At 34.9% G+C, this 71,758-nt stretch overlaps 1 protein-coding gene across 1 annotated transcript; it reads left to right on the plus strand.

Annotated features, from left to right (window-relative positions):
• Positions 1 to 22,971: 22,971 nt before the first annotated feature.
• COL3A1 (collagen type III alpha 1 chain) lies at positions 22,972 to 60,016 on the plus strand. Its single transcript, XM_003801030.3, has 51 exons — positions 22,972 to 23,222; positions 31,655 to 31,851; positions 32,109 to 32,159; positions 32,605 to 32,718; positions 33,973 to 34,047; positions 35,858 to 35,911; positions 36,288 to 36,341; positions 37,117 to 37,170; positions 37,811 to 37,864; positions 38,024 to 38,077; positions 38,719 to 38,772; positions 39,172 to 39,216; positions 39,368 to 39,421; positions 39,824 to 39,868; positions 40,502 to 40,555; positions 40,952 to 41,050; positions 41,635 to 41,679; positions 41,833 to 41,931; positions 42,158 to 42,211; positions 42,333 to 42,440; positions 42,656 to 42,709; positions 43,284 to 43,382; positions 43,714 to 43,767; positions 43,910 to 44,008; positions 44,283 to 44,336; positions 44,449 to 44,502; positions 44,820 to 44,873; positions 45,366 to 45,419; positions 45,745 to 45,789; positions 46,344 to 46,442; positions 46,530 to 46,637; positions 46,895 to 46,948; positions 48,594 to 48,647; positions 48,738 to 48,791; positions 49,437 to 49,490; positions 50,093 to 50,200; positions 50,438 to 50,491; positions 50,758 to 50,811; positions 51,005 to 51,166; positions 51,286 to 51,393; positions 52,406 to 52,513; positions 53,300 to 53,353; positions 53,442 to 53,549; positions 54,021 to 54,074; positions 54,474 to 54,581; positions 54,878 to 54,931; positions 55,017 to 55,124; positions 55,976 to 56,270; positions 57,388 to 57,575; positions 57,895 to 58,137; positions 58,901 to 60,016. Exons 1-51 carry the CDS (start codon positions 23,135 to 23,137, stop codon positions 59,045 to 59,047), a joined length of 4,395 nt encoding a protein of 1,464 aa, XP_003801078.1. The 5' UTR covers positions 22,972 to 23,134; the 3' UTR covers positions 59,048 to 60,016.
• Positions 60,017 to 71,758: the final 11,742 nt, after the last annotated feature.

Genomic DNA, 71,758 nt, shown 5'->3' on the forward strand with positions numbered 1-71,758 from the left:
AATGTAGAATTATATGCTTTCAGATGTCATAATTATGCAAAGGAGCATATCATAAAATCATACAGAAAGAGAGAGAGAGAATATGAGAGAGCTACCACCTTTATTTTTTGAGTATAAACCATTGTTTTCTGCTTTGCAACAGTATATATTGTTACTGGGGTACATAAATAAAAAGTTATATTTTGAAAAATATATACTTAGTGTATTTAGGTTACATTAAATGCAAAGTATGCATATTATTTCTAATTTTTTTTGTTTTTTTAAGACAGAGTCTCACTATGTCACCCTTGGTAGAGTGCTATGGCATCATAGCTCACAGCAACCTCAAACTCTTGGACTCAAGATATTTTCTTGCCTTAGCCTCCCAACTAGCTGGAAGTACCAGAGTCCACCACAATGCCCCACTATTTTTTTTCAGAGGCAGGGTCTCACTGTGACTCAGGCTGGTCTTGAACCTGTGAGCTCAAACAATACACTGCCTTGGCCACTGCTAAGATCACAGGCATGAGCCACCACACCTAGCCTAATGATATGATTGTAACTAAATTTGAGGAAACACCTGAACTTTACTGATAATTTTTTTTTTCACATTACTCACTTCAGTTTTTCTGGAACATGTACTGATTATACAAGATTATTTATTAACTGATGAATAAGAAAACCAATGATAATATTAGATTATAAATATGTAATGGAATCAGAGTCACTCAATACCTATTTCTCATACATACATCTCTTCCTCCTTTTCCACCATTCCACTTCTAACCCAACCAGCACTCTGCTCCAATGCTACAAACTTGCTCATCAGTATTTTTTTAATCAAAAAATATTTGCTGACCCCAATTCTTCATCTAAGTACATCACATATTAATTACATATCATATCCTCCTAATTTTTATATCTCACTTTTATATATCAAGGTTTATCAGTCACTTAATAATTCTATAATCACATTCCAAAAAATTGCAATTTAGGGGTGAATTATATCTAAAATATTTTCAAATCATTTTTAGTAAATGCAGAAAAAGCAGAAAACCAGTAAGTAATCTATATCAGATATTTGGCTTTAAAAAAATAAAATCTGACTAAATCTTATTTTCTTATGTTATTATTTCATAATTTAATTCTTCCATTCTACATTTACTCCTTCATTTGGTTAACAAATTGTTGTCGCAGCCACAGATATCTTATATAAGCAGAACTAGGAGAAAAACATTACACTAAGATGTGATTGGGGATATTTTGACTATGGCTAAAAAAAAAATTCAAGGTATAGTGACACAATTAAGAAATAAAATATTACTATGTAAATTTGTCCTGTATTTTTTAAACAGTTTTTGTTGTTTTGCTTTGTTTCTTTAAGTAAGTATATAATTTTGCTAAATTGGTATGAAAGAGAAAGTTCTACCTACTTGCTAACATGTGAAATGTTCTCATCAACATATTTGTCTCAAGTATGAAGATCAAGTTTAGTTCCCTAATAATACCAGATGGTTACATTAGCTCATGGACTAAGGAGAATTCTAACACGTGGCAGACTCAGCAAAGAGAACTATTCCAAATCCTTAGCAGAGTTCTGAAAGATGGTAATAATGTTTTGACAAGGATAAATGATATACATGTTCTTGGCACCAGTTTCTAAAGTTCAAATTGGTTCCCTCTCCCCCCTTTTTCTTCACCTACATTTCCAACTCTCTTCAAAATGATTCTTCAGTTTTTAAAAGCAGATAACAAGAAGCCCCTTATCAGTATATAAATCTTTTAGGGTCCACCCTGCCTTATCTTTAAAACCACTTCCAAGTACAAGAAGATTATAGACTGATATTAAAAGTGGAAATGTTTGCCTTCATATTCTTGAAAAACAAAGTCAGATAAGAAATCTGATTAAAGTGAGAGAAAATAAGAAGGCAGTATACAGATTTGTGGTTTGGAGTTGTTTGAGAGTCTGCAAATATTTGCAATACTGAGCATCCTAGACAGCTCTGAATAGGTAGTTCTAGATCAATTGGGAACATTTATTAAACACAGTGACTAATAACTTATGGAACTTAATTGCCCAAAGGCTGATGCTGTCTGGGGATATAAGCAATATTACAGTGATTTTGATAACAAGATAAGGAAGATAAAAATGTAGTTATAAAATAGTTTATAATTATTTGATTCTAATCAAATTATCAAATTACAATCAAACTTCACCTTACTGAGACAAATTTTGAGTGTTCTCACATTGATATCTACGCATGGCATCATTCTCAGTCTCTTGGTGAATACAAAGTTGAATGACATGTGTTCTGGCCTGGAAAGCATTTTGTATGCTTTCCCTGTTATACTGTAAATTTACTGAACGATCTATGTATATTGACAAAGATTACCTCTTATCTGACTTCAAAAAGAAACAGTCCTGTGTTATATACCAAATATTTATTAAATACCTGCTATAGGATAAGGAGTATACTGGGTTTTTCAAACAAGAGATAACTATAGAAATATTTTCTGCTAGATTTTGGGTAGTTTTTATTATCCAATTAAAACATGTTAAGATGAAAAAGTTATCTCCATGGGTAATCTAAACTTGTCTTAAGACAGAAAAAAGTCTAACACCACACACCCCCCTACATTCATTCCTTTTTTTTTTTTTTTTCAATAGATTGAGGGGCTACAAGTGGTTTTTTGATACATGGATGAATTATATAGAGGTGAAGTCAGGGTTTCAGTGTACCCATCACCCAAATGGGGTACTCTGTACATAACAGGTAAATGTTTATCCCTCATGTCTCTCTCGCTCTGCCCTATTCTGAGTCTCTGAGTTTCCACTTATAAGTGAAAACATGTAGTATTTTTTCTTCTTTTACTAATTCACCTAGAATCTATGGCTTCCAATTCTACATAAATTGGGTGCAAAGGACATTATTTCATTCTTTTTTGTGGCTTAGTATTCCATAGTATACCTCTACCACATTTTCTTTATCTACTTGTCAGTTGATTCCATGTCTTTGCAATTGTGAATTGTGCTGTGATAAACATATGCGGGCAGGTGTCTTTTTTCCCCCCTTTGGATAAATCCTTAGTAGTGGGCCTGCTGGATCAAATGGTAGGTTCACTTTTAGTTCTTTGAGAAATGTCTACACTGTTTTCCATAACAGTTGTCCTAATTTATATTCCCACCAATAGTATATAAGCATTTTCTCTTTATCACCTCCATGCCAACATCTACTATTTTATGACTTTTCAATAATGGCCATTCTGTCAGGTCAAGGTGGTATCTCATTGTGGTTTTAATTTGCATTTCCTTGATGACTAGTGATGTTGGGAATTTTTTTCATGTGTTTTCTGGCCATTTTTTATCTTCCTTAGAAAAATGTCTGTTTATGTCTTTTGTCCACTCTTAAATGGACATTTTTTCTCTTCTTGTAATTTGTTTGAATTCTTTGTATTTTATGGTTATCAGTCTTTTGTTGGATGAATAGTTTGCAAATATTTTCTCACATTCTGTAGGCCATTTATTTACTCTGTTGATTATTTCTTTTTATTCACAGAAACCTTTCCATTTAATTAAATCCAATCTATTTATTTTTGTTTTTGTTATATTTGCTTTTGGACTCTTAGTCGTAAATTCTTCACCTAGGCCAATGTCCAGAAGTTTTTCCTAGGTTTTCTTGTAGGACTTGTATGATATTTAGGTCATACAGTTAAGTCCTTAATCCATCTTCATTTAATTTTTGTATGTAATGAGAGATAGGGATTCAGTTCTATTTTTCTGCTTGTGGCTCTCCAACTTTTTCAACCCCTTTTATTGAGTAAGGAGCCTTCCCCAGTATATGTGTTTGTATAAGATCACTGTGTTGTTCTGAGTTTTTTTATTCTGTTCTATTGATCTATGTGTTTACTTTTATAACAGTACCATACTGTTTTGGTTACTATGATCTTACAGCATAATTGGTTCCTACTTTTTCTCTTTTTTACTTCCAAAAAATATCAAGTGAATAACTTAAACTAGGGGCTGTGCTAAACTTTCAGGTTCTAGCTGTAAGAAAAAAAAAGTTTGACTATCTACATGACTCTAGATTCCATTAGAATACACAGAGAAGTGATCAATTTAAATAACATCTAACACTGCTTTGAGAAAGTGCATGTATTGAGTAGGTACTTATTAGGAACAACTGATCCTTCTATGATTCAGGGGAAACTCAGGGAATGGCCATCTGACAATGAAGGATAGACAAGAGTTAGTCTCATAAAGTGTGCTGTGAGAAGAATGTATCAAGCAGAATTTAAGGACCAATCTTGAAAGAGAGGCACCTTGACTAGCAGAAATCTCACAGGCCACTGAGGCTTGTACAAAGGGTCTTTATTGGGGGGGGAGGCTGCAGAGCAGCACCAAGGAGGAGAGAAAAGAGAAGAGAAAAGAGGGGAGAGAGATAAGGAAAAAGAGGAGAAAAGAAGAGAAGAGAGAGAGAGAAGAGAATAGCAAGGGAGAAGAGGAGGGAAAAGAGAGAGCAGAGAAGAAAGGCAGAGAGAGGCCAGAGAGAGAGAGAAGATGGGGGGAACATATTCTTACATAGGGAAGTTTCAGAATGGTGACTGGCTGGTGGGATAACCAATAAGGAGTCATTTCTTTGGTTGAAAGAGGCATTAGGGGCAGGCAGTGGGAAATTGGAACAGGGTGATGAGGTAAGCAGGCCACTAGAGGAGATGTAACTTTAAGGGCAGGAAGGGGCTTTTAGGGGGGCAGGGTCTTTCTGAGGCAATTATCTAACAAATCTAGAGGTAAGAAAGAAGGTCAGTTTGAGGAATTTAAAGCAGTTCAGGATAGTCATAGTGAAGACTGGAGAGCTGAGAGCTGAGACAGGAAAGTGAGATGAGGGAAAATAAGATAATCTTTCTTAAGGTATAGGTTTTTATCCTAAGAGTGGTAAAATGTCATTGACAATTCATAACATGGTAAGTTGCAGGATCAGATTTCAATTTTAGAACAATTTCTCAGGAAAGGATACAGAGAATATATGGAAAAAATGAGTACTGAAAACAGGAATAGAAAGTAGAGAATGTTACACAAATCTAGGCAAAGATGGATTATAGTGAATGGTTTTGGGGTAAAGACATGTACGGATTTATTGACAGAATTTCTTTCTAAAGTAGGTCTTTGGTCTCTGAGATTCAAAGAATAAACCCAGGGACCACAAAGATCAGTGATAAGATAGGATTTATTTCATAGAAAGGAATAGAAGGAAGGAAAGGCACCAGAGTCTCTGGTGGGGGATAGGGGAAGACCCAAGTGAGAAATCCCCACTCAGGATTCTTTTTATCTAGGGGTTTTATACTAGTTTGTAAATAGGGAGATCTTAGAATTGTATTTGGCTTGAACTTGGCAAACTTCAGAGTTAATTAGTGAATGAATGAGTGTATTAATAAATGAATGTAGTCCAGCTCCAGGCAAAAACAGCAGGAGGTCAACTCCAGAAGAGGTCTAGCTTACTTGAAATATCGTAAAAACTACTTTTCTCCTGTCTTGCTTGAATTTAGATGTTATGCTCAGGAGCTCCCCCCAAAGACCACACCATCTGACAAGTTGATGTAAAGAGGAGTCCTTTTATTGAGGACCTGGTTGGCAACTGCCCAAGTGTCCCAACATGGGACAAATTTCCTTTAATAAGTCTCATTTAACCTGCATAGACAATCTACAAAAATTCTAAAGCTCCTTCACTTCTGCCCTGCCTTTTATTCTCTTAAATAACTATTTTGTTTCAGGGCAAAATTTACCACACAAGATTCTTTCTTACACAATGCCATTTTCCTTTCTGTCTAATTTTTCTTACTCTTAGAAAACCACTTTTCACAAACCAGGATCACAGTTTACTATGAAGTTAATTATTCACTTGGCTAAACTAGTAATTAGAAGGTTTAAAAGGTGAGCATCTTATTTTTTTGACAAAGATTCAGTTTCTCAAACAATCTAAACAACCAAATTATTACATTTTACAAATGTGAGGCATTTTATGGAATATATCATTGATATAGGGTTTTTTTTCCACTCAGGCCTGGACAGGAACCCCAACCCCCCCACCCTCTTTTTAATAGATTAATACACACAGTCTGGCCTCTTCAGGCCACAACCCAGGACTCTGGTAAGTTTACAAACAAAGCAGCCTGAAACATCCCTGGGAAGTTCTACCTTAAGTAAGGAGCACATGTCCCAGGAGAGGGACAGCATTTATTTATTTGCTAATATAAGCATTAAGTTTGTAAAAGTGCTTTTCTTCTATCATGATTTGGCTAAAATTTCCCTTAGGGCCAATATTTACCCCTAAACAAAGGACCCACATAGGAGACCTCTGATTTGGGTCTCCTCTTCCCTGCTAGAAGCTCTGGTGCTCTGCATTCTCTCTGCATGCCTCTCTGTTTAATAAAATTTCATTTTATCACTGATCTGTGGCCCATTGGCTCACTTCTCAAATCTCAGAGACCAAGGACCTACCAAAGAAGAAATTCCAGTAACAACATGACTTTAGGGTTTTAAGTTACCAAAATGTTCTGAAACCACAACAAAGACATTATTCTTTTTGATGTCTTTCATTGTTCCACTAAGTGTCACATGGCTATGTGGCATCAAAGATTGCTGCAAAGGACAGGACATGTGTTTTTAATTTATTTATCAGGCACAGAGCTTAAGGTAGAAAGGAGAAATCTGCAACATCCCATTTCTCTTAGACTAGCCAGGGGGCAAAGTTGGAGCAGGGAAGATGTGACCATGTGGGCTAAACTGTGCCCTGTAGCTGCTGGCCTAAGTATGGGGAACATGCCCCTAGGCCTCACAGAATTCAAAGGCTTAAAATCAAGAACATAAGCTTATAGTAGAATCTAGCAAGCTTAGAAATATTATGGAGGTGGAAGTTTTATTATCTTCGAACATTTGAACTTTAATAATAGGTTTAAAACTAACTTTACCTCAAGGGATACCATAATCACCTGAACAATAAGGCATTTGAGTTATGCTTATTCACACAAAGTTCTCAGTCTTCTCAGAGACATAGTTAGCACATAGTCTCCTGTAAACCCTTTCTTTAGCATAGTTCCCAATGGGGTGGGTTTCCCATGTCTTTCTTATTTTCCTCAAACAAACCATAAACATGTCACAGATAGGGTAAATAGGGCCACAGGATAAAAATAGGGATATAGACAGGGTCCATTCACACAGCTTTCTGTTCAAAGATTGCATTTTAATTTAAAGCATTCTATATACCAAGGAATCATATTTTGGGGTAAAATTTCCTTAGCTCCTTCACCAGTAATCTTGGCACTCTGGGAGGCAGAGGCTGAGTGGATTACCTGAGCTCAGGAGTTTGAGACCAGTCTGAGTAAGAGCAAGATCTGCTCTCAAAATAAATAAATTAATTAATTTAATTAATTAAAGCAGCCAAGCTTGGTGGTGTGTAGTCCTAGCTATTTGGGAGGTTGAGGCAAGAGAATTAATTGCTTGAGCCCAAGAGTTTGAGGTTGCTGTGAGCTATGATGACATAGAACTCAATACCAGGGCAACTGAAACTCTGTCTCCAAAAATAAAGAAGGATGAGGATAAGGAGGAGGAGGAGGAGAAGGAGAAGAAGAAGAAGAGGAGGAGGAGGAGGAAGAGGAGGAGAAGAAATAAAAGAGGCAAAGGGAGAGAAGGAAGGAAAAAAAGGAGGGAGGAGGGGGTAGAACAGAAAAAAGGGGAGGGAAGAGGTTGAGGAAAGAAAGAAAGGGGAAGGGAGGAGGGGAAGGGAGGAAGGGAAGTAGAGAGAAGAGAGGGAAGGGGAAGCGAGGGAAAAGAAGTAGTACCCTTTAGACTAAAATAAAGGATATCCTGTGAAAATAGCCATTTAGATAAAACTCTTTCTCAAATTCATTACTAAATTACCTGTCTCCCTTTTACCTTATACAGCATAACACCTGACTTTTCCTGGGAAATATTATTTACTAGAACTATGGTATATGGAAAATCTATGGGCAGTGGCCTTTATAGATATACTTGCTTCAACCCTGAATGTTTTAAGAATACTTGGATTATGGTCTGGAAATAAGAACAAAAAACCTTAAACTTCCTTTTAGAGTGATTTTATCTGTCTTGTTTCCTACTTTATCTCACAGGAAAACTGTTTGTTGGGTGCCCAACCTGGATATGATTCTGTGTTTCTAATTAAGGAAAAGAAGTGGTATCATGAAACCTCTTTGGTTCTCAGATCATATGATTGCCCAATTTCACATTCATAAAATTATTATGGATGATGGAGAAAGCTAGAGTATAAAGGACAGAGAAAGACAGTAAGCTTGGTATAGAGCAGGACAAGGTGAGGGCTAAGTGTAACTGGATGTAGCTGTTTATGTAGGCTGGAATAAAACACAACGTACCATCTTAGACATCACTTCCCCTAGAAAACTCATTGTGACTTCTATTGACTGAATCATGTGCCCTTTACATGTTTCCATACCACCTTTAGCACTTTAATCACCCTGAGTTGAAATTATTTCTTTACTTGTCAGCTTTCCTTATCATACTACAGATTTATTAAGATAAGGACATGAATCATGTCTTTCATCACTAAACCCTGTTCTTGTTAAGCATGATGCTTAACATGTAAGGGGCACTGAGTAAATATATGATTCATATTATTCATATGTATATAGTGAAGGCATAAGGCAGATCAACAGCTATATTTTTCTGCTAAAACAGCCAAAACCTATCTACTTTTTTCTATCAACTTTTACTGTGCAGCCTTTTTTACCCTCACCTTATTCTTGTGCAATCAATTTTTTACAAACTCTTTTACATTTTTCTCTTATAAAAAATTATTATGTTGATATTGGCCCACAATCACAATAGACTAAGATTTTTCTTTGAATTTTAATCCTATCATGCTGCATGTAGTTTTGTTTACCTGCAAACTTGATAAGAATTGCTGCTATGTCTATTAATCATTATTCTATAGGAATATTAGTAAAAATAATTTCACACCTCCTGCTTTAATATCATGCCACAAAGAGGTCTTCATTTATCTGGCAAAGGATAATTATGAAAGATTTTGCTGAAATTCACAAACATAAACCCTGCAGAATCAGGAAGTAAGCTCTACTTACCCTCAAACATGTAGAATTGTCCAACTGCAAAGTAGTAATTTTGCAATTTATGCCCTATTATTTTTAAATGTAAAACAAAGAAGAGTTACATTATTGTCAGCACTTTTCTGAGCCAGAGTGAAGCACTTGATCAGAAACACCAGAGCAAAACCTTGAGCTTTCCTTGGGACTACGTAAATGAGATTCAAATGTTATGTCTGGAAAATAAAACGGTGCAACAGCCAGATGAAGGAAAGGCCTACCATAACTCAACAAAGCAATCTGGAATAAACTACTCAACCCACCTCAAGTTTATGGACATTTATAATTGCAATATTTATTAAGTAGTAAATGCAATTTTTTAAAAACCCTACATCTTTTGATATGAATTTCTTTGATCTCTTGTTCTAAGAAATATTGTTATTGGAATGAGAAGGCAGGCTTCTTATTTCTTTTTTTCTAAGTTTACTTCCCTAAGACATCCCAAATGTACCATTAGCAAAGGTCTATGCTTAGTGTGTTGTTTCAAAACATCCCATTCAAAATTAAAGCCTAGCCATTAATTGGGCTATTCCAACAGGAAACAAAAAATGTACTTCAGCATAATGAAATAAATAACAAAAATCAAGATATAAACCATATATAATACTCTATTTTTTTATTGTAGTCAAAAAAGAACCCTTTCTTTTTATAAATACATGAGATCCACCCTCTTAACACAATTCCAGGTGTATAGGACTTAACACACTGCCAAGTGTATTGTTAACTTCAGGTATAGGAATCATGTTGTAAAGCAGGTCTTCAGAATTTTTTTTCACTTTCTACTTTCAAAGTAAAAGAAAAAAAATCAATAAGTTGCACAAGGTGGCACCTGTAATTACAGCTAATTGAGAAATTGAAGTAAGAAGATAGCTTGAAGCCAGGAGTTCATGACAAGCCTGGGCAATGTAGTGAGAACCCATTTCTAAAAAAGAAAAATTCCTGTATGACCTTTCAGTGAAAAACATCCATATATTAGCCCCAGAGAGAAAAAGAAAGTGGGCCAGTGGCGCAGCAGATCAGTCACTTTCTCACTTGAATAGCTTTTTAACATCTGAGAAAATACTTTATGTGCAATTGGAAAGAAAAAAAGCCATATTTGATTCTCTCCACCTCTATTTTACAATAATATGCTCTAGGAAAAAGGATGATATTATATTTTAAATCCAAAGAACAGATATATCTATTTCTATGGGTATTCTCTGAAAAGCAGAAATTTGTCTATAGACATAAAATGTAAAAACAGCACCCTGTACCCAATGATAGTATTAATGTACACAGCTATGATTTAATAAAGAAAAGATATATATACATATATACACACATATATATATATTACATGAGGGAGAAACAAATTTGAGTAACAGACACTTCATTTCAATTGGAAAAAAAAAAACTCAACAAATGACTTCTTAGAAATTAATTAAATTGCCTGAACTGGAATAAGTCGTAATCAATTATGTTTATCACTGCGCAAGTGAATTTATGCCAAGAGTGGGCAATTATTCAATATATTCAATATTAAGTAGATTATAATCTCTTTAAAGCCAGAGGTTGTGTATTACTTTTCTTTTTTTAACCTAACAAACTCAGGGTGGTGCCTTGAACACCATATGTATTTGAATAGCATAATTAACTAATTCACTAGAAACTGTTTGAGCCATAAATTAGATACTATTATACTAATTACCTACCTCAAGGCACTTAAGTGAATAGTTGAAAAGTAATTTGGATGCAATATATAGAAAGTGACTAATGGCCATCTTCAACCAAAATCTATAAAGTGAAAGCAAATAGCATATCTATCAAATGATTAATGCAATACAAATTAAATTCACTAAAAATTGAAATTTGTTTAGCTGCCTTTATTTATTTAACTATTAATAATCCACGATGTCCCTTAGTTTTACTGCCTTTCATGTTCTTCAATGGCTTTTTGACACTGCATAAATATCAAAATGAAAATGTCATTTGAAGTAGAAATTTCTCTCTGAAGAAACTGGAAATTAATCAATCTTGAAAATGTGATAAAGAGAGAAAGTGATAAAGAGAAATCCAAGTGGAGAAATTCCGGAGAGTCCAGGGAATAGTGTTATAAAGAAAAGCCCATGTTCCTTCTGGAAATATTTGCCTAAGTATGTCATTTCGGGACAGCTCCCTGCCACATATGTAAGTTTTGTTGGAAACTGTTCATTTCTGCACTGTCCGGATGGGATCATTTTGTACAGTTTGCAACGTGGACAGGCCCTGAGGGAAGGGAAAGCCTAATTTTTCACTTTCTGGCTTTACTTGGATAATCTAAGCTTAATACTGACGACAATAAAACTTGGATTGTCCTTACAGATTTTGAGAAAAACAAATATAGGATTAAAAACTACAGTTTAGAGGGAGAATATGGTTCTATTCATGCAGATCCCTGCATTCCAATGTACAATTCACACTAGCTCAAGACAGTAGAATTAAAAAAACTCTTCCATGGACTTCTAAATTCCAAAAAGTACTGACTTTTTCTTTTCTATTATTTACTTTTATTTTTACAAACACAGCAGAAAAGGTACATCTATGACTGGATCATCACATTACATTTTTCAAAATACTTTTGGAACTATCCTTTGGAGCTGCCTTTAAAATCCACTATAGGAGACATGCATGAAAATAGTAAACATTAATTTATATTCACATCTTTCTTTTGGATGCAAAGTCACACAACACAACTTGTTTAATACCACTATTCACCACAAATTGCAACAAATTGGTTTGGGCATTTGACAATGTTTACTCCTACAATCAATGGCTCCACTCATAGGAACATTCAAAATAAACATGTTTTGAACAGATACATAATTAAGAAAAATAGAATTAAATATAGTTACCCAATATTATTTCATTGAAGAGGAAGAAACTCATTTAAATATATAGTTTCTGATCTGATTAAAAGCATAGGGATACTAAATTCAACATAATATATGAAGATTAAAAAAATGGATTCCAAACCAAACTTCCTAGGTTTACATATGTTAGGTTCTATCATTTATTAATTATGTGATTTTAGACAAGTCAGTCTACTCATTCATAAGACAAGTATAAAAGTAGTATACATAGGATTATAGTAAAGATTAAATGAAATATATACATTAGTTCTTACTATGTGTGTGTATATATAAACTATATATGTACATACTTACTATGTGTTAGCCCTATGCTAAGTTTATACATTATATATAATTATTATTCAGAAAGGCTTTATTGTTTTGGTTATAAACAATGATCTACAATTATTTTTCCATGATAATAGTCTTTCTCATACTAAATAATAAGTATGATACTTTGTAAGTATGATGTTTTAAGAAGTATGATATTTTTCCATGATAATAGTCTTTCTCATACTAAATAATAATAAGAAAAAATGCAACCCATTCCATAGTTCTTTCATTAAACAGGCAGAACTGAACACCCTACATGCCAGGAATTCCATCAGGAACTGGATAGTTAATATTTTTCAAATTTTGTTTTGAGATGATTGAAGTTTCTCTGCATAACACTTTTTTAGGGCTACTTAACTTGCACAGTCAAAAATAATTTGGGGGTACATTTTAATTGTAGGAGACTGTCTTCTTCTTCCTCACTTAATCCCGTTCCTTGCCTTTATCTATGCAAACTAATATTTAAGAGCCAAGCTTTTTCTTACAAGCTTTTGAAAAAAAATTATCTCTTGGATAGTGATTCAAAATAAACAGTTCAAATAAGATATGCTTTGGGAAAATGTTAATAAACTTGCCTCTGGCAAATTATTTGATTTTCCTTGTATTTCTTTCACTTGGCAGGGATTTTACTTGGGGATTTAAAAAAAAAAGGAGTAAAGGAAAATGTCATAAGGCTTTACAAATGGATACTTTTCTCACTATAAAGTGATTATTTTCTTATAAAACCATTATTCAAGGTTGGAAGTCAGGAGGCCTTTGCTTTAAATTTAAGTTACATAAATTAGACTAGAAAATAATGAAATTGCCCGAAAATGATGAATCATCCCTATTCAAAGAGAATCTCAGCCTCTCATCAGTCAACAGGTCCCTATCAATTTCCTGCTCTTTTAGACCACCTGCTAGAGAAATAGGAGCCACCCAAACAGACACAACACTTTCCCCATGGAGCTTACCAGTCTTGCAGGAACTATAAAGTAATAATTATGAGTAGTCAAGTAAATTATCATAAGAAATAACTTACTGAAAATAAATGAAGCATTTTTAGATTGTGGCCATCTAATGTGGTCCACTCTTCAATATTTTAAACTTCTGTCTTAAGCTTCCTCTACCCTAAACTTTTGGTGCCTATTTTCCCTAACTTCTAAGCTGTTGAAAAGATGAAATAAAAAGTGTTACCTTTTTGTTTTTTAGCCCAGGAGAAGAACATTTAAGTACACCAGTGGTAGGAATAATCATGAAGAAAGCTAACACGATGGGTTACACATAGAGGCACTGGCAGTGTTGACTGGCTATCATCACTGCTGTTATTTCCTCTAGTTTCCTTGTCACCTTTCTTCTTAATAACAGCTAAGGAAGATTTAGCTAACTAGTGAGGCTGCAATCATTAAAAATTTGGTGAAATTCCAAAATCCACAACCCCTAGGAATTTTCCTGGATCCCCTACTTGGAGAAAAATTGTAAGCAACTTACAGCACACTAAATCACAAAGATTGGCCTGGAAAACCATTTATGTAATTTCTCTGCTTTTGTTTGGGGAATCTTCCAAAAGAAGTGTCTAGAGAATTAGATATAATTTGAACAGGGTATGCTAACGTGGCTTCAACAATGATTTTACTTTTCTTGTAATTTTGTACTTGACAATCATTTTTTCCAGCGATGTGTCATGCTGTCCCAGTTGACTGTCTGGCCATATTTTGCCCTGCTGTTTGCTATAGCAAAAAGTCCAAATATAAAATTACCTTCTTCAGCCCAATGTTAATTTCAGTGAAATCTCCCAAGATGAACCCCCTCCCTGTCCTTTATCCCTCTATAACTATATGTAATTTCAAAGGATCCATCAGTTTTTGATAATATTTTGAAAGAGAAATAGCAACCCTTTGGTGTTTTAAGATACTTCAAGAACCTTATTTCAGCTACTAATTTATTCCTAGTTAGTCATCATAACCAATAACTGGCAAACATATTTCTTTTTTTTCTTTCCTCCCCCACCATAAAAGCATACTGCTTGCACCACTACAAGTTGGGAAATGAGAAGGGTCAGGGAATTCTCACACAGTCCTATCCCTTTTGATCACACACTACCTCCAACTGCTAACCTTCAGCTGTTGACCTTCCACTGTTGGCCACACCCTAACTGAAATCGTAAGAATGACCCTTTTAGCTGGACGCAGCAGGCAATAATTGAGGGTTACAAAGCTCTGAGGCTGAATCTAGGTCGATGTGACAGCCCACTCTGAAACTAACACTTTCCCCCCCAACAACCAAAGAATGGATTCCAATCCCTACACATGGGAGACATCTCCAGATACTATTACCTGACTTGGACGTATGTTAGGGTGAGCAGACATCCCGCTTTTTAACAATTTGTCCCATGGCCCATGGCGTTTTAAAAAAGTCCCGATTTTTGGAAAGAATGCACGAATGGGCGGGAGAACAGGAAGAGAATATATGGTTTTTGGCAGCGATATGGCTATTTCATCAGAATATGAGTTTTATATTATTTTTGTTAATTTTATAATGTTAAACTGTAATAATAACAAATAACTGTTGAGAACTGATTATCAAGAACTGCTTATCAAAGTTTGCATTGTTGTCAGGCCCTGCCCTGCCCCTTCCCTTGCCCAGCCCCCCCCCATGTTGTCCCACTTTACAAATGTTAAAATCTGGTCACCCTAACGTATGTATCCTTGACACACTCAACTAAACAGACTGACATTCCTGTAGTTCTCCAGGGAAATAAACTAATAATTCAAAGACACAAAACAAAACTTTAAATATTTGCCTTACATTATATATGAAGTATCTGTTATTTGTGAAGGAGTAAGGAAATTTCAGTATTTTGATTTGATATTTTGCATTTTTATTTTTTGAAATATTAATGGCAGGGAAATTGAGTCAAGAGAAGTGAAAAGAATTTTAACAAAAAGTATTGCTATATCTCTTTGAAGAATTTTATTCTTTCTTTCTTTTTTTTTTCTTTTTTTCTTTTTTTTTTGAGGCAGAGTCTCCGTGTGTCACCCTGGATAGAGTGTCGTGGAGTTACAGCTCACAGTAACCCCAAACTCTTGGACGAAAGCAATTCTCTTGCCTCAGCCTCCCAAATAGCTGGGACTACAGGTGCCCACCGTAACTCCCGGCTACTTTTTTGCAGTTGTCATTGTTGTTGAGCAGGCCAGGGCCATGTTTGAACCAGCCAACCTCAGTGTATGTGGCTGGCACAGTAACCACTGTGCTATGGGCATCGAGCCAAGAATTTTATTCTTATACTTGTTTACTTGAGATTTTTTTAGTTTTACTCCCCAAATAAAACATATTAAAATTATAATGTATTTCTAGTTATATTAATTCATCTTAAAATTATCATTTGACTTTTCTCTCATTCTCTTTTATCATCTTTGGTAAATTACCTGTGTTCCTTTCCATTTTATAAACTGTATCTTTTTTAGTGGTCTTTCACTTGGGATTCTTGTGGTGAACAGAGTGTAACTGCTTTCAATTTGTTTGTGAACCAGTTCTATTGTTTATTTTTTTTTTATTTTAGAAATAAATTCATAACATCTGGAAGTTTTTACAATCCATTATAAATCCAAAGACTTCCTATGCTGGAAAGAATGACCTTTCTTCTTGAGAGTGATAAAAATACTGAGACTAATAAGCTTATTGAAATTATGAGTTCTAAAGGATACGAAGGAAATAGATTACTTTGGATGAGTTTTGCCAGATTAAGTGTTTCATATTTTAAATCATATGGCATTTGATATTTATTAATTGCCTATGATATGCAAGGCCATGTGGTATCTACTAAGGGGTATAAAATGAAGAATAAACCCCAATCTTACCTTGGAGTAGCTTTTAGCTGAGTAAGAGAGATGAAAAACTATAAATTGAAAGAAACTAAGAGGAATGGGAAAGGTAAAGAGGATTACAAACGGAGGAGAATTATTTTAACTGGGAAAATCACAGAGATCTTGTAGATTCAGTAATCTCCGGGCTGAATTTGAAAATAGAGTAGGATTTTAGCATATGGATATGAGTAAAGATTATTTCAGAGAGAAAGACAGCATAAGCAAAGGTACAGAAAGAAATAATTTACATGACAGATTAGGTGTTGAAAAAAGAGGGCCATTTGATCTGCTAAGAAGATAGTGCCTGAATCAGGATGAACTGCATATCAGGCATTGTCTGAAAGAGTACTTTGCCTTTGTTGGTGTGGGAGTGGGTAATGGAGAGGGTGGCAGAACATGCAAAAATAAAAATAAAGTAATATTTATCTCTTCAGTATTATTATCCAAAGATCAACACTTTGAATAATCAAGATGGCGTAATTTTTATATAGAGACTTTCTACTTGGAGTGGTTTATTTTCATTAATCACAGGCTTTAACTTAATCACTAAAGGAAATATACCTAATATCTGTAAAATGAAAATGTGAAAGGCAGAGACTGATTCATGGTCTGTGTCCTATAAATCATTAAAAAATGCTAATAATGAAACCCCTAATAATTTAAATACTATCCGTATTCCAGTCCAGTCATTCTCTTTTACATTTATTGACCCCTACTATGTACAAGTGACTATGCTTACTGATTTTAAAATGTGATTGGCATAGGAAATAAAAAATGTTATAAAAGGGAATAAATTAAATGCATAAATAAATATAGAGCTAGTAAAATGGGCATTGCCACATAAAATCCAAGACTCCAGACAGCAACACTTAGATTCCTGGGAAGAAAAGGAGACCACTGTCATAGCCTCCTTCCTCCAAGAATCTAATGTTGGTATTATTCTATACACCAAGAATGTATCTAAATAGAAAGCTTCTTTAAAATGATTTAGCATATAGAGAAACAGTGAAGTCTTTGGACAAGTACAATGATTTTAACATGGCAATAATGTTGACCTGAGGATGGATTAATTGTGTGAAGTAATAGTCACGATAAGTCAAATACACTGACTTATCACAAGGCCACATTTACTTCCATTTATTTTGGGAGAAGAAAGATGAGGAGGCTGTCAATTTCTGGGTCCTTAAGAAACACTATTTGGATTAAAATGCCTTAATCTGGGGCTCCATCGAGTGTCAAAATATAAAGGATATTGATAGGAATTAAAATCAGTCTCCATTTGAAGCATGAAAATTCTGTGAGTCTGGCTTTGGCCTATCTCATGCTTCTATCAGAAGATTATGATTTGAGCTTTCTTTTTATCTTTAAACAGCATTGGCTAAGTTTGAAGAGCTGTTGCAGCTGTGCTGGATACTGCTGAAAATTCCTAAGTGTGACTCAGATGACAAATTATATTTGATAGAGAGTCTAGTGGGATTTGCAGAGTGGAGCTTCAATCCTGAAGATGAGTAAGTTAACTGAAGTTTCACAGAGAACTCCTGAACTCCTACAAAATGTTGTCTTCCAGTCTCTGTGTCACCCTGATAGCAAAATTTATAAAGTAATCACACTGTTCAGGGATGAGTCATTGCATTAGGTAATGAGCTGAGTTTTAATTTTCTATACATTTTCAAATATAATTACAGTAATGATGATGACAAATAAAATCATCACTGAAACATAGGTGTGTAAAGTCTTCATTTAAGAGAAGATGCTTACAAAACTTCAGGAAGTTTCACAATTCAAACACACGCTGGCCAGTAGTTTCCCTATCAATGAGTAGTAGTCTCTTAAATAAGATTTCAAGTGACATTCTTATATCCTCAGAGAAGGAAGCTCAAAGTTATTATTATTATTTTCTTTTAGAGACAGAATCTCACTTTGTCACCCTCGGTGGAGTGCTGTGGCATCTCAGCTCACAGCAACCTCCAGCTCTTGGGCTTAGGTGATTCTCTTGCCTCAGCCTCCTGAGTTGCTGGGACTACAGGCACCCACCACAACACCTGTCTATTTTTTTGTTGCAGTTTGGCCAGAGCCGGGTTTGAACCTGCCACCCTCGGTATATGGGGCTGGTGCCCTACTCACTGAGCCACAGGTGCTGCCCCTCAAAGATATTAATCCACTTACAAGTAAAGAAAAAATGGTAGAACAAATACAAACTCCCCTACATATATGTTAAAGCAATTTCCAGGAAATTTCACTTGCTCAAATTTTTGTCAGCCTTCATAAGTACATACAAATTTTAATCATAGCATGTTGGGAGGCTGAGGCAGAAGGACCACTTTAGACCAGGCTGGGCAATGTAGCAAGACTTTGTCACTACAAAATATTTAAAAATTAGCCAGTTGTGGTGGTATGTACTTGCAGTTCCAGTTACCTGGGAGGCTGAGGCAGGTAGGTGGCTTGAGCCCCAGGAGTTTGTGGCTGTAGTAAAGTACGATGATGACATTTTACTCTAGCCTGGGTAACAGAAAGAAACCCTGTTTCTACTTTAAACAAAAACAAAAATCTGTGCACACATGCATTTAGTTATATTTGTATGTAAACACGCAAAAACTAATGTGGATTATTTTGCATGTCCTAAGCTTTCACTTCATCATTATGGATCAATTGCTGAATTTCGTTTACATTTATTTAAAACTTACTTAAATACAATACTAAATATTACTCAAAGATTAAAAGAAAAAATTATAAGAACACCAATTTTTAAAAATTGGCTATTAACTCAACAACTTTCATTTCTCTTTCTCCTCTCACAGTGCCCCACTGGAAAAAATACAAAATTAAGTGCCAAGATTGTGTTCACCAAATTCCTAAATTGTATAAAAGCATCTTCACCATAATCAGTGACTGGTGGAAAACATGGTAAAAAAAATATTTGGAAAGTGTGCTCTTTGATTCCAATTCCAGTGAGTAATTTTGAGAGTCACGTAACCTCTTTGAAATTTCTGCTCAATCTTGGGGTAGTTGTCAGCAGCAAAACTTCATGTTTAACTGAAAGTAATATTAAAAGAATAGACAGGAATATTGATACTTAGTGTTTTCCAAACTGATTACATGGAAGCATGCTATTTAATAGATGTCAAAGAAATATGAGTCTCATACAAAAGTAAAATTTCTAAGCTGAAAAGAAGCAGTTATCAATATATTAACAATTCTATAGGAACAAATACAAGGCAACAGTGAAGTCTGACTAGAATCCTAAGAGGAAATTAAAAAGAACAAGGTCTTGAAGAATTGGTCACTCAAATACTTGACTGCCATGTCCCACTGTCAATGTCACTGCCTCAGTCTTGGAAATACCTATGGTAAGGTATGCTAAAGTCTCTCAACTATAACATGACTTTTCAGTACTATCTCTAGCTTTACTATGCACATACTGGTATTTGCCCAAATTCTTTTGGTGAGAACACACCTCTTCAAATGTAGTTTTACCCATTTAGCTGAGTCACTTGAGGTCTACTTCTGTATGAAAAATAGAGAAGACCTGCATTGCCTTTTATAATTGCACTGGTAGTTATCCTACTTTAGGCTGCAATTCTGCTAATCCTAAATATATTTCATAATAATTTTTAAGTAAATAGTATCATGGGTACATTTCCCAAGGCCTTACAGTGGTCTGAAATGTTTTTTAAATGTCCATAAAAATAAAGCATCTCCTTGGCTTAAAAATGAAATCACACATAAAAGTACAACAAGGGGAGGGCAGAAAGAAAGAGGAAGAGAGAGGGGGGGAAAGAGAGAGCATGAAAGAGGGATAAAGAGAGAGAAAGAAAGAGAGAAAGGGAGAGAGAGCAAGCAGAGAGAGAGAGAAAGGAAGAGAGACAGAGACCGAAACACATCTGTTCCATGTGTTTTTATGGTGGAGACAACTGATTTTCTTCCTGCCCTTCTAGAAAGCACTGCTGGCATTCACTGGCCTGCTGAGCTCATCACAGCTGTGCTTGTGCATCTCTCCTAAGCTCCACTTTCCAGTAAATTGAAAAAGATTTTAATTTTTGGTTGATAATCTAACACACCCTTGCTTTGCCTCATCTTTCCAGCCGTTCTCTTTGTTAAAGGAGAGCCAGATTAAGCAGGGCTTAGTTGGTGCAGGTATTTAGATTTGTGTTAAAACTCCAACTGCAATCCAAAAAATAAAATTAAGTGTGTATGTGTCCTGGTTAATATCAGTGAAGTCAGGGAGGTATGGAAAGAACTGTATGTCTAGATTACTGGAAGGAGATGAGCTCCTGGCCCCCATGGTAAGATTCCCCAGTGTTTCACCCACTTGTGACATCAGCTAAAATCCACACCCATCTAGACACCATGTAAGGACATACTTTGACGTGAGGAAGAGAAATAAGGTCTGGCACACAGAATACAAAAAAAATTCTAGTACAAAACCTCAGAATATGTTTGAGATAGTGAAGAAAATCTGGAGAATGAGTCATCTGAGTTTCTCTTGAAGACCTTAAAATATAACAGTATTTCCATATGCAAAATATAAGCTAAGTTTTTTTTCTTTTTTAGAGACAGAGTCTCACTTGGTCACCTTTGGTAGAGTGCCATGGCATCACAGCTCACAGCAACCTTCAGCTGTTGGGCTTAGGCAATTCTCTTGCCTCAGTCTCCCAAGTAGCTGGGACTATAGGCACCCACCACAACACCAGGCTTTTTTGTTGTTGTTGCTGCTTGTCCGGGGCCAGGTTCAAACCTACCACCCTTGGTATATGGGGCTGGTGCCCTACTCACTGAGCTATAGGCACCACCCTATAAACGAACTTTTTTAAGTGAGAACACCAATTATGAATTTTTCTCATGACTATAAGACATTTTTTATTTAAACGGCTAAACAAATTAAAGAGTAAAGTAGTAATTTTAAATGTAATGCCTGAAATAAAGCACAAAAAGTATGAAAGAATTTTAAAAATAAGTTTTTTACAGTGTAATTTTTCACAGTGTAAAATAATTCTAATTAAGAAATTCAACAAATCTCAACCTTCAAAGACCCTCTAAAACAATAAGATAAAGCTCTGGATGTGCTATTTTTCTTTCTATTTAATATAATAAATGAATATTTTACATAGGTGCCAAAGACACCATGAAAAAAAAATCATGACTCTGAACTGGTTTGAACACAGAGCATTTTTGAAGTACAATTTGAGTTGAGTGGAAGACAAATGACTGTTTATAACAGTCTTTCCCCCAAATCTCTGCTGTGACCCAGGAGAAAAGCTGATATTAATGACCATTCTCAAAATTATTTTTTTCCCCTCAAGAAGTGACTCTCCAATCTAAAACCAAAAGGTGCAAAAGAGATTAGTCTTGTTCTAGTTCTCTTTTCTTGCCATCAGATGATGTCATCTACATTGGAACATCTTGGCTTGTGCTCCTTGAGCCCGGGGATGTAAGGAGACAAATGTGCAGTGTCCATGCTTAGAAGAATTCATGTTTACCTGGGAAGATGCATATAACATGCACTGAGTAAAAATTGAGAAATATGAATTAGAAGAAATAGAAAGATGAAAACTAGTTTAAAGAATATGATTTTTAAGGAGTAAAGTATTGAGGTGGGGTATAAAGAAATGACTTCCATGAATCAGGGGAGAAACTTATGTATATGCACATGCATAGAGATGGGCGTGGTTAAGTTACCATGGACAAAAATAGATGCCATGTAACCTTGAGTAGAACTGAAATGCCCAGTGTAGATTAGACTGACGAATGAAGAAATTATAGACTGATGATTAAGGTGTAAAGAAATAGCTTAATTGTTAAAAATATCTTGATATTATGGACAAGTATATCTTTCCTGTAGAGATTTCTCAAAAATGCAAAAATGGAATTTTCCCCTCTTTCACATTGGACACAGAAATTACTCCTTAATAGATCTTTTCAATTTAGAAGTACATTGAAAAGTTATATTGATGAGGACCTGGAAAGGATATAAGTGAAAGTCTAAATTTAGAAATATTTATACTAATCTTTATAGCAATCCAGATAAAATTAGAATTTTTCCTGGTACCCTTCTGCTATTCCATGTGCTCGAACTCTCTTCTAATTTCCTATGCAGATAAGACACAAAAAGCCTGAATTTTTCTCTGGAAAAATCTCTTCTGGCTTTCCTAAGCAGCATGAAAAACTGGAAAATCTCAAGAGAGAGCACTCTAAAGCAATTTGTAAGAAATGGAAACAACTGTAGATAAGTATTTAACTTTTAGGATGCCGTTGAAACATAGCTCAAATACTTGATTTTTGACGTTTGCCTGAGATTTAACTTGCAGGGGCTAGGCTGGATATATGAGTAAAAGAGACAGACAGAGGCTTTTCTTTCAGCTAATCTCTCCCAGTTCCCTATTTAAATTGAGTTAGGGTGGATTCTGGCAAAGTCCCAATTTAAAAATATTCCAACAAGAAGAGGTTTGCAAATTAGCCATGCTCAAGAGATGGGCATTAAGAAATGTTTTTCAAAACTAGGTGTTAACTTTTTAAAGGGACATAAAAATACATATACATGTAATTTCTGCACATTAAAAGGCAAGGCAGAGCATTTCTGTGTATGTTCCTAAGGTGTACAAACATATATTCAAGACTAAAATATGTAACAAACTTATAACCTAAGCAGATGCACACAAGCTCCAGATGTGCTATTTTTCTTTCTTTGTGGGTTGTGTCTTCTATAAGGGAAAAAGAAATATTAATCATTTCTTTTACTGCCCTGCCAAGGGGATGGGTGCTGCTCTCATATTTCAGAAAGGGGCTGGAAAGTGAGGGAAGCCAAACTTTTTCCTATTTAAGGCCAAAGCAAAGGAATCTCAGTGGCTGAGTTTTATGACGGGCCCGGTGCTGAAGGGCAGGGAACAACTGATGGTGCTACTTTGAACTGCTTTTTTCTTCTCCTTTTTGCACAAAGAGTCTCATGTCTGATATTTAGACATGATGAGCTTTGTGCAAAAGGGGACCTGGTTACTTCTTGCTCTGCTTCATTCCACTGTTATTTTGGCACAACAACTACCCCAGGAAGGTGAGTGGTACTGATTTCAAGAAACTTTATGGGTTTTCTTTCTTTCTTTTTGTCTTTTCTTCTCCTCACAACGATGTAGAAAGGGGGAAATCAGCTGCCTAAAATACAATTTCCTCTGTCAGCTCTCAATTCTAAAAGGTTAAACGGGCCAGGAGTGTGCTTGGTACATTTGTTGAGAAAGAATGGTGTCATAAATGTATTTAAAAGTTCTCTGGTTCCTTAAGTGAAAGATGTTCTTCTAACTTGTTTCCATGTTAAAGGCACTGGAAACTTAAATATGACTTTGAAAAGGTTCCCTCCTGACTTGTTAACATCTTGGAATGCTTCCCCAGCCAGTCTGGAAGTTATTGGTCTCTTGTAATAATTTCATGTTCTTCTTTGTCTGCTGGATTCTTTGTAAGGATGCAATATCGGACATTGTTTTCCCAATAAAATAATGCATTTTAAATAGCGTGTATTGAGAATAGACTAAAGAAAGATACTATGCATTATTAGAATCACTGAATATATTTCTGTAAACTGGCAAAAAGTATCTTCTAACAATCTTTAAATTATTCAAACTACAAGAAATATTTCATCATTCTTGTTTTCATGTCTTTTGAAGCACTTACCTAGTTGCTTAATGCTATAGTTATTGTTAAGGGTATAGTATTTTGGGGTGTTCTACATTTTAACTGCCCTTACATTGATGAAGAAAATATTTTTTAGTGTTTTCAACCATAATGTTTTGACTTTTCTATTAAAAAAAAAAAAGAGGTAAAGATACTGGTACTGATTGACTTCTAAAAGTTGATTTGCTGTATTTTCTAATAGGAGACTATCAAGGTTTTAATTTCCCCCAAAGCACAATTATCTCATTATTTATGCAAAAATGTTTCCTTTAATCCACATGTTCCTCAGAGTCAGGAAAATACCAGACAAACTGAAGCATAAACTTTCATAGAAATATTTAAATGCTAAAGGTAAAGATAACTAGATGAAATTATTAGATAACTATATGAAATTTCTACTTGCACATTATTAAACATGATTACATTGAAGCCTATAGTTTTTGCAAACATGTTATGTATGCATTCATTTTTTTTCTTGCAATATCAAATATCTTGGTGTCCTCACAGGTAATACTTGTGAGTGTGTACATGTGTGTGGACGGGATACACAAATCACAGTTTCTCAGTTACAGTCAGCCCATGGCCGCAAAAGAAAAGAACCACCCATAGCCCTTGTTCTTCTCCTTTCTTCTCCCTTACTCCTCCTCTCCCTCCTTCTCCTCCCTTCTGCTGTCTCCACCCTTTTGGGCTCCTTTAGACTGCCTCCCCCAATTCCTTCCTTCACTCATCACCCCACCCCCTTCTCAAGCAAGCCCCTCTCTCCTCCACCCTCATCCCTTCCTCTGTCACTTCCTCTCTACTCCCCATGCGTTTTCCTTACGTCTCCACCTCTTTTTTCAGTTCTCTCTGTCCACTTGCCTCCTCGCCCTTTTTTTCCATTAAACTCTCAACCTTGCTCCCTTTTATTCCTCTCTCTTGTCCTTCCCTCTCAGTCTGTCACAGAAGATGTTCCAACTCCAGCTCCTTCCTTAGGATACCAAATGACTGCTAACCACCCATCTATTGAAAAGACTATACACTTTTTGTTCAAAAGACTGATAAAAAACATTTGTAGTAGCCTAGTGGTTACTACCTTTTATGAGCACCTTTTTTTTTTTTCTCAATCTAACTTTAGAGGAAAAAAGGGTTTTGATTTCTACTTCATCTTAGCATCACATAAGTTCTGTGATTATCTGCTTTCTACTCAGTTACCAAAAAAATCAACATTTATGAAATTCTGCTGGTAATGTTTTTGTGCACTTACACTCAAGAGTTGAAAGAGAATTTGTTTATCATATGGTTTTTGTTTGTCATGTAAAAAAAAAACGTTTACATAATTTGAGACAGTGCATCTTACGTTCCCTGTGAGTTTGACAAGAAAATTCCACTGATGGATAAGCTTTGGAAAAGTTACAGGAGGTAGCTGAATACATAGCACACTGATAACAGTCATAAAGTTCTGGTGGGGGTTTCTTATGTAAGCCCTAATCACTATAGAGACAGCCCAACTCTAATGAACAGTAACTTCTAGTCTACTCCTAGGAATTTTCTAGAGCAAAAACATATGCTCACAAAAAATTTTGGTCTTTTTACAAATGGTGAAAGTTTTATTTAATTTGTGTGTTTTATTCTACCAATGGAGAAACGTGGTATGTTTTATGTTTCCTGTAGTTTATAAACATGTCAAATTTTAAGTGCAAAGATGCGTCACCTAGTGGCTGAGAGGCCAAGTTACCATTTACATAATCAATGCCAACATGGATGTTACATACTTGAATTTAGTGTTTTATAAAAAAACTTCAAAAATATTATACAACTGAATTTTAAATGTTAAACATTACTTTCTTAAGGAAATTGGTATATTACTGATAAAGTTTTGCTAAAAACACATACTTATACTCACTGTCATTAAAACACTCAGACTCTGAAAAATTAGTTAAAGGCTATACCCCTTTTCAACATTGCACATAAGATCTACTTTTAAAAAATATTTTTTACATCTCTGATGTTGTCTTTATTTGACATCAGCATTTTACTCACCATTTATTAGATAGCTATACAGATAGCTATTACTAAGTGATTTTGATTGCTTCATTAGAGCAGGGACAGAAACTTTATTTAATTAAATAAAGTTGTAATGTTTACCTTCTATATTTTGTGACACTGATTGGTCCACTAAAATGAACCCAAGAATTTCAAAACTGGAAATAGTTTCAGAGAATCTGTTCCTCATTGCCTGTATTAGAGTCTAGTTTTCATTATGCTTTAAGAGAGAATTTGTTACTCATTAGGGAACATTCAAGTTTTCTGGTTTGTGCCACCCCCATTATAAATATACCGAACAGACCTGAAAAAAAAGTAGCACAAAATCACCAGAAACAATTGTATTTTTAAGAGGAGAGAAGATACAATTGCTCATATATCTCTGTCAGCCATGTAACATGCTTGGAGATTACAAAACTAAGAAGTGAAGGAATTAAGACTAGAACCAAAATTCTGTTAAATCTTAGGTAATTAGAAAACACAAAACATACACTAAAATCAGAGTACTGAGTTGTCTTGGTTTTGTAACTATTTGTCATTGAAAGGAGGTACTGACAAATTATATTTGTCCTAGAAAATGTAGGAGCCATGCATTTCTAAAGCTGGAAAAGGGTAGGTATTTGTCCATGTGATAGTTAACTTTAAACTGGTAAATCTATTTTTTAAAAGAAGAAGCTAAGAAGCTCATGATTCAAAAATTGTCATCAGTTCTGTGACAATATAAATTGTAAGTTAATAAAATACTATGATACAACATTCTGTGTTTCCCATTCATTATGCCTTGTTTATTAGTATACCTTCATTATTTCCTTGCTACCTCCAGAGCATTCAATATCAGATAATCTAAAAGCCTGTAAGCAAAGAGATATCTGATTAAGTTCTGAAATTAAACAGCTCACCATATAAGAAGATAGTAAAGCCACTAGACCAATTCTGGAAAAGAAGGAAAAACTGGGATCAAAGGTCCTTTACCTAATTCACATTTCTAGGTTGATGTCTTATATTCAGGCTTATTTTTAAAACATCAAGAGCCATTGGCTGTCGGTTTACAAGGATTGTGGTTGAGACTATAAACTCCTCAGGAAAATCCCTGTTCCACACTCAGATTTCCATGTTGGACCTTGCGTTGTCACTCAGAGAAGAGTGCCATCTACCGAAACTCCATGGTTTCTGATGTGAATTACTTCTTTGGAGCAGAGTTCCAAAGATTATGCAGCACAGTTCTTTGTTTTATAACATCAAGCGATATCCCTGACTTGAAGTGATTAAAGTGGATTGCTTAAGAGTTAAACATTCAAGATGAAAGATGTTATTGCTTTTGCTGGACAAGAGGAACATTTGTAAAGTTTCCAGGTCTACAATAGCTTTCTGGAATCATCTCAGAGAAATGTTTCTTGTAAAACATATTTCCCTAGGGGGGAAAAAAAAGCTCAGTCTCATTGTTTTCCACACTCAAAAAAGAAAAAAGTGGGGAAGGGGCCATATAGTGTAAAAAATTCCATAGTTTCCAAAGGAGAAACTTTGCCTGTTTCATGTCAAGATGACAATGGAAAAAATGAGATAGCTATTCTTACATGAATCATTTGTAAACTGCAGTTTGAGGAGTTACATGAACCACTAGAATTTGTCTGTGCCTAATGAAAACACAGCCGAAGTGGATTCCTTTCTGATTAACTAATAAACCCTTGTTTTTCCACGACTGAGGTCAAACACTGCCATTTAGAATGTAATCTTAGGAACAAAATTAAAAATTCACAGACAGCAAAAGTCTAAATGCCCAAATGATGTAAAAATAAAAGACAAAAGGTCTGAAAATTACTAAAACTTACATTTGCCTTGAACAATAGCTTATATTTTCTGTGAAGTAGCATATATTTTTCTAAGATTTTTTTCTGTAGTATTTAGTGCAGAAAGTGATGAACACAGTCTACACGTATCAAGTTAATTAAAGTGATAGGAATATTTTTTCAAGTTGCAAAACATGTTCATAACGTCAAGTTTTATTCAAGGAAAACTTCTAATGAAGTTAGAAGTTCATTAATGCAAATCATTTAGTAACTACATTTTCTAAAAACTAATGTGTTAGTAAGACGTCCTAAATGTGTTTTTTGCATTGGATACAGAAGGCTTATATGTTTGTTATTGTTGTTGCTGTTAAAAATCCTTCACCTTTGGGTAGGGGGAAACGTATGCTGGGTGTCTGATCACACATTTATCCTGTTGGTGGTCTGGATGTCATCAGGGTGGCCTTGGAGATACCACTCTTTTTCATAAGGTCAAGAGAAAATAAACAATAGAATTCAACTCCAGATGGTACCTGTCTGTTTTCAGACCAGACTGGAGATATTTAGCAGAGAACTGTTTCTGGAAAATTTACCTTCTTAGATTAAACCATATGAGACAGAGTTTTGAAGTTGGTTTCTTCAATCTCACTCAGTTTTTAAAAGAGCAGTAAAGGAGTAGAATGCAGTAGTTAAAAGTATCAAATTTAGAGATATGTTCACATTGTAGTTTTAACCTAATCATGTAACCTTCAAAAAATTATTTGAAGTTTCTGTATCTCAGATTTTGATTATGATAATCAGCTCTTGGGCCTTTGAGAGCATTTAGCAAAGGAAACATACAAACCACTCAGAACAGTACCTGAACATAGGAGGTACTATACAAGTTCTGCTTGGTACTAGTTTTACTAACAATGGTACATCAGATTACTCTCAGGAAGAAATTACTTAGTGAATTAGTGATAAGGAAGGTAAGATGTAAAGTCTTGGCTATCAGAGCATAAAATTTAAAGATGTAAACCAACTGTAATAGAGCAAGTAGAATATATTTTCTGCTGGGTTCTTATAATTTGACACTAACCAGATTATATTATCCATTGCAATTGGTGATTAGATAGATGAACTTTTAATTTTTCAGTTACTAATCATTTTATTCTTGTTAGAATAAAATATTAATCAACTTAATGTTTCTAATTGGAACTAGGAAAAATTATGTATTGGTAAAAAATAAAACAAGGAAACAACTAGAAATGATGATTCATAAAGTTTTTTTTTTTTTTTGTCTGATGGGAGCAATAATAAATAGAATCTCCCATGTCCATGCAAAATAGTATTTTTAAATTGAAATTATCTTTCTATAATCTCTACAGATACTTCATGTAACATATTTTAAAATACTCTTATAAATATGTACACAGAAACATTTTTCATAAAATTATGTGTTTACCAAAGAGTATCCCTTAAAAGCCAAACCAAACATATTTCAGTCAGAAATAACATAAACTCTAAATACTCACACTTACAAAATACTCAACTTTCTAAAATAATTTAAAAATATAATTTACATACCAAATTTGTGGTTTTTATATTTTCAGATGAAAGAACACCTATTTCCCAGATAAGAATTCAGTAAGAAAAGAAAAAAAATATATTCACTTGTCATTCAGCTAAGTTAACAATTTAATTAGATTCTTTGGGGAATGCTATTTTAACTCCAAATATGGTGTGAAGGCAAGTATAATTTGCATTTTTTTTTAGTCATAGCAATAAGATTCTTTCAAGTCAGCATGATTTAACATTAGGAGAATAGAAACAAAAATAACAGAAAAGCAAGATTCAAGCATATCTAAAAATATAAAATTATGTTACTGGTTTTTACCTTTCTCTAAAGTTCCAAGATAGAAAGCTAGGGAAAAAGAAGCTGAGTGTGCATTATGTCACGTGCTGGATTTATTACGTCTTATAGTTTAGATTCCAGCAAGGAGATTATTCTAATGTGTTCCTTTTGTGATCACATGTAAATTCATTTCAGAGCTGAACTTTGTAGTAAGGAATAGAAATACCAAATGGCCTAGAGGTACAATTTAAAATTAATGAAAATGGGCACAGGGAGACTTAAATGACAACAATAAAGGACATAATTGGAAGATACATTACTTTTTCCTGTAGTACAATTGAGATTATTTACATTTTATTTAATATTTTGCAAAAACATTTGACTGTCTTTTTTTCAAAGCTACTATGAAAACAGATATCTAAGAGAAGAAAGGAACAGTAGGAGATGACTTAGTTCTGAATCTCATCTTCTTTTCTGTTTCTCAATCTTGCACATGGCTGCCTAGAGCATTTTATTCCTCTTGAAAGCAAATATTCTTTTCCTTAGTTTGTCATGATTCTCCAAAATTTAACCAGATACTTAAACTAAGGACCATGAGACTTCTGTGTAAGAGCTCAGCTGCCAGGGCAACATACTGTTAACTGTATTTTCTCTTGCACAGAATAATAACTTAAAGGAAACTAATTGTGAAATTGTAGCACATTGTAAGAGTAGATTTTTAAACTTCTTGAATCAATCAAATGTGTTTGATTACAAGATCATTACTATGTATCTGGACACAGAAATGAAAATGGGAAATGGGAACAATTTCAGGATTCTGTAGAGTCTTTAGGTTTTAAAATTCTCCTTTTTGATGAACTTTTACTAAATAAACCTTTCAACTCAAAGTATTTAACTATGTATCTAAATTATTATTACTCTAGATGGGCAAAGGATATAGGAACAAGAACTTTAAAAAGGTGGTATTCATGACTGTATATACTGTCCAGAAGGAAAAAAATCTCACTAGCACTGAAGGGCCTCTTGACCGCCAGGCAGCAAAATATGTAGTTTTAAAATACTTGCCTACTCCAAAGCAAGCTTCCTTTAGCAGATACATTAAAGATCTTGGCTTTGAGAAAATAGAAATGCACGGTCTTACCAAAGTACAAAAGTAGCGAACAGTATATCATTTGTTGTTCCTAAAAATTTTGCAGATGTTTAGAAACTTATTATTTATTTACTCAATTACTGGCAAAGAATCACAGTAATCCTCAAGAACTAAAGTTCTGTTTAACCACAACCCACAGCTAATGCTTTAAGAATTGAGACCAGGTTTTATTTTGGCAATCCCTAGGCTGATTCATTGTTAATAGATGCTGAAATTTCAGTACCTTGCATATAATTAGGAAGCAAGTCTAAAATTTTGGTTGAAGCAATTTTTTTTTTTTACCATTTTAAGCCACAAATACACATGGTCATGATTCATATTTTTCCCTCTCTCTTTTTTTTTTTTTTTTTACTTACTTCTTGCCAATATTTGTTTTAAAAACTTTTTTTTTTCTTTTTGGTGATTTGGAAACCATTTTGCAGCCATGAGATACACAATATATTATGTCATATTGTGTTGGCCTACTAATGCTCAACAGAGCTAGCAGTGACATTCAATAAGTACAATAAACTCTGTTAAAGCTTTCCCAGGAAAATCTGGATGAGTTTTGTGCTGCCAAGATTAGCTCAGTTTTCCCCTGAATTTCTCAAGTAGGTTAATAAAATCCAAAAAGTGTTCAGATTCAGTGACAGAATCACCTTTTTAGTTTAATGCTCCCATCTGCTGTTAAAGCAGAGAATAGCAATTGGATACAAAGACCTATTTTCAGTTGCACCTTTAACAGATACATTTTTAAATGCTCGTGTGAGATTGGTATTATATTTTTACTGTTAAGTGAAATTAAAATACCTATTGGTCTTAAGGAAAATTGACCATGGTGTGCCAATTTGATGTTAATAAGCACACTTGGTATTCTAGGCAGTCTCTCACTGCTTAGCAAATTATGTAGAAAAATACGATTTTCTAATGAAAGAAAAAAATTATTGCCACCTATCTCTACTTTGGCTATTGTAAATAGTCAAGACAGAATAACAAAAATCACATGTCAGCAAAACATAAGGAAACCTCACATCAGCCAACTTATTTTGCAGAAGGAGGATGCTCCCATCTCGGTCAGTCCTACGCGGATAGAGATGTCTGGAAGCCAGAACCGTGCCAAATATGCGTCTGCGACTCAGGATCTGTTCTCTGCGATGACATCTTATGTGACGATCAGGAACTAGACTGCCCCAACCCAGAAATTCCATTTGGAGAATGTTGTGCAGTTTGCCCACAGCCTCCAACAGCTGTGAGTTTAAAGGAAAATTGTATATTTTCAAATTCATATTTAAACATGAATAGCACCTGTATTACAGGAGCCTAAAAGGAAACAAAAGTCTTGACAAAAGTCAAATAGCCATGCTGGTACTACAAGTGAAAGGCGAATGTTCTGATACAAAGATAGGTTTGGATATAATTTGGGTTAGAAAGACATACAAATTGAGACACACTTCAAGAAAAAGTATTTTGATGTCTTTTTTAACCTGTACCTTTTCCATTTATTAGCCAACTCGCCCACCTAATGGTCAGGGACCTCAAGGACCCAAAGGAGATCCAGTAAGTTAACATTTTCCAGTTGAATATAATTAAATCTAATGATAATTCCAGGAATAGTGTGTTTGTTTTTCCTTCCCCTATCTTTAATGAGATGTGGAATTTTCAAAATTCTCACATTTTCTTTAAAGCCACATATTTGAATAATGATACCAAAGGACAAACTGGTCATTTGTACCTATAAAGATTTCAATTTCCCAAACTCCGTATAATGTCTTCTTCTCCATTATTATTTTGAAAAATAAAAATAGGTCAATATAGAATAGAATATATTACACTTAAATCATTTATTGATTTAGATAAAAATGTACTTATACTCCAAAATATATATCATTTTTGTATTGATTCTAATATTATAAAGTTGAGAAGCTATAATCAGATGATGATTTTCAATCACTAGGATTTTTCACCATTTTATTTATTTTTACCTTGGATGTGTTGTTTTTAGGGCCCTCCTGGTATCCCTGGAAGAAATGGTGACCCCGGTATTCCAGGACAACCAGGGGTTCCTGGTTCTCCTGGCCCCCCTGGAATCTGTGAATCATGTCCTACTGGTGGCCAGGTAATACATTACACACAACAAGATCCCCTCCTACAAAACTACCTAGTTATCTTCTTTCTCTAGTCTACATTACCTCTCACTACTATGAGGCCTTTTTATCTGTTTTCTGATTTTATGTATTTAACAAATCCTTATTTAGTGCTTATATGCGAGAGGCACTATTCTTAGTGGTTTGTAAGTATCCACTCTTCTTCATACTGCTAATGCTACTCTTACTATATGCTTGCAAAATTGCCCAACTTTCCAACTTTCAGCATGTCCATCACATACACTCTTTGCTTGAGAGATGAACTATCAACTTCCAAAAGAATTAACCTACAGAATTTAGGAAGTACTACAGCTATCCCTTATTCTTCTTCAAGCAACAATGGCAAAGCTGGCACAAAAAGCAATTGATGAGCTTTGTATACCCTCATCTCTATTGACCTCAAATCAGCAGGATTATTCGTAACTATGCAAATGCTCTTGCTAATGAATCCTTCAGAGCACATCCTGCTCCTTCTGAAGCATGGCAACCAAATAATACTGCACGTAAAACAAATAACCAAAGTGATATAACAAAATTTCTGTTGCATGGAATTAGAATACATATATACACAAACCTTTATGAGTTAAAAAGTGATTTCTGAAAAGCAATTTAACAAGAAGCAAAGGATATACTTGAACTCATTTTTATCCTAGTACCCAGATAGGACCAGTCTCCTAACCTAGCAGTTGAAATAAGATCCAAAGAAATCCAACAAGCAAATAAGCCTTTCTACTATTGTTTTGCCTATTTTCGATGGGGGTGTTAGACATTGGGGCTAATCTTTTATTCATATTAATCAGAAGCCAGGGGATATGAGTTTTACTTCTATCATTAATTCTTAGAGAAGTAATTTGCCTTCTACTTTTTTCTGTTTATAGTGAGAACACTGAAGTATATTATCTCAAGTCTCTTTCAGCCTCAGCCTCTGATCCTACTTTTGTAATGTTGTAAATATTGCTCAGAAATAATATTCATTTAAATAAGAGCATACAGAAAAAAATAAGGAGATTAAAATTGCACACAGTTGAAAGATTAGTGTATTACACAAGGAAGCATTTCTGTAAGATATCTAATATCTAAAGCTATAGAGAGAATAAACAGGATAATTAATGCATGCTATATCCCCTGGCATGCAGAAAACTTCTATCTATGGAATTCTAAATGTTTTTAAAGGGAATTATGATTTCTATATTAAAATAATCATATATATCCATTTTTTGCTACAGAACTATTCTCCCCAGTTTGATTCATATGATGTCAAGGCTGGAGTTGGAGGACTCGGTGGCTTTCCTGGGCCAGCTGTATGTACAAATGTTTCTTAGCATTTTAGAGCATTATTTAACATTTTAGTTTGTTGAATCTTGAATGGCTGTTCTAGGAATACAGTATTTTTATGGAATTGTATAAAATAGTTTAATCTGTGTTAAGACGGTGGAAGAAAATAGCAGCATTATCACCTCCTTCTTACCCTAAATTCATTTCTTCTTCCCCACCACCTCTCACATTCTGCCAGTACTGCCACTCCTTCCTACAACAACCACCTGTCAGGAGCCCACCTGCCTTCACGCTTAGGTCCTATGCTCATGTAAGGTCTTATGCTCTAATTATCATCAAATTTCATTATTTCCACTTCTACTCTTCTTTATTCTTGCCTACATTGTTCAAAATCTTCCTTTTATATCATTTTATTCATTACATGCTGCTTTCTGGATGACACATCAAAGGCTAAATATCCAATGTCACATCCATCTCGCCTTCAATTCTCCAGTCAAACTTAAATATTTCCAGAATTCATTGATTCATCAAGTTGATCTACTTTAATAATAGCTTTTTGCCTTATACTTGAAGGACTTCCCTCAACATGAATGACTTAGAGCTTTGATAGAAGAAAACAAAAACCATTGAAACCCAAGCACCTGCAAATGGTGTCCCATGTAAACGACCCTTGTTAGTGGAACAACTCATGTGAAGCAATAATCAGGAAGGTTAGGCATAGTAATTTCATTACATATAGCAGGTACATAAATGTACATGAAGGCTGGCACTAGATTTTTCTGGAATTCTGGATAATTGCTACCCAGATGGTTACACCTCATATTTGTTTCTTCACAGAATAAAGAGGACAATATTTTGGCCAATAGATCCAAATGACCTGTTAGGGAAAGACCTTTATGATTCGTATGAAGTAAATTATAAAAAGACAATCTTAAAAATCTCTGCAATGTTAAGGACTGTGATATTTCTGCACCTTTCAAAGCCAGAGGAGAATTGTATTAACTTATGTAACCAAGGACTCTTAGCTACATTATGTTATGAATCCTATCTTTTAATCACATGTACACTTTTTACTTAAAAAAAGACATAAATGAAGTTACCACTTATTGACATTCCAGAAAGATGTATATGAGATAAATATAATTAAAAAGTGTGTTTTTTTTTAAAGTTAACGATCAGTGTTTAGAAACAGCATGCTACAAACAGCAGGTTTTATCCCTATTTCTAGATGATGAAAAATGAATTACCCCATGCATGATGATTCCCATGTGGACATCTAAATATCTATGCCAATATAACTCTGTGATATGTATATCAATACAATGATGAATTTTGTGTTAATTTATACCATTATTTTAGAAATTTTGACCTTAAGATTCTAGTATGTCCATAAATACACATTTTTTACTGTGAATTTGGCTGCCAGGCAAGAAACTGGTTCCTCACCAGTGCAATATCATCCTAATATTGAGAGTATTCCTGTAGTATTTGGTACTAATTTTTCCAGATTCTGAATTCCATTCAAAAATTCCCTTTTGTAAAATTATAGAATATTATGAGTGTGTGAATTCTCTTCTTTAGGGATTCAGGTCCATACTTTATAACATTCATCAGTGATTTTTATTAATTCTGAAAGAATTTCCTTTCTTGGAGAGATCTTAATTGCAGATATCATAAAATAATCATATTTACAAATAGTTCTCAAATAATGAGAAATAGTTGTTCACACCTTAAAAGATGTGAACATCATTTCTGAAACAGTCACCTCATTGATGCATGGGTAAATTGTATTTCACATTTATTCATTTTGTGTTTATCATTCAACTTATATTCCAGGGTCCCCCAGGCCCTCCTGGTCCCCCTGGTACAGCTGGCCATCCTGGCTCCCCTGTAAGTATAATCATTTTTGGTGCTTTCTTCTGCATGGATATGCACATCAAGTTAATGGAGATCTTAGTAGTTTAGTTCTTTCAAAGATGTTGAAATTCAAATGTAATTCCTTTCTACCAGAAACTACTGATAATTAAAATCTTGGTAAAATTAATTTGCATGTAATATGGCTTTGAGTTAAAAAAGAATTAGTTTCAGTGGAATGAAATGGAGTACATTAACATTATTCTGACCTGAAGAAAAAAATGGTCTCGCCTTTACTAATTGGTATAAAATTTTCTGACTATATTCACATATCCCAATTTCTTATTGTGAAGATATAAATGAATCATATGAATATTTTCCACTTTGAAAAACATTTATTCTTATTCACTAGGGTTCTCCAGGATACCAAGGTCCCCCTGGTGAACCTGGGCAAGCTGGTCCTGCAGTAAGTAACAATTAAATCTTTATTTAATAAATTGACAATTCTATATAGAAACTATCTTTATTTTCTAAAACAGGCCTGGACCTGTACAGAGTGTAGTTTGAATTTATACTTAAATCTATAAATAGTAAATAGAATTTTGTGACACTTGAACAGATTTCAAAGATCTTTTGGACTCTTTTAATGGCTTAGATATTTTAGAGATACTACTTAATTAAGGAATTCTCTGGTTAATCACAATAGTCCACTTCCCAGAGTTGATACAAATTCTATGTCAATTAAATACACATTTCATTTTCCTGTAACCATGTGTCTACTCTCTCTCTCTCTTTCTACTATATATATATAGTACATATAATAAACTTTTATAATAGACATAGCATAATCCAACAGAGTACTCCAGAAGGATATTCTATGTAAATAACCAAGTAAGATGGGGTTATTGTAATACATTTCAAAATATTTAGAAATAATTTATATTTGGATATATTTAACATCTTAAACAATGTACAGGTACATTTGGATTTACAAATATTTGTGTGCAGTATAAAATATAGGTACATGATGCTTTTAATTTTTATTAAAAGTAAATTAGTAAACAGTAAAAAGGAGATATAATAGAAGCCTAATAATAACTCAGCAAGTATCATTTTCATGTTGAGAATCACTAAAAGCATTTTCTAAAAGAGATTCCTTCCAGGGATATATATAATGTATAATAATAAATAAAAAGAGAAACATGTACAAATATGTTTGGCCTTTATTTTCTTTATTTCAGGGCCCTCCAGGACCTCCTGGTGCTATGGGTCCATCTGGTCCTGCTGGAAAAGATGTAAGTTTTAAGGATTGAATGGAGCTACAGCAAATTTTAATTTGGATTATTAAAAATAATATCTGCTTATGCCAGAATCCAGGGGAAAACAAAGTTATTCAAAAAAATGATTGTCTTAACAATATTTTATTTCCTGCTAATCTATAAACATCTATACAGTATACATTCATATAGCAATGTATACCATTTGTTGCATTCCAAACTAATAAAACCCAAAAATATGCTTATTGATTGTCAAGAATAATCATCCATTGAATATATCATTTAACTGGAGGAGGAGTAAGTGCCTTCTCCTTTTTTTTTTTGTAATGAAGACATTGATATCAGTACTTTATAAACGTGAATACTTTTTTCACACCATTACTATTACGCTATTCTTTCTTTCCCATTTAATGTTCAAATACCTCTCTTGGTAAAGAAAGGATCATATTTCAGTGATGAGAGGAGTCTGCATAAGCTCTTTTTAAGTTTATATTGAGGTGGGAAAAGCTCTCCCCATTCCTTTTACTAAGAAAGCTAATCTCATAAATATACATTTAGTCCAACCATGGTGTGAAAAATGCAAATTCATGTTTGAACATTGGTTATATTGTATCCTCTTAAATACAAGTACCTATATATTCTTTATTTCTCCACCTAGGGAGAATCAGGTAGACCCGGACGAACTGGAGAACGTGGATTGCCTGGACCAGCAGTAAGTTTTCAGCATCTAACAAATTACTTGGAGTGATCACAGTTATCTTAGCTTGAAAATTACTAGATAATTAAATTAAACAAAAAATGAAAGATTTTATTACTAGATCATGATTCTATTTGAAGGTCCATTAATATCTTTTCTATTAATTATATTTAGGGTGCAAAAGGTCCAGCTGGGATGCCTGGATTCCCTGGCATGAAAGGGCACAGAGTAAGTAGAGTTTCTGAATTACCTAAAGTTGGTCCATTTTGCTCTGTTCTCTTGCTTAACTAATTTTATTGGACAATTATGTGCCAAAAAAGGTTGATTCTGACAACCAATTAGATTATTTAAAAAAAAAAAAAAAACTATCAACGTTGTTGGCCAAACTAGTGATTTTATGCAAAATAAACAACCTGATTTTAAGCATCTGAAAGGCTTGTGAAAAATTTAACTTTCTTATGTCACTATCAGAAAATTATGAAAACATATTATTACTTACATGTTATTTAGTTAATATGATTTATGAATTGAATTAAATAACTTTCATTCTATGAAGACTAATAAGTAGATCCAACCAATTGAGTTCAAAATCTATCAACTTAATAGAAATAAAATTTATAAAATTCATGTTCCTACTCTGCAATTAAGATAACTTTTTTATCAAATTAAATTGCACTTTCTAATTAGTTCAGATTTTTTGCTGAAAAATCAATAGGAAATGTCCCTGACCCACTTAAAAGAGTTTAAGTTATTTAAGTTATTGCAAATAGTACTATGAATAAAAGCTAACTATGAAAATTCACTGTAAAGTCTACTAACCATTCTGTGTTATTAACAGATCTTAATATTTTTACAATTTTTTATAATAGGGCTTTGATGGACGAAATGGAGAAAAGGGTGAACCAGGTGCTCCTGGATTAAAGGTAAATCACAACAGAATTACATTTTCATATTAAATTCTTTTACATTTTCAAGCTATATTTAAGATTCATGTTGTAGGACTTAACTTCTTCTGAAATATACCTGTATTTTATATATTGGAAGCTAATGTTCTGTTAAAGGATCCATGATACTTTAAAGACTCCAGATCAGAAATGGTTGGGCATCCCAGTGTAACTCATCCATTACTTCTGTTTAGACATCAAGTTTTTAAAATACAGAAATTGAGATGTTTGATAAACAAAATGCTACAGAAATTGGAATATTATTAAAAAACTAACATTTTCTTATTTTCATGGTATTCTTTATAATATCCTATGTTTAAAAACTATAAAATTCTCTTCCTGTTACATAAAATAGTGACATATTTTATATGTATCTAGGGTGAAAATGGTCTTCCAGGTGACAATGGAGCTCCTGGACCCATGGTAATTATATTTCTTATTGTGCAAGTTTCATTTGTACTACTAACCTCAGTCTAATCCCAAACTGGCCTTGCTCCCTCTCCCCTCCCCAACAGTTCTCACACATATCAAATTTAAATTAAAGTAAGAGTATATTTTCAATTGTATTCTGTAGGGTCCAAGAGGAGCTCCTGGTGAAAGAGGACGGCCCGGACTCCCTGGAGCAGCAGTAAGTGTTGTTATCAACGTTGTACAATGACAACCCAAAGTGACAGACAGGTTTTCAGGCTGTGAAAATCTGCACATGAATGTCTTTTCTACAAAATTATGCTCAAACTCACCTCCGCAAAATCTGGGCTATAGTTACAATGAAATGAATGTTTTATACTGATCTCCTGTGGGAGATATTTTTGTATCAATTTTGTCATCATTTGAACCCAATGACAGGTCTACATATGGTCATTGCTGTCTATAGCACAATGTTAACCATTTGGCTGTAAAATGTAGAATCATTGACCAGATTTCAGTATTGAAAGAAATTCCACTTGATTGAGTCAGAAATGTTGTCAAAAGTATTACTTGTGACCAGCCATTCAGAATTATATATTTGAGACAAACTTTTCTTTTATAGGGTTCTCGTGGTAATGATGGTGCTCGAGGTAGTGATGGTCAACCAGTAAGTAACTTTTCATCTAATTCTGATTTATTCCAACGAAATAAGAGATTATGGGTTGTGGATTATTTTGTAATGTATGTTATATATTGATATATGTAATACATATATTATTATGTTGACTATTTTTGCATTAAAAACAAAAAATTATTGCAGACCCAATACCCAACATTGTACATAAACCTCTGATTCAAACTGCCACCAAGCCTATAAATAAAATTTATGTTCTGATGCTCATTATGCTATTTGACAATTGGCTAACATTGGTATGTGGCAAATAATGTTAGTTAACATCCAACATTTGACATGACAATTCATACAGCTCTACAAAATAGGTTATAGAAGATGTTCCTGCCATTCTGTAAACTAGAGTACGAAAGCTCAAGGATAAGTAATCTATATTAAGTCACAAAATTCATGGCAGGATAAGAGAGAAATCCAGAATTTCTAATTTTAAATGTCACTCTTTTCTCATTTTACCAGATTTTTCTCCTTGTAATGTTTATCCATGAATGCTGAATATTATTTTTATCTCCATAAGTATCTTCTTAACTTTATGTGCACTTGTTTATTATTTATTAATAGCACTACTTCTCATTTATTTGATAAAGAGCTCTTGAAATTTAATTTTTTCAGGGTCCCCCTGGTCCTCCTGGAAGTGCAGGATTCCCTGGATCTCCTGGTGCTAAGGTAAACTTTTATTTCTATAGAGGAATATAAAGATGTCTTGGAGATGACAGAAAAGCATTGAATTGCTTCTTGCAAAAATTTTCTAAGCCAATCAAATGAATATCATTTATCTTTACATACTTTAAAGCCCTATCTCTGGCATTCAACTATCGTGATATCTCTTCTGATGCCTTCTCCCCTTTCCCAGATTCTTCTCTTTCTGGGAAACAGAGATAACATAGTGATACACACAGTCACCATTTTTCTCTGACTTTATGATTAATGATTAATCATTAATTTAGCAGAGCCATACTACCTTGGCCTTTAGGACATGGGTTTAAACTGGACTGGAGGGTGAACTAGCTAAGTGGTTAGAAATGACAACGAAAACTGACTACTTAGGGTTTTATCTATTAGGGTGAAGTTGGACCTGCAGGATCTCCTGGTTCCACTGGCTCCCCCGGACAAAGAGGAGAACCTGGACTTCAGGGACATGCTGGTTCTCCAGGTCCTCCAGTAAGTAGCAACTATGGCAGTCGAGCAGGAGGGTGCTGCTACCTGTATCCCATGAAAGCATGTTTCAATATCGTTATCAACTGAAATTGCTTCTTTGAAAAATAAAATGCTGCTAAGTGCCTTTCAGTAATACTATTAGGATACATACTAATTTCATTAGTAGCACAATGGTAGTTGTTGAGGGTTGCGTTATTGTAGAACTTATGAATTTTATGTTTTTATGACCCAGAATAAAGTGGAGGATGGATAGGACATTTATCTACTTTGAACAATGCTCCTTGAACTAATCACCAATCAGAAAAATTCGGATAAGAAACTATACTGAAAACCTCTTCTATTTATTTGTTCTTTAATAACTTAGATCATCCACATATTATTTCTAATTTATTTAGATAATGATGAGTCTTGCATTTCAAGATAATGAATGCCTTGCATTTCATAATGTCCTGCTATGGTTGGAGGAATCACCTAACCTCTACAAACCATAACTAACTCACCCCAAAATTTATTTTACAAACAAATTATTTTAAAATATACACACACCATTTGCATTAATATCACGTGGTTTTCTTCCTCCCCCTCAGGGCCCTCCTGGAAGTAGCGGTAGTCCTGGTGGCAAAGGTGAAATGGTAAGCTGCCCTCACATCTCCCCCTTTTCTCATTCACATACACATTATTGGTTTTCTTTACATTTTGCATGCAATAGATTTGTGGTACTTAAGTGAGATGTTTAGAAAAGGAAGTTTGCTTGCCTAATATTTGTTTCCTTGGGTTGTTTTCAGGGTCCTGCTGGCATTCCTGGAGCTCCTGGATTGATGGGAGCCCGGGGTCCTCCAGGACCACCTGGTGCTAATGGTGCTCCTGGACTTCGAGGTGGTGCAGTAAGTTGTCTCTCTCTTTTGTTCCTTCTTTATCTGAAAGGTGAAGCTTAATTCCTGCAACACAAATACTTATAGCCATATTTTTGCTCTCATTCAGTTGGACTTATATTAGTTTATTCTAGTCTTACAACTGAATTATAAGTTTCTGGTGATGGTTTGTTAGTTAAATCCTCCCTATTTTTTTTAATCCTCCCTGTTCTTAAACCAAAATTTTCTTTTACGTTAGGGTGAGCCTGGTAAAAATGGTGCCAAAGGAGAGCCAGGACCACGTGGTGAACGTGTAAGTATTACCACAATAGATTCAGTTATTTGTTAGAAAAAAAATGCAACATAATTAGTAAGTAAATAGGTAAAAAAAATGTTACTAAAGCAGTCAATTTCATTTGCCCCCATGTCTTTAGGGTGAAGGTGGGACTCCAGGTATTCCAGGAGCTAAGGGCGAAGACGGTAAAGATGGATCACCTGGGGAACCTGGTGCCAATGGACTTCCAGGAGCCGCAGGAGAAAGGGTATGTTTTCCATGAGGCATCTGAAAGAAAAGTAACAATGCTATTATTGGAATGAAACTTCACCTGCAGGGTGAGGGAGCTATTATTTTCTTAAATTGATTACCCACTCCCAAACATTGTTTAAAGCATTTCCTAACAGGAAGCTTTTTACCACTCAAGAATTATAAAAATGTTTTAATCCTTGAGGCTAAGTATTTGTCTTTCATTATTGCCAGGGTCCCCCTGGATTCCGAGGACCTGCTGGACCAAGTGGCGCCCCAGGAGAAAAGGTGGATAACTTTAGTTTTTGTTTTTCTAAATGTTGGCACTACACTATAGCTATTTCTTCTGTACACTCTCCCAGTAATGAACACCTAAATATCTGCAAGAAATGTATTGGGGTTTCAAAAAAATCCTGTTATCCAAAGCAATACTGCCAGCCTGCTGAGTCACTTTTCTGGCTTTGTAACTAAAGCAAAGTCACTTACACTCTATGAAAATCCTTTAACTTCCCTACCATTTCAGAGTCATTTATCTCAGCACCATTGCAAGTAAGATAAACTAAAATTTCTGAACTTTCTTTGAAAACTCTATAGTTATACACAAATATTATTTCATATCACCAAAGATATTTGACTTTAGATGCTCCCCAAAATATTGTTAAACCCACTAAATGTTGTTTCTTAAACATGTGATGTTTATCATATTTGTTTCAAAAAAATTTTAATGTGGCAATCAAATCTTAGATAACTATGATTTTATATGGAGAATGTCAGCACTGCACCAACTCCAGGAGGCCTAACTGTTGATGTCTGGGTCAGTGAAAAATATTTGCAATATAATTTTGTTTATTTCCCTACTTAGGGTGCTGGTGGAGAGCGTGGCCCTCCAGGCCCCGCAGGGCCCAGAGGAGCAGGCGGCGAACCTGGCAGAGATGGTGTCCCTGGTGGTCCAGGAATGAGGGTACAGACAGACATTTGTTTGAATGAGACTTTTAATTTAGTGAAAACATAGACAAGGCAAATGAAGTTGCATCAAACACAACTTAAGTCAACCAGACTCTACCTTTTGTAAGGCTCAAAACACAAAACAAAACAAAATTACTTTAAAGAGAGTGAGATCAGTATGGACCAAGGAAGAACAGAAAATAGAATGTTTGTCTGAGATGCTTTATAGACAGAAAACGAATGTGTACATCTGTATATAAGTGAAAATATCAAAATTGTACTAATTGTATGTCATAATTTTTAAAGTTTCATTTTAAATCATTTGACAACTGACTTCTTTAATTCAGGGTATGCCCGGAAGCCCAGGAGGACCAGGCAGCGATGGGAAACCAGGGCCTCCCGTACGTACATTCTTATCAGCTCATTGTACTGATCCAGTAAAAATGGAATGTTTATGTTGGCCAAGCCTTGAATATATAGAGTATATATTTTGATCATAGTTTTAAACAAATCTTTATTAATGTGATTTTTTTTTCTTATTAGGGAAGTCAAGGAGAAACTGGTCGACCTGGTCCTCCAGGGCCATCTGGTGCCCGAGGTCAGCCTGGTGTCATGGGTTTCCCTGGTCCTAAAGGAAATGACGTGAGTTCCTTCACTAATTTCTTCAATAAATATTTGACAGCTAACCTTCTACTTTCTATATGAGAGTGCAGAGATAAGTCAATACTCAATCTCCTCCTCAGGACATAGAGGAGTATATGAAAATCAAGTAGCATGTCAGGAGGAAAGTAGAAATCTAATTGATAATGGTTATATAGGTATGTGTATGGGAGGGAGGCAGGTCAAAATGAGAGAGAGAAACATGACTAATGACTTCCTTTTGAAGATTCATAAAAACTGACTACTTCTTCAATAGGGTGCTCCTGGCAAGAATGGAGAACGCGGTAGCCCTGGAGGACCCGGACCGCAGGTAAATAGCGTCCATCAGTTTATTTCCAGCCTTCTAATAGATGCCTGTTTCTCAAACCTTATGACTTCTGTTACCTCATCGTCTTGGCTGCCCTAACTGTTGTTGTTTTCAGGGGCCACCTGGAAAAGGTGGAGAAACTGGACCTCAGGGGCCTCCAGGACCTACTGTAAGTTTATTACTCACATAAATTGGAGAGGGAAGTGAAGTGGAGGTGGAACGGGGGAGGGCTTCAGAAATTGTCTAACCTCTGACACTAGGTCATTGGAGTTCACCAAAGCAAGTACAAAACTTGCATATTTAGTTAGCTAGCTAATTGCTGACATTACATAAAATTCATATCATACATATCTGCTTTGTGTCTAGACCCTTCCCTTTCACATCACCCATTTTCAAATTAAGCAATGGGCCTGCTGAAATGGGAACTGTGTGGACTGCATATGAAAAGACATTTTATAATGGAGCATGTCATATTTTTTCACATAGGGGCCAGGTGGTGACAAAGGAGACACAGGACCCCCTGGTCCACAAGGATTACAAGTGAGTACATGTTATTTAAATATCATTGCATACCTGCCTGTTCAATTATTTTTTGTGTTTCTAGTAGATTATAATTTATCTGTAACTTACTTTTGGGGTCTGCCTTTTATCTTGAAATAAAATGTCAGGATAGGCGCATCTTCCATGTCTAATCTGGAGCACATTAGCAAATTACTAACAAGAATTAAACTCATATAATTCTGTACACTAACACTTAGGTTTAATTATAATATAAATCCATGTACTTAACTCATCTTGACATACTAATCAATACATTTTTATATGTAGCAATAGAAAGAATGAGGAGATGAACTTGGGTTTGTAAGATCTGATGATCACATCTTTATCATTGGATTTTGAGTGGCACAAATTTTCTTTCCTAGAAAGACCACTCCAACTACTTTCTAAATACTTTGCAGAAGCATGTTTACATATAAGAAGCTATCCTCCATGTTTGAAGTGATTAAATAATAGAAATCTGATTCATTGTAGGGTTTGCCTGGTACAAGTGGTCCTCCAGGAGAAAACGGAAAACCCGGTGAACCAGTAAGTTCCATTTCATTTTTGAAAACTCAAAAAACAAAACAATGTTTGGTAATCATTTATCAATTATTAAATTTTGTGTTTTCTCATGGCATGCTATCCAAGTTTTAACATTTAATTTTGAAATATTCATTATCAAAACAAAGACAAATTATTTGTAAGGTAAATACTATGTAAAGTTTGAATGTCACTATAAAATAAAGGAACTAAAATAAAGACTACATAGTTTCAATATTTGAAAAATTATACAAAATGCAAGCAAGTCAAATGTGTATTTTGTTTATATTTACATAACATGCATTCTAATCATATAATGCCAATTTCCTAGGGTCCAAAGGGTGATTCTGGTGCACCTGGAACTCCAGGAGGGAAGGTAAGATTTCAGTTTATTCTCTAACTTCTTCAGTGTGTTATAGAACAATTGATTAGTGACACATTTTTAGTATAGCAAGCCAAGATACTTTCTTTAGAAGGGCAACATTGTGAATGTTTGGTGAATCCACCTAGAGAAATTCAAGATATTTCAATACAGTACCGGAAGATTCAATTTTCTGATCTTACTAAGAATTATAGAATCAAGCACAGCTTGAAATTTCAAATAGAAACAATTACCAATGCATTGATTCTATGTAGGAAAACAGTTTCGGTAGAAACATTTAAAAATTTTTCTTTGTGAATAAAATAATAATAATAATAAAAAGTATGTTTCTGTGACAACTCAGACAGATAAAATACCCCACTTTTCTTGTCTGGATTGTTTTAAGTTTCTGTTTAGTTGATCAAATGTTGTTCATAAGTATAAAAATTTCCAAGTTCTTTAAAATTTAGATGCGCAGTGTCTGGCTTCAAAATGATACAATTTAAGGTGTTTTTGTTTTACTTTTAGCATTGCATTTTCTCATATGGATATACATTTTCCCATCACAGGGTGACGCTGGTGCCCCTGGGGAACGTGGGCCTCCTGGATTGGCAGGATCCCCAGGCCTTAGAGGTGGAGCTGGTCCCCCTGGTCCCGAAGGAGGAAAGGTAACGCCACCGAATTCAATTCAACTAGGTTTTAGAAAATGCATTCCATTTCCTTCTTTTCGTTTATGATTTCTCCCTTAATTTCAGGGTGCTGCTGGTCCCCCTGGGCCACCTGGTGCTTCTGGCAGTCCTGGTCTGCAAGGGATGCCTGGAGAAAGAGGAGGCCCTGGAAGTCCTGGCCCAAAGGGTGACAAGGTATTGAACTGTTTTCTCTTAATCATATAATAAAACAGACACTGTAGATTACAGGAAAGCAACACGACTGGGGAGTAATCTTCTGTGTTTTCAAAGTTAATGTTATCATTTTATACTCAGTGAAATTTGAGATAGATTCCTAGAGCAACTCTTAATAGAACACCCAAAATATACCAGCAAATTCTGAGAGTGCCTCTTCTTGGAAGATTTTCACTGAGGATGCCTTGATTCTGATGATGATGGATTTTATTTTACAGGGTGAACCAGGTGGTGCAGGTGCTGATGGTGCTCCAGGGAAAGATGGTCCAAGGGTGAGTATTTGCATTGAGGAGAAAGAGGCCTTATCTTCATGTGATAAGGGAGTTTCTCCCTTCAACTTTTACTTTTTCCAAAAATCACTCATAATAAATTAGATATTTTACCACCTTTTAAGCTTTAAAACCTCCCAAATGACTTGATTATTTAAAATCCTGGTTTACGTCTATTACCTCCTGATAGGCCTATGGTGATCTAAGATCAAAAAATTTTAGAAGTATGATAAAGATCACAAGTTTGCAAGTCAATGAAAATTCAAGATCATCAAAATATCTCATTAAGAAACGTAATGCACTAGATTGCACTAGATGCATTAGATTTTTTGAGTCACTCCAAGATAATCAACGCTATTTATTAACAAGTTAATAAATTAAAAATCACTAAAATTTAATGTAATCAATACTGCTCGTGAAAAGACCGTATGATTCTTTTCAAAAGCACTGTAATCCTGTGCTATATTCACACCATGGAATACTACCTATAAATAAAAAGGAATACATTTATTGATGCTGTACACACAACAAACTATACAACCTTTATGTTATGCTGAATAAAAAAATGTAAATCTCAAAGCGATACATACATTCTACTACTACTGGTAAAATAATATATGTTTAGAGGGGTAGAAGAGATTAGTGGTTGCCAAGAGTTAGGGATGCTGGAGAGGAAATGGATGTGTCTATACAGAGGCGATCGAAACACTTTATCAGGGTTTGTACATTTGAATATAGTCCAGTAGATTGTCCTGGTGGTCATGCAAGGCTACACGTGATAAAATTGTTTAGGGCTACGTAATACACACAACACATACACACAAATGAGTGCGAGCATAGCTGGTGAAATCTGAATATACCCTGTGGATTGTACCAATATCAGTTTCTCCGTTTTCATATCATACTATTGCGTGTTAACCTTGGAGAAGACAGGTAGAAGGCTGCCTGGAACTTCCCTGTACATTTCTTTGCAATATCCCTATAAATCTATAACCATTTCAAAGTAAAAGAAACAACAAACAAAGCCAAAAACATAGTAATTGTTTCTATTTACATTAGCAAATATCACTAAATGTAACAATGAAGCCATTTATTTTTATATTTGCTGTAGTTGCCTTAAAGAAATGTATAAATATTTCACTTTTAGCAGTCTTAAAAGATAAGCCAACCATCAATTTAAAAAAAAAAGCCTGATACATCATTTATGCCTGATACATCATTTATGTAATGTAAGTAAATCTAATATTGGAAAATTTCAGATTGGAAAAGTTAGTATGTGCAATTATACATTGAGTAGTTAAATGTTTTAAATTATTAAGCAATTGAATAAATACATATACTTTAATTTAAGAAAGATATTCCTGTAAAATCTTACATCACATTCTAAGTATCTTCTACACTGGAGATAAAAACAAATGAATCAATAAACTGCTTCTGAATTCTCATTTTGCCTACGGTCATCCCTGTAGAATCTTGTAGTTACCAAACTCTGGAATATTTATATACTGAGTAAAGAGCACATCATTTGAGCCATGAAAAAAATCTTATTTAGTTGATTAGATGAGTGATATGTCTATATACAGTTTGATTAATATGAAAATTATATATTTTTTCTTCAAAATTAATAATATACTTTTATATCCTTTAGGGTCCTGCCGGTCCCATTGGTCCCCCTGGTCCGGCTGGCCAGGCTGGAGATAAGGTAACACAATACTATTTGGAAACAAAAAGAAAATGTCCTTGGCTCTTGGATGCAGGACAGTGATAATATTGTCTGTTTTTCTTTTTTCAGGGTGAAGGTGGTGCCCCCGGTCTTCCAGGTTTAGTTGGACCTCGTGGTGGCCCTGTAAGTGTTAAAGGCATTTTCTATAGATTTTTAAAGCCCCCCAGAAGGCTGTAACTTTTCTGCCCCAGGTGCCTTGAGCCTCAGTTTTAGGATATTATTTTTAGGATTCGTGCAAGGGATGATAAGTTTCTCAAATGTAAAATGCACCAAAAATAATTTTAAATCATACCTTCTTTCCTAAGTAAATAGAGGAAAATATACAAATCACCCAGGCAATATACATTTGTAACTGAGTATTTCTTAAACCTATAGGATTTTTGCCTAAAGGCTCTTTATGAATCTAAAGTTCTCTAGTACCAGTGTTAAGACTCATGACTGATAAGAGTAATCAGTTTTTTTAATCATTTAATCTTTCAATTAACTCTTTTATCATATTTTTAATATCTACATTTTTAGAAGTTATATCATTAAATGTGTTAAATATTCTTGCCAATAATAGCACAGGAGGAGTTATAAAGAATTAATGGTGATGATACTGGTCATTGCAAATTTTGTTGAAAAATGGAAGTCTTCAGAAGTTAAACTGTGGTAGTTCCCTTTGCACATTTCCTGCCTAAGAAAAGATAAGAATGATGTCAGTGATGATGTGTGCTCACTATGGGAAGATGTCTCCATTGTGGCTAAAAGTGATAATTTTCTCTTCAGGGTGAGAGAGGTGAACAGGGTCCTCCAGGACCTGCTGGCTTCCCTGGTGCTCCCGTAAGCATGAATATTTATTTACATACATGTCCAAAGCCCAGAATCAATATCTTGTTGAAATATAGCAGAACTATACATCAAGTTTGGGTCCTAATCTTGCTTCAGCCCTTCATTTCCTGTGTCCTTTTTTTTTTTTTTTTTTTTTTTACTTTACCCCCATTTTTGCTCTTGAAAAGCTGGACATATAAACACTTGTCTTGCCTTTCTGCTTGGGTAATGAGGCTAAAGCAGCATCATGGAATTAAAAGTCTTCTGAAACTTTCAACAAATCTTCCATTAGAACATGATGCTAATTAAAATTTGCTCTGTGTCCAGTCTTTCTCAGATATATTTACTGGTACTTATTTTCAAATACTTATTCCTTAAAGAAGGTTTTCTTCCTAAAAGGAGATACATAATGTATGTCTTCTCCTTTCTTGATAATGCTCTTTGAGTATGGAATTATTTTGATTGACTTGTTTTTGCCGTGTGCTCAGCCTTTTTTTCCCTATTTTATTCCAACATCCTTCCATTTGAAGAATTCTATATTCTGAAGGGAAACAACAAGCCCAGTGTATCATAAAGGATGTCAAATGACAGGGGGTTGTTCTTTCTGCTTGTAGGGACAGAATGGCGAACCTGGTGCTAAAGGAGAAAGAGGGGCTCCCGGTGAGAAAGGCGAAGGAGGCGCTCCTGGAGTCGCGGGACCCCCTGGAAATACTGGGGCTGCTGTAAGTTTCCCAATCTCTCTCTCTCATGAAAAACACTTACGGTTATTAATAACAATATTTCATATAGAGAATGCTTATCCTTGATATAATCTTCATGGGAATATAGCCCAAGTTTGAATCTTAACTTCAGCAGTCTCAGTATGACCTCCTTCCGGTTATTTTGACCTTCTCCAAAATAGGTGCCATTCTTGACTTTGGTGCCATTCTTATAGTCTTTCTTTCTCCTATCTTATTTAGGGTCCTCCTGGTCCCCAAGGTGGCAAAGGTGAACGTGGCAGTCCTGGTGGTCCTGTAAGTATGGATGTGTTCTTAACTATTATTCCCAAAGCATGAATTGACATCAAGGTGGGCCAAACTGCTTTAAGGACACTGCAACCATAAAGAGAGTGTACAAATTATGGGTACTCATGTATGAGTAATGTGTAAATTCTAAGGGAAAGGCAAACCATCAATGACTTCAAGGTGGAATGTAGATCCTACCACATCTGACACTTTATATTTGTTTTTACAGTTCTTGCTCTACTTTTGAAATTTGAAAATATACTATCATTTCACAGGGTGCTGCTGGCTTCCCTGGTGCCCGTGGTCTTCCTGGTCCTCCAGGTAGTAATGTAAGTAGTTTGCAAAGTCTTTTCCATCATATATTAGCAAAAAAGCATCGTATTTCTCTAGGATGAGAAACATACACATTGCTAGTTATCTCTGAATTAAGTTCCATGTAAAATTATTTGAAAATAGGATTAAAAAGGGAAGAAAAATTCACTTTTTATTATAAATATTCAAATTTCAAATAATTTTTTATAGGGTAACCCAGGCCCTCCAGGCCCCAGTGGTTCTCCAGGCAAGGATGGACCCCCAGGTCCTGCAGGTAACAGTGGTGCTCCTGGCAGCCCTGGAATATCTGGACCAAAAGGTGATGCTGGCCCACCAGGAGAGAAGGGATCACCTGGTTCCCAGGGCCCTCCAGTGAGTGGTTGCCTTGTTTTATTGATTGACAATGATATTTCATTTTTCATCATAAATATAATAGAAGAAATCATAGTTCTATAAAAAATGAGCTAAATCTTCATTGTCTGTCACTTTAGGGAGCTCCAGGCCCACTTGGACTTGCAGGGATTACTGGAGCACGGGGTCTTGCAGGACCACCAGGCATGCCAGGTCCTAGGGGAAGCCCTGGCCCTCAGGGTCCCAAGGTGAGTATAGTTATATTTCACTAGATTTGTTTTCCTTTGATACTTTCAGAGATCACTTAACCATATCAAATATGAAAAGTTTTCCTTCCATAGGTTCAAATTATCCAAAAGATAACTTTTTAACTGTTTTCAGATTTTTGAAAGCATATAGTGTATTAAATGGCTCCAGAACATAAACAAAGGCACATCATAGACCAACCTTGAACATAAACATAAATTAGTATCACAAAAAGAATCTTGCCATCTCAAACAGCTCTGTTAGGAAACTTAGGAGCCTTTTAAGTTCGTTGACTGTCAGTCTTGCAGGGGGAAACAGTGTTAGCTTATGAGATCTATGAAAGCTTTTAATTGATGCCAGTTACACACCCATTCAAGTCATCATGCACTCCTGACATTCTTTCACTAGCATTACTATAACACCATAGTGCTTAGCATCTAAAATACTCATTCAGTAAGTAAGGAAATAAAATTTCATTTTCCTAAGGGCTCACATTATGACACTTTAAGCAGATCTTTCAGTAAAATGTTGAATAATTTTATCATACAATTAAAATTAACATGTAAGTATATTCACGTTATATGACATTTCCAGTCAGTGTATATTTTTTCTGGAAGGAACAAATGTTTGATAAAACCTAATTCTAATTGTCAACATAAACCTATAGTTTCATGATGCTGCATCATTATTTTTTTCTTATAATACCTACATCTATTTATACAACTTATGTTAGAATATACAGTATTCTAAATGAGATAATTCTGTAAATACTCAGCCCTTTGGTATCCAGAGTCATTGGTCAAGTTAAGCATGAAGAAACTTACTCTTCATTGTTCTTATTCTTCATGAACAAAAACTTTTTTTCGTGTGAAATTGTTTGTAGAAAAATTCGTTAAGAAAAAAATTGAAAAGAAATGAAATAATATTATTCCCTGAGAAAAAAGGATACCTAATAACATCCATATTAATTGATTTCTTAGTTAAATAAAAGGTCCTTTGTCCCTTTGTACACAGGGTGAAGGTGGCAAACCAGGAGCTAATGGTCTAAGTGGAGAACGTGGGCCCCCTGGACCCCAGGGTCTTCCTGGTCTGGCTGGTACAGCTGGTGAACCTGGAAGAGATGTAAGTAGTGGTTCTTAGGAAATATTCAACTAGCCAGGTAGAATTTGGTAATTTATTTAATGAAAAGTTAAATGGAGCCTTAATGTCTAAGAGTATAAATATGGCCACATAACCAAATTTCTCCTTTCTCTAACACATGCATGTAACAGATATTCTTCCTATTGTAACTTATAAGAGACTTAAAGACTCATGTTTATTAATATTTACCTGATTAATAATCAATCATGGGGAAAATATTATCTCTAGCTAAATTAGAAAACAAATGAATAGGGAGAGCCCCAATTTACTTCTTTCCCTGTGAAAATTTTGTTCAGTTATTTGTGATTAGTCTTTATTTCTTAAACTTTTAAAAATAATGATTGTGTACACTTACATGGTACAATGTAGTGTTTTCATATATGCATGTATTGTGTGCATTACATATATAGCTAAATCAAGCTAATTAAACTATGGATTTCCATTAGATCCTAAGATTTCCATTAGATCCTAAGATCACTATTTCTCAAACTTTTATTTATTAGGTCCCTTGTAAAGACCTTTTTTAGATCTTTTCCCCTAACCCCCTGCCTCCCACCCTGAAATTTTAGTACCACAGAGAAACTAAACACCTGTTTAGCTATTGTGACTCTTTGAAGGGTTATATTCCACTGTAATATGTAAGATTTCTCAACCCAAAGAAGAGATTTTCACCTCCTTGAGCATTATACTGCCCTGTTGAGAATGCATGAGTTAGATGGTGCTTGTATGGGTTTAAAAACTTCCTCTTATTCCTCATATTTCAATTAGGGAAATCCTGGATCTGATGGTCAGCCTGGCCGAGATGGTGCTCCTGGTGGAAAGGTACAGCCAACACAATTACAATAGGCTTAAATAGGAATTAAAACAAGTGATCAACATATTTATTTTGGACCTGTGAATCTGTTCACAGGGTGATCGTGGTGAAAGTGGTTCTCCTGGTGCCCCTGGAGCTCCTGGTCATCCAGGCCCACCTGGTCCTGTTGGTCCAGCTGGAAAGGGTGGTGACAGAGGAGAAACTGTGAGTTCTAATCAGCACCATCTTTCTACTTGTCTTTTCCTTTGATAGAGAGATTGTGGGTATAAGATAGGATGTCAGATCTGCCAACCAAAATATCTGCTATAGTTGGTTTTACAGTTTTTATGCAAGTGGTCTCTTACACAAATGTGCTAATAAAGATATAACAGAAGTTTCCGGAAATAGTTAATGAAGAATGGATTGCTTAAATCCAAAATAATTTAATCAGATCAGCTATCTACTTGTTGGGAAAATACAAGGTCCAATTAACAGGGCTCTTGCTCAGCTTTCCTGTTTAGACCTTGTAAAGATGTAAATGAGGAAAGAACTTTGGAGGGAAAAACAATATTAACTTCTAATAGTATGTAACTATTATTCTGTCTGAATGAAATTATTGATTTTTGAAGACAACATTGTGCCAATAAATAAAAATAATTCCTTGTGTGTTTGCTAATTTCTTTATTTTCATCTTAGGGACCTGCTGGCCCCTCTGGTCCTCCAGGACCTGGTGGTGCCCGAGGTGCTCCCGTAAGTTTCATTTTGTTATGTTTCTGTTTTGTTTTGTTTGTTATTTAACTCATTCTTCAGTGTAGGAAATAGTCTATTTTCTGGGATGTTCAGGAAAAACAGATAACAAGATATAATATCAAAGTATGCAAATAGACTCTTCTTTGAGGATATAAAAAGCAATTAAGGATCTAGAACTTCCTCAGGGCCAAGAAAATAGACATCAATTATTCAGATTACATGAAGTTAGTCCAAAATTAAAACAATGATCAAGCAATCTTTATTATTCTGTATCTAAAGTATCCCTTGATGTGAAATTTTAGCTAATAGAATGCCATAAAATATATTTGTTATAAGTTCTATTTTGTTTTCCCAATATGCATGTGTGCATATGACTTAATTTGAAATGTGTTTCTAAAGGGTCCACAAGGCCCACGTGGTGACAAAGGTGAAGCTGGCGAACGTGGTCCTGGTGGTATGAAAGGACATCGAGGATTCCCCGGTAATCCAGGTCCCCCAGGCTCCCCAGTAAGTGCATTCTTTTTTTTTTTTAGAAAATCTCTCACAGCACATTTTGACTGATGAGCCAGGCAAATTGTGGAGACTAATAATAAAACAAATTCCACCTCTAAAAGTATATGCTAAAGAAATGAGAAATAGACCAGAGGGCTAATTTGAAATAACAAATGACATGAAACAATCTAGAGATTAAAGGAGAAAACCATATTTCATCATAATCCCCACGTGTCATGATCTGATCCTGCATGTAGAGTTTCCTAAACCTTTTTAAGTTTCACTCATATTTATCCTTCCTTTCCTTCCAGGGTCCTTCTGGTCACCAGGGTGCAGTTGGCAGTCCAGGACCTGCAGGACCCCGAGTAAGTATATTAAAAGGTTGACATGTTCAAAATGCTTGCCCTTCAGAAAGATATTCCAGCTTTGTAATACCATGATAATTTTTAGGGACCTGTTGGGCCCAACGGACCCCCTGGCAAAGATGGAACAAGTGGACACCCAGGTCCCATTGGACCACCAGGGCCTCGAGGTAACAGAGGTGAAAGAGGATCTGAGGTAAGACCATATATATGTGGTTCATGGGCTGTATTTATATATGTATGCATATATGTATTTGATTTGCCATAATCAACTCTCCAGAAACACTGAATAGGATTTTTAAACTAAGAGTAAGTTAAATACAATGCAACCCCTTAATTTAGAAAGTGAACAATGACTTTAAGACATTCTCCATCACATTAAGATTTTTTTTCCATTATCCTACAACAAGGAAATAAAATATTTCCTATAAACTGATCAGTAACTATCATTTTAGAATACTGGCATCTGCCCAATTAAGCAGATAAGTCATGCCGGCATTAATATCGCACTAGAAATCTCACAATAATGATAATCATAATGATTTCCACTTACGTAGTGCATTGTCCTTCTCAAACACCTTCCAAGATTCCTATTTTTGCTACTGATACTATCATTCTTAATGCCTTTCTATCCCATGCTTTTGGATAGGATAGAATGGAATCAAAACTACTGCCACAAATTACATGTGTGACAGTTGAAACACAAGTACTCAGATAAAAGACACAAAGTTAATGCCTACTTTCCATTGTGGTTCATGGGCTGTTTGCTTACATCATTTGTATAGAAGGAGGAGTGACAGAGTAAATTTGTATTCTACCACTACCAGTTCTTATATAGTGGAACAATATAATTGTGGGTAATGAATTTTAACCTTTACAAACTGATTACCAAGTGTTCACACAAGCACCCAAACAAACCTTTATTAAAATAATTACGATGACACAATATATGAATTGGTTGAAGGCATTTACCTGGACGGGCAATGCATTCATTCAGTGGAGACCAAACTAGCACTCTTCAGTAATGTATATTTTATCCATCCCTAGGGCTCTCCAGGCCACCCAGGACAACCGGGTCCTCCTGGACCACCTGGTGCCCCTGGTCCTTGCTGTGGTGGTGGGGCTGCTGCCATGGGTCCAATTGGAGGTGAAAAAGCTGGTGGCTTTTCTCCATATTATGGAGATGAACCAATGGATTTGAAAATCAACACCGAAGAGATTATGACTTCACTCAAATCTGTTAATGGACAAATAGAAAGCCTCATTAGTCCTGATGGTTCTCGTAAAAACCCTGCTCGGAACTGTAGAGATCTAAAATTCTGCCATCCTGAACTCAAGAGTGGTATGTTTTGGAGTCTTTCACATTTATGGCATCCAGGTTACCTAGCTGCTTAGAGTAGAATATGAGAAAAAGAAAACTTTTGATGTGAATGGAAAATATTTTATAGCTGAAATAGTACTTAAAGCAGTTAATCAGATAGAAACTGCTTAATATCAAAAGTAAACTTTACAGATATACTTAAAATGTAACAAATAATTTCAAAATGTAGGAAAATTGAAAAACATTCTGTAGAATTTTTATTACAAATCATAGTAAGCATGTTTACCAATGTTATTACAGAGTTATCTGAGTGCTAAAGAGACATAGAAAATTTTGGTCTCAGATATACTTAATGTATATTAAATATATACATTAATATAAATTTAATGTATATTAAATATACATAACTTGACCAGACACTTGCAATTTGATTGTACTAGATTTATTTATTGCAATTTAATTTGTTGTAATAAATTTAATCAGATTTTTCAGGTTAAGAAACATGAAAAATTGCAAACTATTGCACAAAATTGAAAAGAATATTAAATAAGATTTTGCGTATATTGGGTTAATTCTTCCTGAAAAGTTAAATTATCTTGAGCTTTCAAATATCTTGACATGGGATATTTCTTTTGCTAAGGAATTATTTTGAGAAATTACTCAAAATAGAAGACAAGCATCACTCATGGTGATTTATTTAGGCTAAATTTATTGGCCTAAATCTGGATTAGATAATCAACTTAAATTGCAATAAGCAATATTACAATAAATAATTAGTCATCTTTTTATTATATACTCATGAAAATTACAAAAATTTAAAAATAGGACAGAGATATTTTAGCAAATATAACACCCATCATTGATTTTGGCTTAGTACCTCATCATTATTCAAATCAGGATGTTATACTTTATTTCAGTACTCTCTGTAGTTATAGCTAAATGAGTGATATTTACTTCAGCAGTTTAAATCTTAACAGTTTCTCTACCATGATATACATAAATTAACAGCACATAAAATACAAATATATTAGCAAACCACATTATGAATAACTTGCTATATAAAAAAAACATTCTGATCCAAATGTTATTACAAGAGTTTACATCCAATTCCCATTGTCTGTTTTTTGTGACTATCCAGGAGAATATTGGGTTGATCCTAACCAAGGTTGTAAGCTGGATGCTATTAAGGTATTCTGTAATATGGACACGGGGGAAACATGTCTTAATGCCAGCCCTTCAACCGTTGCGCGTAAGAACTGGTGGACCAGTTCTGGTGCTGAGAAGAAACACATTTGGTTTGGAGAGTCCATGAATGGTGGTTTTCAGGTAAGAAAGAATATAACTTTCTAAAAATGTCATCCCAACTATGGATCGTGTATATTTACGTGGCTAGACTTTCACAACTCTCCTTTCAATAAGCGCTAAGCAAGATTGAATTGTTCTTCGTATGCGGACATCTTCCTTTCACTTTGTAATGCCCTTTTTACTCTGGCAGGCAATAAAAATATATTTATACATAAAATAGTCAGACAGAAAACATATAAGCAGCCTGTATTATAATGCCCAAGCTAATTCTACATGAGTTCCTTAGAAGAAGCTGCAACTAACATTTTGATGAATGAATTTTATTTGTTCCCTATTATAGTTCAGCTATGGCAATCCTGACCTTCCTGAAGATGTCCTTGATGTACAGCTGGCATTCCTCCGACTTCTCTCCAGTCGGGCCTCTCAGAACATCACATACCACTGCAAGAACAGCATTGCATACATGGATCAGGCCAGTGGCAATGTAAAGAAAGCCCTGAAGCTGATGGGGTCAAATGAAGGCGAATTCAAAGCTGAAGGAAATAGCAAATTCACTTACACAGTTCTGGAGGATGGTTGCACTGTAAGGAAAAACATTTTTATACATCTAAATCATAATATACTCAGCATTTCTACTTTAATCATGCTAACTATTTCAAAAAGAAGAAATAACAAATGATAGGATGAACCAAAGGTGGCATTTAGTGTGAGTTATATATATTACACCTATTGATTTATTTCCGGGAATGTCAAATACCAAAAAAATGACTAGATAGATGTTAGCCTCCAGATGAAAATGGGGTGACACGAAAGCAATGGAATATGAACAATATAAACTCTACTAGATAACCAAGTGGTTAGTATAAGGTTTGCATATTTGTTATATGACTCATTCTAACATCTCTGCTTTCTTTATTTTAAAGGTTAACTACAAATACATTCTTTTTTGAACAATAAAGTCAATATATTGATTTTTATGAACAAAGAGAGAACTTCTAATATTAGCAAATTCCATTATGAGTGACTTATCCACTTTTTAGCAAACTGATTAAATACTTATTAGGGAGGACCAGAGCCAGGACTCTTGAGGACCATCTGGGCTCTTGTGATCTCTTTTTTAGGTTTATTCTGAAACCCTACAAGGCTTTTTATTAAGGATATTGTGTATCAACTAAAAAGATTACAGTTTTGAAGTAGAGCAGATCTCATAAATATGGAAAATAACATGGTACACTAGACATTCCATGAAAGCAAAAAGGAAATTTAAGTCATCAAAGAAATTATCTTAGTAATTATAATATCATGATCACTTACTTTTTTCCCTCTTTTTTTTTTTTCCTTTTCAGAAACACACTGGGGAATGGAGCAAAACAGTCTTTGAATATCGAACACGCAAGGCTGTGAGACTACCTATTATAGATATTGCACCCTATGACATTGGTGGTCCTAATCAAGAATTTGGTGTGGACGTTGGCCCTGTTTGCTTTTTATAAATCAAACTCTATCTGAAATCCCAGCAAAAATTTTCATTCCATATGTGTTCCTTTTGCTCTAATCTTGTCAACCAGTACAAGTGACCAACTAAATTCCAGTTATTTATTTCCAAAAAATTTGGAAAAGGAAGAATTTGACCAAAAAAGGATACTGTTTTTTTTTTTTTTTTTTGCTATTCCATCAAATACAGTTCAAATGCTTTTGTTTTATTTTTTTACCAATTCCAATTTCAAAATGTCTCAATGGTGCTATAATAAATAAACTTCAACACTCTTCCAATAACACTGTGTTACATTCTTTGAATCCTAGCCCATGTGCAGAGCTATGACTATGCTCACCAGTAAAAGAACACTTTTCTGAAATAGCTAAACATGAAATTAGAAAAGACCTCTCTATCTCAACTACCTCAACTGGTCAGAAGCAGATGAATTCTGAGTCCCAGAAGACCAAAAAAATTGCATAGGTAAAATTTATGAATTTCATGGAATAATTTTCTAGGATATTGACTAAAAAAAGTAGATTTTAGTAAAAGAATTTAAAGAAGTAATTTCAATGCCATAATTATTTTAATCTTGGATATCAATGACTTATAAAGGTGCTTCTCTCTTTTTTTTTTTTTTTTTTTTTTTTTTTGCTGGTCAAGATTACTAATATTTGGGAAGGATTTAAAGACACATGTTATGGTGCTAATGTACTTTCACTTTTAAAGTTCTAGATCAGAATTGTTGACTTTCATTCAAAACATAAATGCACAGCATCTATACGTGTCTCCTGTCAGAAAGATTAATTGGCAGGCCTCAGGGGACGCTCTCCCTACATCCTGCAAAAGTCAACAACAACAACAAAATTATGGGGCTGCTTTTGTCACAATAACACAGAGAATGTGTTGAAATTTAACTTTGTAAGCTTGTATGTGGTTGTTGATCTTTTTTCCTTAGAGACACCCATAATAAAATATCATATTAAAACATTTCTGGTTTTTGTCACTTTTCATAGATTTCACAAATGCACGTCTATACTCAGAAACTCTAGTATTCTCTTGAAAAGTTATATCGAATTCTAACTCCCTAAATTAACAATACATTGACTTTTGAGAAAATGCTAAAAGTACAGAAAAATGCTTTGTGGATAATCCAGAAGAATTTTAGATCACGGTTAGTGGAACCTCTGGGGCATATTTCAACACGTTCATATTTCTGAGGGGATTCTGTTTGAAATGGTCAACCCCTGGAAATGGTAACACAGCAAATCAGGGCATCCCCAATATGGAAGTCATCAGGAAGGAACATGTTGATAATTTATCAGAAAGTCAGATGGGTCTGGTAAAACACATCAACATCAAGAATAATTGACAGTACCCCATGATCTTACTTATCCTTTGTGGACTCTAAAAAAGGCGAACTCACAAAAGTTGAGTTGAATGGTGGTTACCACGGGTTGCGGGGTGGGGTGAAAATTGAAAAGTGTTAGACAAAGGATACAAAACTTCAGTCATATAGCAGGAATAAATTCAAAGAATAAATACAACCTGGTGACTATAATCCATAACAATGTATTATATTCTCCAAAATCAAAAAGAGGATTTTACATCTTGACATCACAGAAAATGATGCATGAGTATACATATATACACACACACATACTAACAACACAAACACACCCGGGTCGCTATGAAAGTTTTGAGACAGACTGTATTGTGGACTATTATTTCACTTCCATGAAACACAGTCAACAGCGTCCTTTCTGATTCACCCAGGCAAGTTTCAACTTGCTCGGCTTCTCAGTGTTGCTGGGAGGGCTTGATTTGTTTCCATTCACACAGATTTCATGTTTCTTGGATTTTGTGTATCTCAACATTTTCATAATGACACAGAGAGAGAGACAGGAGAGAGAGAGAGAAAAGGTCAATCGTGTGAATTAACAAATTATATTACTAGAGTTTTATTTCAAATAAAGAGAAGCATACAAAACACAAAGTTTTACCTCTTGTTTTTTTAACTTAATATATCACAGAAAGTAGTCCATAGCTTATTTGTTTATTTATTTGCTACCAAGCATCTAAAGTTCTATCTTACCACAAGGAATGTGAAATCACATCAGTCTTAGTTGAGTTTAGAAGCTCCAGGGGCAACTCACTTTCCAGCCTTTCTTGAGTTGGGGTTCAGGCATGTGATTATGTGACATAAGCCTGGCAAAGCAGAGACACGCACCTGAAAATTCCAATCTGGAGATCACTGTATTCCATTCGTATTACTGCTATAGCAAATTCCTAGAAACTTAGTGACTTCAAATGACGAAGAATTTGTTGCCTTACATTTCTGAAGGTCAAAACTTTAAATTGAGTCTCACTTAGTTAAAAATCAAACTGTTAATCAAGACTGTTCCTTCCTAGAGACACTAGAGAGAAACCATGTTCTTTCCTTTTTCCAGCTTCTAGAAGCTTCCCAGCTTCCTTGGTTCATGAGCCACTTACATCTTTATAGCCAGCAATGGTTGCTTTAGTGTTTCTCATATTGCATGATTCTGACATTGGTCCTCAACCCTCCTTGCTCCCTTATAAGGAAACTTATGGTTACAATAGGCTGCGAATAATAATCCAAAATAATCTCCCCATTTCAAGGTCAGTCCATAAACCACCTTAATTCCATCATCAACTTTAAATTACTCCACTTTAACATGTAACATAACATGCTTACAGGCTCCAGGTATTAGAATATGAACATATTTGAGGGGGCATTATTCTAACCCCCATAGCTGTGATGCAAAGAAAAAGAATTCAGAAATTATTTTGGTGGTACTACAGCTGGGTTGGTGCAGCAATAGACAGATTTCAGGAAAAGTATGGCTATTAGTGTCATAAGTAGCATACAGTATCCAGTTTACATTGGCTTCACCAGGTGGCTTTTGGGATATGCTTTTAGACATGGCTCTGAATGTCAGCATTCACTTCATTTCTGTTCATTTTATGAAACTGGATTCTATGGCTTTCTCTGAATCCCTTGAACTTTAGATAAATTATATTTCTACTAAAGTCAGCCAAAGTTGGTTTAGATTGTTTGCAACTATGAAACCTGATTAGGTCAGCAATTTGGAATAGCAAGGCTGGCAGATGGCAAAAATGTAGGAAAATGGAAATACTGTGGGATCAAATGTTTGTACTCAGGGATGAAAGTAGGAAAACTCAGTTTGTATCCAGGAATGAGAATTATGGAAAGAGAATTGATCATCTATGATCAAATGGAGTGATTTGCATGTTTTTGAAGTCAAGGCGTAAGAAGATAGTAACCTCTACTATGAAACAAAACATTTGAACTTCATGAGAACTTGCAGGACTGCATGTGAAAGTGGCTGGTTATGCACAGAAAGAGAATAACGAGTTAAAAATCCCTAACTTCTTGGCACAAAGGACAGAAAGAAATCTATGCCCTTTCTTGGTGCTAAAATAAATCTCTTTCTAAAATAACTTAAAACTTAGCCCTTTGCCAAAAGTTTCAGATAACCAAAAACCAAATATGAATCTTAATTTTACAGATCATCAAACTTCAACATAAATGTAAATGGGTTTTTCAGTTTTTCATAATCTAGATGATTAATATATGATCGGGAAACAGTAGGACCCTGGCAATTTGAATGGGGTTTATAAAAGAAATTTTTTAAACCTTCTGATTTCACATTACGTTTCTCTAGCCATCTAAAACAGGACCCCAATTTCTTGCCTAGAAACATTTGCACGCTTCTTAAAATACAAGCTGTCTACAAAAAAGGATAATTCTCCTGAGACCTACTTATTACCACTGCTTCTTGTCTCCAGATAAAATATTGTCTCTACAGTCCATCCCAGAATGTCTCGAGGGTAGCAATTAAACGATCAATTTCAGGAGGAAGCTTACACATAAAATGAATGGAGGGATCTAACTAATTTGTATTGTCTAAAATCTGTACAATGTATATTGGAATACAGAAGGAGAATGAATTTATCAATATTAAATGTAACAGAAAGTTCTAGGAATTTGATAATAATTAACATGTTTGGTTAGTCTGAACCATCCTTAAAGGTTGCCCAAATCAAATGAATTTGAGATATCACCCACTTTTTGGCAAGTGGAGAATGTAATTCAAAATCTTAAAAAGATAGAAATGTTGGAATATTTTTGTCCTTTGTGACACAATTGCTCATCTTCTGACTACATTCTCATGGTGAACCACTAAGTTCTTAGAAACACATGGTGAGATGAAGGCCAGCATCCTCAAAACCTCCTTGTAAGTGTTGCCTGAAGTCTGGAGATGAAAGTAGAAAAAACTTAGCTTAAATCAAGTTCTTGATTTAAATGAAGATGACAGGATCCCAATTAGCAGAGAACAAAGGGTAGCTCCTCACTACCAGTAACAGAGAGAATGATAACTGTGAGACAACAGGACTAGCATAGTAAACATTTTGAAAACAAATGTGTAACTCAGAGGTATCTTTGGGGGTGGCAAATGATAGTGAACCTCCTTGATAGGTCCAATTAGTTGGGCTGCCTCTTTGGGAAAGTCATACTTGGGATTTTTATCAAAAATCATGGCAGAAAAATCCAATTCAGGTAAAAGAGACCTTAGATAGGCAAACACACAGGTCTTAAGACTTGTACCCAATTCCCAGGCTATGAGATAGTTCATAGGCTGAGCAGTATCCTTCAATGAAGCAGAAGTTCAGAGTTTTGGGAGAAGTCTCCTATAATAGTGTCACAACTAATAAACAATTAACGAGGGCCTAACATTGCTCTGGTCACTTTAAATTTAGTAATTAATGCATTACTCACTTCAGTCCTATGAGGTACTATTATCTATATTTTAAAAAAAGAAGAAGAAGAAAAAAGAAATGTAAGAGATAAGATAAATTGCCCCAGGTCTCTTAACCAGTAAGAAGGAGAGCTTAGATTTTAACCCAAATTATTTAGTTTTAGATCTAATACTCTAAGCCATGACATTAAACTGCCTAAAATATTTACTCTGTACTGTTACTAAACCTAAGTTACTATTTTAGTATTACACTGGGGAAAGGAAAACCATGTCTTTGGAGAAATTATCAAAGAGTAGTTATAAATTCTCACCAATTTCAAGAGATTCACAATGCTACTCTAAACTGGAGCAGGTATTTTTTACTCACTTTAGGATGATCAATACTAATTTGGGTATTAACATATGCACCATCGTTCATGTAAATATGCATTTATTTAGTAAGTCTAATTAGTCCTAAGATGTTTACCAAGGTGCAACAAACATCTTAAGATCTATCATAAGTGAATTTCATCCCATTTCTAGGCCATTAGTTCTCTATCTCTGTTATCTTCCTCTACCCAGTCATTAGAGTACCATTGGTCTCACTAATACCTACCTTTCTTTGAAAATCTCATCCATTTGTATATCTGTAGTCATCAATGAGCTAAAGAGAAAACACACTTTTGCATATGATTTTGTGGAACTAAAGACCATATTTTCAAATGGCCCAGTTGAGAGTTCCAATGATGTTTTCAAATATCTTTAAGAAATCACCTAGTAGACTGGAAGTCAATGGAGAGGTCCAAGCTAGAGAAATAAATTTAGGAATTATAGCATATATATAGTCTTACTTTCATGAACAGAGATGAGATAATTAATAATTGACTATGGAAAGAAAGAAGAAAATATAGGGCTGAGCCCTGCTATTCTTTAATATTTATAAATTGGAAAAATGAGGATTAATCAAAAAAGGAGATAGAGAAGGAAAGCAGAAAAGTGTAATGACCAATATTCCAAATGAAAAAATAATTATTTAAATTTTGGAATTATGGCATATAAATATCATAACATGTTTAGTGTCAATGTATTCATAGGTCATTATTTTTTGTTTTTTTAAAAATTCAGATCAAGTGAGATTATTTTAGTTTTCCTATGGCTATAAATGCCAGTTGATGTAATGTAATCCTTTAATTTAATTCATAGTTATCTCTTTATTATCTCTTCCAGGATGGAAGATTGAAAACAGCTCTCTTCACCTTCAAACTGACATTTTAACAAAAATTATTTCATTCCTTTGTTTGTAAATAAAATGTGTTCTGTGAGGATTAAGAGTGAAATTTAAACAATTATTATAACATATTTCAAAAATTCAGAAAAGTAAGAAGAAGAAAATTGATTGTCCCAGACCAGTGGACATGGCCTTAAAATCTTCTATACGTATTCTAAAATAGTTGTGGAAATACTATATATGCAGTAATGTATGGTTCTTATTTCATTTAACATGATATGATTTTATCTCCAAAAATATACGTATTTTTAAATTTTGATCAAATCACAAAGAGAAAACTATATAGAAAACTCTTTTTAAAAACTAATGGCTGCAAAGTTAGCAATCACATCAAAGGAATCTTTTCCTTATCTAGTTTATATTAAAATCCTATTTGTCTCAGTTTTGTCTTAGAGGAATGCAACTGTTTTAAAAGTGAGTCAGAAACTGTGGAAAATATTTTTCTTTCAGACATAATTCTTCACTGAGTCACAGCTAACTAAGATAGCTTGATACTTTACTGGTGAAAACATTCTATGTGATAGGGCATACGTGAAAGCTCCCTCAAATCTTCATGTTTTGCAACCTTCAATATCAAAACTTTTCTGAAATTATATAAAGAATCCCTTGTTGAGTCAATGCCATAAAAGATACTATCATCCACAGCTAATATGTTTTTATTGAGCAACTTCTTCTCTGACATTTTTGCCCCTCTTTTTTCTTCCCATCTATTCAAATCTTCTTCAAAGACATATTTCCCTTTAAAATTGCCAAGTGCTTACACTAAAATGTATGGAATTATTTGGCATCTTTTGACCATAATTGATATAATGCCAATTAACAGAAATCAAACTGGCATTTGTGGTGCAATACAATTTATAAATGGGAATTATGATATCTCATTCCAGTTAGTGATAAGATGAAAGCAATAACATGTTTGTTGTAATCTTAAAAATGAAATCCTCCCTAATTAAATAGGTAAAAGAATAAAAACTAGATTTAAGTTATCTCTTTGGTTGAATTCCCTGGAAACACACTCGAAGGTAGCACATTGTACATAGAAAATTTACCAGAGTGTCATCTTTGGAGATATATCTATACAGAAGTGAGATAGATAGGTTTGGACAGAAGGTAAAGCTGGCCTCCATGCAATTGATACTGAGGTTTCAGGGGATTCTGCAAGAAACTCTGGACCTGAGATGAACCTTTAGAGTTGTTATAATTCACAATAAAGAGGATGGATCCTGGCATCCCTGAATCAGACAGTCATTGACTATGGGCTAGAATCTAGGAGGGGTGGAGCCTAAGTGCTTCAGTAAGGCAGTCTTAGTGGCTGAGACCAATTCTCAATGAGAGGCAATGCTCTGAAACCTTAGTAACAAACATTCTCAGTGGGTGGCTCTGGGAGAGGGTATATGTGTAGAGCATCAAATTATCTCCTATAAGCTCCTACTTTATACTCAGTACTCCGCTAAATGCTAAAGGGAAATATGCAGTCAGTTCTTCCTGGTTAGGAATGTGTTGCAGAGATAGATAGGTTGAACCTGTATGAAATGGCACAAAAACATTGGAGATGAACAATTAAGTGCTAAATTGTGCTGGGCTAAATAGAAGAGATAGTTAACCAGAAAAGAATTGGCCAGTGATGATTTTATATTGTCAGGACAGAGTTCTTCAAAAAGATAAAATTTGTTGTGCAATAAAGAGTATTATATGAGTAAGTGGTAGAGAAAAGGAAAGCTATTTTGGACTAGGAAACAAAAGGAGAAAGAGAAGCAGGAATGACCGTTCTATGACCATGGGACGATGAAGAATCCAAGCTGCCTAAGTCCATTTGTTTCAATCAGCAACATTGAGTAATTATTAAAGGCAAAGCTCAGAACAAAATGCTCAGGAAGATTCAAGGAGAATGAGAAATAATGAAACTTAGCAAAAAACTTGATGACACAAATAACTATGTCACAAGATGTAAGAAGTTGAATGAAAGAGGGCCAAGGTACTGGAGAGACAGAAGGGAGGAACAGTCATGCGTGTCCTTGGGGAGACCTCAAGACAGGCTACACAATTTACAAATTTCAAATTGAGTATGTGGGCCCGTGAATGGCACATTTCCCGTGTGAAGGACACAACTGCAACTCAGACTTTACCTTATAAGTGCAAACAATATAATCTAATTGTATGTGCCCTCCTACTGACTAGAAATTAATTTAAAAAAAAAAAACCGGCAAAAGAAAAAAGAACAAAGGAAAAAGAAATAAAAAAAATAAATTAGAGTGCTGTTACTCAAATTAAAAAAGCCTATGTGAATCAAATGGCATGTGAGGCAGGCTTTAAATAATACAATGTTCTTCAGATAGAGATAGGAGGACCAGGGACAATACCGTAAGGAAAGAGGTGCAGAAAAATGAGGCACGTTCGGCAATTTATTTCACATGGAGCATGGGTTCCATGTGCTGGTGTTGTGAGAGATAGGGTGGAAATGTATCCAGACCAGAGAGCTTAGAACTGCAAACTGCTTCTCAACATAGTGTCATATGCAGGTTTTAAAAATCAAAAGGTTGTTGCTCAAAGAGAGCACAAGCACAAAGGGAAGTGTGAGGAGATGATCAGATTTTTAGGTGTTGAAGATATACCTACTGTTAGAGAAGTAAGGATGGATCTACATCTTAGGGAAGAAGAGGATGAGACTAAACAAGCATAGCAGAGTCAGAACCCATTATTTTCAATGACTAGACAGAAGAAAGAGTCACAAAGTTTAGAAATACTTGCTGGGAAAATTAGGTTAAGGAGGGAAAATGGGGTCAGCTGAAGGAGGCCATCAATAGTCATGCAATAGAAGTTTCCATTTAATAAGAAGTGGAAAGTTACACAACTCCAGCCTTACCCACAGCTTTCTACGTGGCAGTTAAACCCGACAGTGATTCATTTGGAAGGGTAGTTGACGATGATAAAATGTGTGACTGATTGGACAATACTAGGTCAGGGTCGGCTAAGTTGATTTGGAAATTATCCTTATACAGATGGTGGATGAAGTCATCTGGCTCCAGAATGAAATCATTAGGGAGCAAGATATCCAGAGGAAAGGGGAAAAGAACAGCATTGTGTGTGCGTGGCAGGAAGGAGGTGTCCAGGAAGCATCACCAAGTGTCTGACTGGGGATCCTGCAGCTTTTCATAGTTTAAGAAAAGGAGGATTCAATTTTGAAGGCTAAGGTTGTGATGAATTCAAGGGCTACAAGGGCAGAGAGGAAACTGAACAGAAGGAGGTCATCATTAGTGCTCTTGATAAAAAATGATTTGGGCCTGATTTTCAAATTTTGTCTAGAATTTAAACCACCTGGAATCCATCCTCAGTGGAGTCAGCAAAAGCACAGCTTTGAAAGAGGCAGTTACTGCCTGTAAGAACCCAACAAAGGGAGGCATTATGCAAGGGAACATGTCAAATGTCTCTGGGCGGGGCTTCAGCTTCCTCTTCAAATCTTTAGGGCTTAAGTTCTGACTACAGATGTCTTCAATTTATGTTGCGTTTTTCTCATTAAGTTGGCTAGCAATTGTGATCATTCTGTATCTCCAGCTGTCTTTCATCACAGTATCTATCTCATAACAGTTTCAACTGCTGGGAAAATTATTCGCAGTACCATTGGCGTTCTACCTTTGTTTATTACCACTTGAATCTACATTTTTTTACTTCCTATATGTGCACCAATTTCCTGTAATATCAATGGCATTTAACTGTAATTGCATATATGCATATGCTTTTGGTCTGCACTCCTTAAAATGTGATGAATCATACTCTTTAATTAAAAATAAATGTGATTTTCAGGGCTTCTTTTTTTCAACTTGCAGGAAAGTCACATGAGAAGGTATTAATCTGCATTAAATATAATTTGAAGTTTTTGTTGATGGCATCGAAAGAAAATCCGGCAGAGAATTACAAGCACAAATTATATAAAATTTTGCTGAATGTGTACAGTTTTATCTCCTGGGTTCTCCATGTTAATAGTCTTACTAATGCTTCTGTCTAGTTCAATTTCAACCAGAATTTTCATCTTCTTTCAGGTTTCTTTATGTTGGTTTTCTTCACTTTAGTTACAAAAGCATAAACATAAGAATAAGAGCTACAGTATAGTATCACAGATGGCTTTAAGCTCTCTTTCCTGAGTTAACAGTTACTTTTAACGTCCCAGCTACAGGATTCTATAACTAAAGGGTAATACTCTTGGTATATACAACACTTTTCCTCTCAAAGATCAGCATTCCCCAGTCATCTGTTCTTGGGCCACTGTTCTTCTACGTCCTTTGTGAATGATTCCATTCACATCCAAATCTCCAACTACTATTCTATGTGATGGCTCACACATCTGTGACCAAACTCCAGCTAGACATGGCACACAAATGCTCTGCCTGCTAGCTTCTTTACTCCCCATTTCAGTAAGTACTATCACCTTCCCTTCAGCTACTAAGCCAGGAACTAGCAAATAATTTGAAAATTCTTGCTCCCTCCTTGCCTCACCCTTTCATCAGATTCTGTTGATTCCATAACTTAATTATCTCCCAAATCACCTCCCTTTGTCCACCTTCAGTGGCCTGAACTGCTCATTCTCCGCTTCTTTTTCTCATACATTATTCAAGTAATCTCTATTTTAAGTCTCACGTTAATTTTTTTCTTAGTATTGCTGCCAAGGTGATCTTTCTAATAGGTAATCACATATGTTTCACTTGCTTAAAATAACTTCAGTATTTTGCAGTGAAAGTTCTATTGGAATTTTAGGTGGTTCAGGTTTTGTTCTAAGGAATTGGCCTACATACAAGATCTTCAGCATCATTGGCCCATCTTACAAAATGCCTAAAATATTCCCTAATTTTTGTAAAAACCACAAACACCCTCCTTCCACATTTCCAAGGACCCAAGGGTGTGGTTGCACTCCCAACTGAGAATCACTAATAGTTTCCTAAAAACATCTTCAGAATAATTTTCAATTGCTTTATTTTTACACACAAGTTACTTTATGAGACATCACCCTACTTTGCTAACTTTTATCACCCACCAACCCTTTCCCTGCAATCTATTTGGATTCCCAAGCAAGTAACAGAAGTAGCCCACTGGGATCTTCCCAAGTAAGCCATGACTTTTAAGGACTCCATTTCTTGATCTGTGTTGCTCTTGGTGCCTTGTATACCTTTTTCACTGTTCAAGATACTGTCTTTATGCCTCGAGATTCACTAAGAAAAAAACACATTGCAACTGTTCTTCCTTGCTTCCTCTTCTCTCTAAACTCCAGCCCAGTTCAGATGCATACATTCCACGTTTCCTCAGCACGTACCTCATTAATATTAATGATCACCATGTATTTATTACTGTGTTAGTCTGTTTTACCTAGGAAATGCTAGAAAGAGCATATAAAGCATGGAGTGACTTTCTGCTATTGGCTGGGTAATCATTTTATATTGCAAAGCAAAAATAACGGTATCTGATGTGAAAGAGTATGGATGGAAAATGTGTAGTTTAAGTCCCACTCTGTTTTATACCTGTGTCTGTATTTTTTTTTACATGTGATATTTTAGGTTACTTGTCCTCAGATAAAATTGATGGCCTTGGAAGAAATCCTAGCAAGTTCTGTTCTATGTCCTGTTCCTAGTTCATTTCAGGCCCTGCTACCTCCTCACATTTACAGTAACTCTAAAACCAATTCGAGAAGAGGACTTTACCTGAATTTTCCATAATCTAGTGGGAAAAACAAAGTAGATGAGGGTTTTACAGCAACTTCTTTTATACCTAATTCTCTATGTTACTATTTGTTAGATTCTAATCGAATTTAATATCTTATTGTTTCTGTTGTGTTTTTAAATTTCTAATGATTTTAAATGTCTTCCATAATAGCAGGTTTACATTATGGCTTTTGTAAATTACCCAGATCCTGCTAGAATTGCATATTTTTGAAGTTTTCTTTGCAAGTAAATGGTACCAAATCCTTATGTAATATTCACTTCAAAGTTTTCCCCAGCTTGAATATGTTTTATGATAATATTATTGGGAGTTTTATAATAGAGATTTTTTAAGAGAGACGGAATCTTGCTGTGTTGCCCAGGATGGCCATGAACTCCTGGGCTCCGATGATACTCCTGCCTCAGCCTCCCAAATAGTTGTCACTACAAGTGCATACCATAGCACCCAGCTATTATATGGATTTAAAATGTATTTTGGGTGGCGCCTGTGGCTCAAGGAGTAGGGAGCCAGTCCATATACTGGGGGTGGTAGGTTCAAGCCCAGCCCTGGCCAAAACTGCAAAAACAATAAATAATTTAAAATGTATTTTAGAGTATAGTCTTTCAGCATTTTACTTTATTATTTATATATTTGTTTTCATTCCTATTCCAAGGTTATGAACCTGCACAATAATTTTTAAGCTAGTATATTTAGAGGTTTTTAAAATTGAAAAATTCAGTCTGTTTATAAACTCTCTTGGTATAAGAATTAAGAAAAGAAACATTCTTTCAAATAATAAATGTCACACATGCTGCTCTCAAGGAGAGGATGAAAAGTTGCAGGTGGAGTACCACCTATGGATAGATATTCTTGGAGAAAGCATACCTCACCAGAGAGGTAATGGGAGACACTTAGAGTGAAAGAGAAACTAATGGGGTGATCCACTTAGTAAGATCAAAAGGTACCTGGAGGAGGC

Source organism: Otolemur garnettii, unplaced genomic scaffold, assembly GCF_000181295.1.
Source record: "Otolemur garnettii isolate 467f Iridium unplaced genomic scaffold, OtoGar3 scaffold00195, whole genome shotgun sequence".
In the NCBI taxonomy this organism is placed as follows: Eukaryota; Metazoa; Chordata; class Mammalia; order Primates; family Galagidae; genus Otolemur; species Otolemur garnettii.

Bases quoted from the DNA above. Each gene is read 5' to 3' on its own strand.
- COL3A1 (XM_003801030.3), top strand. From the start codon at position 23,135: ATGATGAGCTTTGTGCAAAAGGGGACCTGGTTACTTCTTGCTCTGCTT. The intron at 39,422-39,823 runs GTAAGTGTTGTT...TTTCTTTTATAG, and splicing joins CCGGACTCCCTGGAGCAGCA to GGTTCTCGTGGTAATGATGG. The intron at 53,550-54,020 runs GTGAGTTCTAAT...TTTTCATCTTAG, and splicing joins GTGGTGACAGAGGAGAAACT to GGACCTGCTGGCCCCTCTGG.